The following is a 62951-nucleotide window of genomic DNA, read 5'->3' as shown; positions in this document are numbered from 1 at the left end:
TGCCAAGGAGGTTGTGTTTTTATTAAAAATATATATATTATTTACATTTAGGACATGAGATTGGACATGTGGTCTAAATGTTACATTATGGTTTGCATCCACATATTTAACCTCTGAGCTTTTTTCAAAATGTGTGACAATCGTGAATTGTAAATAAAACGGGAGAATGAGCTGCATGTTAGTTATAAATTTACTGTAGTATATTTATATAATAATTACTCATGTCCGCTATTTACAAATCAATACCTATTATCCATTACCTATTCCAACATAGTGTTTGCATAAAGGCTTACAAAGAACAAATAAAACAAATTGAATGTACACAAAATACAATAGTGTCATCTTAAAAGTACACAGAGTGAGCTGACTTGGTGGAGGTTTGGTGGTCTTCTATTAAAAATCTTCACTTAAAGATTTGAACTTAGTTAACTTAGTTGTTTTTTCTTGCATGAACAAGTAGAAGTGTCATTCAGTCTGACATAAATGTAGCCTAAAATGCTTTTCTCTCATCATCTGCTCAAACTAACAGATGTAGGTCTGTTGCTTTAACACTGGGTGTCTATTACATTCCTAATGTTATTTTAAAAATTGTTCCTCACAGGGCGTCTTGACTATGTGGTGAACGCCCTGCGGAAGAAGGCCTTCCTGAATCATCAGGATCCTGGATGACACTGATACCCAGCGTATCAGTGAAGGTGAGTGTGGTGAGTATTTTTCTCCTCTCATCCTTCCCCTCTCTGGTGAAGCTCAGGACACTGATACCCAGCGTATCAGTGAAGTGAGTATCTTGAGTCTTTTTCTCTCTTCATCTTTCCCCTCTCTCGTGAAGCTCAGGACACTGATACCCAGCGTATCAGTGAAGGTGAGTATCTTGATCTTTTTCTCTCTTTCATCCTTCCCCTCTTCTGGTGAAGCTCAGGACACTGATACCCAGCGTATCAGTGAAGTGAGTGTGTTGAGTAATCCCTCTCTCGCCCTCCCCCTTTTCATGAAGCACCATATGCTGATGACGTGAACAGGAAGGTGAGTACCCCCCCCTACCTACCTGTAGATGATGAAGAGGTAGTGAACAGTCTGACGATTCATTTGACTGGAACGAGTTAGTAGAGTGGGGGGATTGGCTTAGCGATGACCGGGTACGACACCATGATGAGAAGATGATCCCCTCTCATCCGGGAGCACCCTCCAGAGCCGTTTTGCACGATTGGCAACCCCCTATTCTCCAGGTGCTGCCCCATCGCCAGGCCAACGCCCCACTCTTCCCTCAATTGTTGTCCCAGTTGTGATCCGCCAGCTGCTCCTCCCTCAGCTGCTTCCTCTGCTGCTCCTCCCTCTGCTGCTCCTCCCTCAGCTGCTTCCTCTGCTGCTCCTTCCTCAGCTGCTTCCTCTGCTGCTCCTTCCTCAGCTGCTCCTCTGCTGCTCCTTCCTCAGCTGCTTCCTCTGCTGCTCCTTCCTCATCTGCTTCCTCATCTGCTCCCTCTGCTGCCTCCTCCTCAGGAAAGAGAAGCCGAGAAGACCTCTGCCCCGAAGAGGTAAGTGCAAAGAGTGCAAGGTAATGACACGTTCGATGCCCCTTCAACATCCTCAGGTTCTTTGAGTCAGACGTTTCTGGAGAGGCCTTTTGACTTTCTCTTGATGACATGACTCTGATTAGTTTATGTTAAACATGTTTTAAACTTGTAACTCTTGTATATTGTATTTGTATTGTTTTTTGTTGATATGTATATTAATATTACATTGTAACTGAAAGTTTTGTATGTTATTATTGTTATTAGATGGAGCTAACACCCCACCCAGAAGACAGCCTTACCCCGACCAACCCGATGAAAGGATGGATGACCAAGTGAAAAACTGGAGAGTGGTGCTGTGTTCCAACTATGTAAGTTATCACCTCACATTGACAACAAACTGTCTTGAAGACTAAACTCTTCCAATAGTTGTATAAATCATCGTCCTATGTCAGCAGCACTGTAGGTTTAGCTTATTTATATTTTCATGTTATACGTTGGGTTTAAAATTGCTTTTAACAACATACTGTGAAAATGCTTTTGGTTAAAATGACACCTTTCTGTGTTATGCTTTGCAGGAAGCTGAGCGTGGACAGAGCTGCACAGAGACCAAAGATCCACTCTCAGCACTTCATACCTGACTGGCCACAGCACCACCCCTCCTCACCTGGTGAGGAGGCCCTGACCCCACCTCCACAGAGGGAGTTGTGAACATGCACTTCTTGTCGGTGGTTTAGGAGCCTCCTCACACACACACGGATGAAGACTGTCACTGGAAGATGTCTCCATTGCATCAGCAGGACCTAACCATTTGTAAAATATTGCAGTTTGTGATGTTTTATACATGTTTTTATTGCTTCATTTCAAACTAGGAGATATAAAATAAACCAATTTCATAATATTTCTGTATATTTAGTTGTTTTCTTAATGTTATTTGGAACATCATTGCAACCTGTCAGCTTTTATTGAGGATTTAGAAGTTGCCGTGGCCCGAGTGTGTACAGTGGGGTGTTGTTTTTGTCACATGTGAAAGTGACCTGATGGGAGCAAAAGAACAACTGAACAATTTGGGATTCACAGACTTTGGTAATCGTTAAAAAAAAATGAAGAAAAATTGTTCTGTGTGAACTAAAAGCTCAAGTATAAACCATCCTGACACACTGACACAAATGATCTGCTATCTGTAAGCAGGACAGTGTTTCATGAGCCTGGGTGAAGCTAATTTGCATGAGTTTAACCTCCTGGTCAAAAACTTGCATGACTCTGTTAGCACTGTAACTTTCTCCTGTTTATTTATTCATTTGCTAATTGTAGTAGATTAATACGTTTTGAAAGGTAGTTTTTCCTCCCCACTGTCGCCAAGTGCTTGCTCATAGGGGATTGTTGGGTTTTTTCTTTAGTTCAGTTCAATTCAATTCATTTGTATGTAAATACTGTGGATTGAATTGAACTGAACTAAAGAAGATTTTAGGAGACGGAGTAGTCACTGAGTGAACCAGGGTATTATAACATCTTACCATAAAAACTACAACCAATCAAATAAACAATTGGATTTAACAAAACATCTGAAGTGTGAACATTTTGTCTCATTTAAAACATGTGAAAATGTCCAATTATAACAACCTAACAGAAGAAATAAAAACGTTTACATCCTGGTTGAAAACATTGTTCTGTGAATGATATCCACTGTGTCTGTGTTGTTGATGCCTTTTGAAAAAAAAAGTCTAAAGTATTGTAGTTGAGTACAGCTCCAGGTTTTGTACAGAGTACTTTCCATTTGCTGTAACTTTACTCTGCTATCTCATCAATAATGGCTTTGATCATCATCTGTTCCCTGAATGCAATTGACACCCTCTTCTCAACGAGAAGCCTGGGCTCGGGTGGGCCTGAGTGTCCTGGAGGTACTTGCCCTGCCGGATACACGGGTGGCCAGGTCGTGTGCCTGCGGACTGTCCAAAAGTTAATAGCTATGTTTGCAAAGCCCTTTATTAAATACGCTTTCATGACATTATTGTTTGTCGGACGGTGGTCAGAGCTATCAGTGGCTGATGAGTGGGACATGAAATGTCACCTCTCGGGACACTGGGGAGGGAGCCTGAGTTAGTGTCTTGGGTTGAGAGATACTGACCTCAATAAACAGCTTGAGTATCTGCGGCTGTATGGTCTGAACACTCAGGTGAGGAGAGGAGCTGAGCTGGAGACATCTGACAGAGGCCCTGGTTCAGATCTTAAACTCCCAGTTTGAAGTGAAGACAGAGCTGAGTGTAAAAGCAAAGATCTCAATTTACTGTCTGAGCTACGCCCCTGTCTTCACCTATGGTCATAAGCTTGATTTAAAGATTGAAAGAACGAGATCACAGATACAAGCAGCAGAAATAAACTTCCCCTGTCAATCTTTTCTGTTCTGCGAGAGCAGACATTTTTTTTTAAGTAGAGCAAATATAACTGCTTTAAAGAATATGATTGTTTCCTTGCATGACACATGGAGATGAGTTCTCCGTCACAAATGGTGTGGTCACCTGCAGGTTGAAGGTCATTGCAACTCCAACCCACATCCACTGCTACTGTACTAAGTTAGGACAACATTAAAGACTTTGTTCAGGTAATTGCATTTGGATCACCTAAATCATGCCTGGACTGACAAACAAATCATCATTATAGATGTTACAACATACCAAACTTCTGTTGTTGAATCCAGCAACCAGCAATGACACTGGAATGTCATTCCTACCGGAGAATTGCAGTCTGATTGCATTACCAGAAAGTAACCATTTCAAGCATTGAGGACAGCTATAGTACTGGTACCTTGGAATCACACAGGCAAATGGCAACCATGAAGAGGTCGCTTGGCAAGCTGCAACCACCAAACACCTGCAGAGAGTAAGGCGACTTCTGAGGAGTCAGCCAAATGGGGTGGACAAGATCCAGGGCAACATCTACACCCTGCTGTTGGTCAGATACTCTGCTGGGACAAGAAGTTGGCCAAAGGAAGCAATAGAAGCCACTGACATCAATACAAGAAAGCTCCTTATCATGCATAGAGGGTTTCAAAGCAATAAACAGCCAAGTTTATAACGGTGCAGGCTGACTGAGATTAACTGAAACAACAACAAAGCAGTTCGGTCAATATTCAGATATTTTATTCCCATACCATTTATACTTCAGGATTAAGTCAAATACAAAAAATACAAATACAAAATAATTTGTTCCTCCTGTCCGTGTTGTGCAGATAGCAGCAGGGCTTCTGTTCCTTTATCTTTCATGTAGATGATTCATTCAAATATATCTTTCATGTCAGTTTTAAGATTTCATATTAATATCATATTTTATCAACAGACATGAGGCTAAATATTACGTTTCAAGTCAGTTTAAATAACTCAGAAAGGCATTAGATCACTACGGAAGGAAGAAAAGGTACAAATGTGGGTCCCACACATAAGGCAGAACTGGTTCAACATCACCACCATCTCAGCTGCACCTCAGAATACTGCTGATGCTCTGGTGGCGACTCAGGGTCCCTTTTATCACACAGCTTAAGGGAAAAATTCAATGACTCGGGTGTATTTGTAAGTGTGTGTCTGAAGTGAATGTGACGAACAAGTGAAGAAAAAAGGGAAGGAAACACTCCAGACTTACCTCAACAAATCCAGAGGTAGATTAACCCACAGTGTAGGGGGAGTGGAAACTTACATGACACTGTAACAGTCAGTTTACATTTCCCCAGTACAACTTCAACTTCTTCATTGGTTCATATGTTAGAAGTAAACCTGATAAACCACAACAGGATCAGTGCTAAGGTCACATGATGCTACATAAAACACCTGTAAACAGGCTTTAGTAGGTCAGTTGTTTCCTGGGTTAGCTTTCCACATATTTAATACTTTTGTACTCATACTCAAACTGATTCATTCAGTTTGGTAACAGAGCACAACAACACACACATTACAGTTTTTAGTCAGACATACAGCTCAGTAATCTCACTGCTCCATTCAAACACTCTTCACAGCCTCCATTTGTGATTTTCTTGTGCTTTTAGTTGTTCAGTAGTAATTCTGCCAGAGACTGGAGGACCTCCCTCTTCTCATACAGATACATCTGGGTCTCCCACAGCATGTCCACCAGGGCTGCGTCGCTCACCTCATCCAGCATCACCTCCTGAGATAGTTGGGGACTCAGTCTGCACACAATGCAATGGACACAGTGATTAATAAACAAAATAATGATAACTAACTGTGCAGAGAGACATTCTAAAGACAGTAAAGACTAAATGTAAAAAAAAAAAAAGTTAAATAAAAACACCAGAAAAAAAATCACCATTACTGCTGAAGAGCTTTTGGAGCTACGTTCATGCTTCTTTTCCACTGTAGGCTTGCTTACAAGACAATGCTGAACCATGTGTTACAACAGAGAAAGAGTGTGTGTGCTAAACTGACTGACTGCAGTGCAAACCTGTTATTTGGTGTTTTATGAGTTTCTAGCAGAAGTGAAACTACAGCATTTGGTCTCAGCTTCTCACGTGAGTACAGTGAAAAAGAGGAGATGCAACATAACCTCATGACCTTGTGACACTTTAGGGTCCTTTTTATCACACAACTTAAGGGAAACACTGACATCAAAATTTATATGTATGAACTGATATCATATTTATAAACACAAACATCTATATATTTATAGATGCATGTCTTCCTGCCGTCCCCAAAATACAGATTCTTCCTAGATTCTTCACAGAGAAACTGAGAGAAATGAAAGACAAATGCACAAACGTGTCTGCAAATTAAAAAGCTCAAATTGTGCTGCAATGAAACTGTAAATTAGGTACATCAAGTGAAAAAAAAGGTTTCAATATTAGAACTAGAGTTTATTAAACAGTAAATTTCAGCTTTCAAAGATTAGTTTACAAGGCGATGGCACAACTCTATCTAATAGACTTCAACTTGCTTATGTAAACAGGGAGTCTTCTTCACACAATAAGGTTGAGGGTGAGGGGAGGAAGACGAGGTAAAAGAAGCACTGTGGAACTAACTGCTGTGTCTTTTAGCTTCATGGAGAGATAAAGGTGCACATCATTTAAATAGCAATAGAAATATATATAATATGCCTGCCTAAGAGAAGCATGTAGAATATAAATTGAACTGGTCCCTGCAGAGAACCCTGTGCAACTCCATATTTAACCACATATAGCCGCCCCTCTCCCTGAGCCTGGAGATTTCTTCCTGTTAAAAGGGAGTTTTTCTTCCCACTGTCACCAAGTTCTTGCTCATAGGGAGTCATCTGATTTTGGGGTTTTCTCTCTCTCTCTTACTGTAAAGCAATTTACCTTATAATATAAAGTGCCTTGAGTTGACTTGTGATTTGATGCTATATAAATAAAACTTAATTAAAACCAAACTGAACTAAAATGTCATAACTACATCCATGTAAAGTAATGTAGAATGTGACAAAACTGCAGTCATGTCATATATAGGTTGGTCATAATTGTCCTACTTCTAGATAACTGACATGCTGCAGATTTGATCACTGTGACAGTTCACATGTAATGCACGTGTGAATCATATCTATGTGGATGCAGTCATACTCCCTGTTAAAGCCAGAATCTAATTTTAAATCCTGCTCCTCACAAACGTCTTGAATAATCAGGCCCATCTTACCTTAATGACCTCATAGACCAGTCTCACCCCATTAGAGCACTTCGCTCTCTGACTGCAGGCTTACTTGTAGCTTCTAGTGTTTAAAAGTAGAATAGGAGGCAGAGCCTTTCAGGCTCCTCTTCTGTGGAACCGGCTTCCAATTCGGACACGGGAGACAGACGCCATCTCTAGTCTTAAGATTAGGCTTAAAATGTAACTTTTTAATAAGGCATATAGTTAGGGTTGGAACAGGTGACCCTGAGTTTGCTGCCATAGGTGTAGGGTGCTGGGGATTCCCATGATGCATTGAGTGTTTCTTCTTCAGTCACCATTTTCACCCACTATGTGTTTTACACCTCTCTGCATTTAATCAATAGTTATTAATAATCTCTGGCTCTCTTCCACAGCATGTCTTTGTCCTGTCTCGTCCACTCAGCCCCAACCGCTCACCGAAAATGGCCGCCCCTATATGAGCCCGATTCTGGTGCAGGTTTCTTCCTGCTGGCTCGCAGAGGGGTCATCTGATTGTTGGGCTTTTCTCTATTTTCTGTATTATTGTAGGGTCTTTACCTTACAATATAAAGTACATTGAGATAACGGTTGTTGTGATTTGGCACCATTTAAATAAAACTGAATTAAATTGAAGTAAACACTCAGTCTTACAGGAACTCCTTTTAAACCACTGCAGATGAAGCGTCTGAGAATAAGAAACAACTACAAGCATTCTAAGATAAATGGATGAGAGCAAGTTGGTACAAATACAGAGAGGCTGAGAAAAGAGGATGCATTAAAAAAGAACCAAAACTAACACGTGTGTCGTTTCTGACCTGTGGTAAATGGTGTCGATCATTTCACACCACGCTCTGGCCCTGTCCACTGCACAGCCATCAGAGTCTGTACACTGTGTAGTAAGAGAGACATTTTTATAATGAGCAAGACAAACATGCTTTAACAAATGCTTTTCTTATTAGAACACCAATACATGCGCAAATGTCAAATGGAATAAACACAAATACCAGATTAAATAAAAATAAATAATCAGGGCACATTACAGCAATGGCCAGAGTTAACCACTCACAAACATAAACTGAAAAATGATACTCACACAGTCCACCAGCATTTTGCCCAGCTCTTTTGCTCCTACAAAGGTCTTGGCCAGCTCCAGTGGGTTGGAGGGTCGGAACACATCCACAGAGCTCACCACCACCTGAGGAGGTTTACCTGGAGACACACAGGAGCACGTGTACAAAATGATAAAGGGGAGGGGGACTTCAATTAGAGACACTGAACTCAAGCTAGTTATTCACAATGTGCAATATGCAAATTACTGTTTGTTTGGGGTTTTTTGTTATCATTTACACAAACTGTCGAGTTGTCAGATAGCGTCTAAATATAGATTAAATGCCAAGACAACTGATATATACACCCACTGGCCACTTAATTAAGTACACCTGTTCAACTGCATGTTAACACAAATATCTAAATCAGTCAATCACATGGCAGCAATTCAGTGCATTTAGACATGATCAAGATGAACTGCTGAAAATCAAACTGAGGATCAGAATGAGGAAGAAACTTTATTTAAGTGACACAGATGTTGGTGCCAGACAGGCTGCTGAGTATTTCAGAAGCTGTTGATCTGCTGGGATTTTCCCACACAACCGTCTCTAAGGTTTACAAGAGAATGGTCAACTAAGTATCAACTAAGGTAACTAAGAGCATCTCTGAACATAAAACATGTCAAACACATGGGATAAAGCAGCAGAAGACCACAACAGGTGTCCTTCTATCAGTTAAGAACAGCACACTGAGGCTACATGTCACCAAAAACTGACAACAGAAGATTAGAAAAACAGTACCTGGTCTGATAAGTTTCAACTTCTGCTGCAACATTTAGAGTGTTGGGTCAGAATCTGGCATGAAAAACACAAACGTCTGCACTGCTACTGGTGGTGTAATGGTGTAGAGGATACTTTCCTGGCACTCTTGGGCCCCTTAGTGCTAAATGAAATCATTTAAACACCACAGTTACCTGACTATTGTTGCTATGTCTATATTGTATGCCTATGTGGTCCTTTATGATCCCACTGTACCAATCTTTTGAAGGCTGTGTCCAGCAGGACAATGTGCCATGTCTGGTTCCTTGAATATGACATCATTTATGTGCATCCAACCAATCTGCAGCAACTCTGTGATGTCACGTCAATATGGACCCAAATCTCTGAGGAATCATTTCAGCACCTTGTTGAATTTGTGCCACACAGAATTAGGGCAGGTCTAAAAGCAAAACAGAGCCCAACCCAGTACTAGCGATATGTACCTAATAAAGTGGCCAGTGTGTGTATATATCAGTTTTCTTTGCATTAATGTATATTAAAGACACAGAAGAAGAGATATCACTCACATAATTTAACAATTTGACACAAAGTTACTTGGCTCACCTGTTCCAAGAGAGACCACTATACCCAGCTTCTTTGTGTCCTTCTCACGGCCCTAAGAGAGACACGTGCAGAGAAGAAGTCATGAACAAATCCATGTGGCTTAACGTCCATTAAGTGCATAAAGGAAGGAAAGTGAACAGAGTTCCAGTTGCTTACCTCTGCTTTTAAGGCCTTATTGTACTGATGGACTTCTGTCATGGCATCTAGTGTCGGGTTATTGGCCAGCAGCCCTCCATCCAGAAAGCGCCCCATTGGTCGGAAGTAGGTGGGAGCAGCGCCGCTGGAGCGAGCAGCTCGCCATACAAGTTGTTCTGATATGAACACAAGGATATAAGTAAGACAGTAATGTATAGTCAATGCAATTACACTGCTTTGAGTTCATAATTATCACTTCCTGTCTGTCTAAAATCTGTTTTTTTTTATTTTTATTTTTCACGACTTTCCAGGACTTGGTCCTGTACGCATACACACACCTTCATCTGTCACCTTCCTTATCTTTCTGGGTGGCTCTTCTGTGTATCGTACTATCAACACATCCTCATCCTCCCAGCCTGTAACAACAACATGGCTGGGACTCAAACAGCAGAGGACACGACTCCTTCATGAACAGCACACACAGTCTCAGTTTCAGTGTTGTGTTCATGCACAGGCGTAGTTTTCAGGTTTTATTGCCTCAGTGAAGTGAAAGTACATAACCCTCACATTAAAATATGAGTGCTGAAAATTCCTTTGGTGCCATCCAGTGGTATGTTCACTATCCCATTTAATACATTTGACACTTGAGGGCTGGTGCTGCAGCCCAACAAACACAGGTGATATCTGATGTACCTTGTGGGATGGTGAGAGGCTTGAATGTGGCAGTGGTGGTGTATGGGGCCTCTCTGGAGACGGATGGAGGGTCATAGTTCCTGAATATATGAAGCTCGCCTGGATGTCTGTCTGCCAGAACACTGGTCACCATTACCCTGTAAAGAAAGAAAGAAGGGAAAAGTCATGATGTCATAGTAAACTTCTGCCTGTTCTCCTTAAACACCTGAAAATTTGAACAGCATCATTTCAACCAAATTACAAAAATATTTTTAAAAATCTGGCTCCTGATGTATTATTTTAGTGTTTACAGAGCCATGCTACACATATCTAAGCCAGTCAGTACTTCTTTTTTAATTCTCAGGAAGTAAAAAATTAGGTGATCAGGATAAAACCAGCTCAAAGTTTCAAAAACTGACCAATCACAGCAAAAGAGTGGGATATTTAAAGCTTTTATATGACACTGTTAGCACCAGCAGAAACTAGGGCGACTAAATTCTTAGTTGACTAAATAACGAAAATCTTTGGCTAATTGATTAGTATAAAACCTAAGAAACACTGAGGTCTGAAGTTAAATCTGAGGACTGTTTACTAGATAATTGTCAAAAACTGGCATTTGAAACCACTAATCACAAAAAACCCACTAAAAATAAACTGATGTTAAATATGATATGAAAATTTCTACAATAGATCTTCACATATTATTAAAATGCAGCAAATTAACAAAAAAAATGACTACAAAGTGTGGTGCATTGTGCCGTGAATAATCAACAATGCATACTGTTCTACACTTCATGACTTCATGACATCTCACTAAAAGATAGAATCTAAAAAACAATTTAAAAAACCAAAACAATAAATCATGGATCCATCCACTTTATTCAGCCTGTTTGTGAGGAAAGAAGCCAAAGCAGAAAACCCCAGACCTCCTCTCCACTATGGAGGACCACAAGAGCCACGCGCATCGAAATAAACAACTCTGTGCTTAAATAATCAATTGTAGAATCAATTCTGCATTTGTAAATTCATTTTTGAATTCCAATTTAATAACCTTCATTTCAAAAACCTTTTTCAAATTGCACTTTAATAAAGTGACAGGTTTATTTGACAGGTCAAAAATTTATGAATGAATTATAATAAAACTTTGTAGGAGTGCTTTTCTATAGCAATGTAAAAGCTGCAGCGCCATCTTGTGGCAGATGGCTGCATAACATTTAGAACGCAACAATTTGTCGTTTTCTCCGTAAGCGTGACAGGTGGAAAAGTTATGAATGAATTATAGTAAAACTTTGTAGGAGTGTAGAGTGGGTTCATGTTAATAATCCATTTGGCTTATATCCACTAAGGTGTTCAAGGCCAACCTAATGATTTATTAGTCGAAAATAGACAAATAGCCTTATAACTTAAAAACTGTGATTCTTACAAGTGTGCCATGTAACACATCAACATATATAAAGTTTCGTAAAGATTTAAAATATAATGTCACATATGACCTCTGACCTCTCCTTCAATGTAAAACTGAAGGTTAAAGTGATAATAATGCTATTTAGAGCTATTTAAAACTGTCTTTTGCTGCCATTGTTAGTATTGACAACATATAGTTATATAGGGAATGGTATATGGGGATTGTAAATATCATGTTACTGTTGATCTCTGACGTCTTCTTCAAGGTCAGATAGGTTCAAACTTTCATAAAATGTCATTTTTTAAAAAAATGGTGTTTAAAATTCTGCTGCCTTTGTTTGTATTGGCATTAATTAGTAAATGATGCTGCTATATGGGGATTCTAAATATCACTTTATAGTTAGCATTTAAACATCATGTCACATTTGACCTCTGACCTCACTTTTACGTATCGCATCTGCCTTTGTTTCACTTTGACTCCAAAACGTGTGCTGGCTTTAAAGAAAGTATTATAACGATAAAGAATGAGCTGCTAGTTGGTTAGAAATAAACTGTGTTATAATATTATATAATAAGCTCAAGTTATTTCAGTTATTTACAAATCAATACCTATTATCTATTACTTACTTGTACACAATGTTTATGTAGAACATACAATACTTTTCGCTTAAAAGTAAATACTGCCCAGATGACGAGAAGATTGGGCAGAGGTCTGCAATTGGTTTGAATTTTAGCTTTTATTTTGCATTTTTCTGCCTATTATCACATTCAGACATCTACCTGGGGAACTTTATGTCAGTCATCTTGGTGTTTTCTCCAAACTCTGTTTTGAGGAAGTCCTCTAGCGGTGCTGATTCATAGGGTCTTGATCCTTTGAACACCTGCTCCTTCATCCTAAAGTACAGGCAGCGCAGGTACTCCATGGATTTACCTACACATAGAAGAAGTGTCATTGTTGTTCTGATGCTATGTGATGAAAACCCTGAGCACTGGAAAAGAGAACACAGACACACCGTGGATTATAGCCAGAGCCAGGATGCCTCCCGTGCTCGTGCCAGCTACCCAGTCGAAGAGCTCTCTGGTGGGTCTGCCCGCCTCTTTCTCCAGAGCGATCAGCATCTGGATCAGCACCAGGCCTTTAATACCGCCACCATCAAGACACAGCACGCTTCCATTACATCTGTAATGACAATGACAAAGTTTAATCCTAATCCTATATCACAGAGGAAAGTACATTGTACTCCACAATATTTATCTGACTTTTTAAGCTTTTGGAAGCTTTACAGGTTTTTCTACTGCTCTTAGTTTGATATAGAATTATTTTTCAGGCACATATACATGATTAATTGGACTGTAGACTGAACTGCCCAACAGCACACATGTAGAGTTGTTAAAGTTAGGAAAACTTTACACACCTACATCTATAAAATGCTACTTCTGCTAAAAGTAAAAACAGGTGAGGCTGTTTTAATGTAACAATAACTGAAATATGAAGACAGACCATCATTTTTATGTTTTCATGCTTTTTGTTGTTATACCATAAAGTTAAAATACTTTGATCATTTAAAAGAACAGGATCTAGGAAGAGATGTGTGACGGTGTTGTGTGGTTTAGTTTACCACAGTAAAATTGTAAATCTATTTTTGTAACATAATTTTTAAACATTTTAACTCAACTCAACTTTTTTTCCTTCAATCTGATTGTCTCCACTTTTCAGACAACTAAAGAAGACATTAAAAAGATGCTGAGAAAGAACGCCATCCTTTCTCGAATTAAAAATATTCTCAAACCTACAGAAGACCTGGAGAAACAAATCTGTGATCAGATTTTCATTGGTCACTCAGAATCCAGGTGCAGTGGACCGAGGGTGGCTGGTTAGAACTTGACAGCCTTTAGGGAAACACCCAGGGACAGCCTGCATCGACTTAATGAACGGGAATTCAGCCCAGCATCTTCACTGAGCTCTGATGGAAGTTCAATAACACCTCGAGAGTCACACTCCCGAGGAGCTCAGGGCTATCCTAATCAGTAGCCTAAAGCCCAACATGTTAGCTACTAATAATATCTTTGTATTGTTTTTGTTCGGACCGATGTTCACAGGCTTGCTCCTGTTTGTTGTTGTGAAAAATAATTTAAGCATCGAAACGAAACCGATTTCCTGAGATTGAAAGAAAGAAAGTTCAAACCTTTGCAAAGGGATCAACAGGGTTTGTACCAGCATTGACAAAAAGGCTAAATTATAGCAGCTCCTGTAGGTTCGTCGCGTGGATGCAGTCTTGTCTAATCAGTGGTTGGGAGTGAAATTCTCACCATCATGTAGGCACCAGTTTGGTAATGAAGTGTGTCATGGCCTTGAGCAAAGCTTACAGTTAGAGTGTATGAAGACTGAAAAACAACTACAACTTTGTACAAGAAAGTTACAAACACATATCAATAGTACACAGAGGTCAGAGGAGGTAAAACACAAATTTTCCATCACATTTGTCATTCCCCTTCATCAAGACCAGGTATTTAAGGAGCGGCTGTGGCAGCAGTTCTCTTCCTGATCATTGTCTCCTCTACAGCATTAACTCATGCACGCATCCCTGTGCTGATTATCACTTTGTGAGTCTGACACAGAAAGCTAATAAGTTATTTTGTCCTGACTTAATGCCCCTTAAAACTCACCTATTTCAGACTTACAGTTTAATACAATATAGCAAATCTCCAACTGGACAGTGTTAAATAAACTGCTGATCATGTGTGTTTGTAGGTCCTCAGTCATCCAGGTCATGGTTGTCTAAGAAGCTTGGAAAGTGACTTCACTTCTTTAAGGTTCTGGATGATGTTTAACTTCTGACCCAAGAAGCTTCTTCAATTGATGCGCTTGATGTTCCACCTCTGCACAGTTGTGTTTGATGACAATGCAGTGCAGATCTCTCAAACATACAACAGAGGGCGCTATGTACATTCACTGAAGTGTAGAAAAATACAAGTGGAGGAGGAAACAAACAGCAGCATCAAGAGAGAAAACTGAAGTGTTCAAAGCGAGTTACTTTAGTCTCTTATTGTAATAATAAACAACATCTAAACATCACGTTGATGCTTCATGTTTGAGTTCGGTGTCCTTTTACTGCTCAGTTGGAAAATATTGATGCAATTTAAAAGAAGAGGAGAAGAGGAATTTCTCTGTACTACTTCAAAAGGAATGTGAAAGCACTGCCTCATATGGAAAATTAATCATGATGAAATCCTGAAACAAATAGTGTTTATGAGCTTTGTGAATATAAAGAGTTTAGTTTTCACTTTGGTCTTAGAAGTATAAAAATGCAGGACTGAAGACAAGATGGAAATGACATGTTATGAGATATAAAATACATATGTCACTGTGTACTATAATTTTATTTTGTTTATTTTTTGTTTTTGTAGGTTTTTTGTTTTGGGGTATTTTTTTTAAAAAGCACTGCTTTTAGTTTGAAAATTGGATTCAATGTTTAGAGTTCGGACAAAACAATGGACGGTTTCAAGAAATGTATTTTATCAAGAAAACTTATTTTGTTGGTTACTGTGTTTATTTTAATGCCCTCAGTGCAGTGATTAAAAAAAAGTTCATCTGACACCAATGAGCCAACAGCCTCCATGTAAACGTTTCCACCCTCAACAATCAGCTCAGATTTATAAAGTTTATCATGTTCAGGCCCTGCAGCTGATTGGTGGCATGTCTGATCAGAAAGCCTTTCTGCATCTTCACAGTGTGAGTCTGAGAGTTTCTGAACAACAGGATGAGCTGCTACACACCTGACACCACATTCAAACACACACAAGCTGCAAATCTAACACAATATTTTAGACCAAAGAAAAAAGGTCACAATTTGCAGTTAACATGAAGATATTGTAGAGCAGAAACAACACAGCACACAAGTTTCATGTAGAGATGATTGTTTATTCTGAATGTTATTTTCATTCAGTTATTTTCCATTATTTTTTTGGATTAATTTTCTGGTTTATCCATTTCATGTAAGGACAGACTTTTACAGTAACAACTGGTCCAGTACAGACACGTTTACCAGTGCTCTTGATTACACCATAAATCATGTTGTTGTATATCACTCCACCACCAGAATCACCCTGAGAGAGAAAAACATAGTTTGTGTTTAAGTTTGTTCCAAAATATCTAAAACATACACACATGATATACAGTAATGTTAGCAGTCAACTTACCTCACGTACATCTACATTAGGTTCTTCCAGACACAGCCTGTTGTTATACGGCACATCTGAATCACATCGAGAGTTTCTGGTAAGCTTACAGTCAACAACATGCATGTTTGCACACTGGAGATGAGGTGGTTGGCCAGGGACTAGAGAAAAAAAAAAAGAACAAAAGTCATTCATAACCTTTCAAAAACTAAAATCTTGAGGAGAATGATGTTTTGTCTTTTTTCTGGATGTTTCCAAATGATTTTTAAACAAGGAATCTGCCATACAGTATATCTACTATAGAATTAAAAAAACAACAACTTTGTTTATATTAAAGTATTCAAATAAAACGTAAATGTAACTGTAAAACAGACACAGAAACCAAAATAAAGTCTAGCATAAACTGTGAAATAATTCATCAAAACATTTTCTTACGTGTGTGGCCGGCCGCATTTACCATATACCCACCAAGTCCTGCAACCTGAACGACGTCTCCTCTAGAAACAGACCAATAAATAATAATCAATTAATTTCAGGTCCATCCATGTGTTTTAAACACCAAATAAGTTAATAAATCTCAAAATTTCGACTTTATTCTCAAAATGATCTATACTATATTTTTTCCTGGTCACCAAGTCGCTTCCACACAACTTTACTAAGAATCTTATAAACATGTTTGATTCACAAAGAAAATTCTGACACTTTCTGCTGCATTAACAACACACTGTCATTTACCTGCTACTGCCTCATGGCTTGGCTCCATTTGTATGGGCTCAAATTGTGGTCATAAATACTTTGCACTTGTAAATCAAATGTGTAGTTGTGAACTGAGTTTTGTAACCTTATAAACCAAAACATCTGAAAATGTTATGTTTGTGCATCTATAGATGAGAATTTTTGTGTGTGTAAAAAAGATTTACAAAAGATACAATTTTTTTGTTAAGGTCTGCTTATAATACAAGAATGAACAAATTGAGAGCTGTTTTTTTACAGTCTTGGGATTTGGTCATCTTGATAAGCAAACAGTTCTCAAGCAATGCAGAATCCTCTCAGCCACAGACTGTCAGCATTAGTCAGACAGAGCAAATTAGTATGATCGCAAAAATGGGTTGACGTCAGCAGAAACCCAGCAAACATCTACTCAAAATGGAAAAATACACTCAAAATAAAAGTTGAAGAGATGTTGCAGATCTTGCTACGATGTTGCTTTGAGTTATGTCTTTATGTCTAATGTGTTAAGTTGTGTTAAGCATATTAGATGGTGTTTAAAAAAACAAAACAAAGATACATGTGGTTACAGAGGCTCTTAACCTTCCTGCGGTTTTATTTTAAGCGTTCAAGTTGTTGCCTTCCCATCAACTCAAAGCGGGCTGGCCATTCTGATATCTGGCACTGACGAGGCATTTTCATCCAGAAAACTGCCACTCACTGGATATTTTACTTTTTCATCCCACTTTCTGTATACCCTAGAGATGTGTGTGTGTGTGTGTGTGTGTGTGTGTGTGTGTGTGTGTGTGTGTGCTATAAATAATATAAAACTATAAAACAGTGAAATACAACGCTGGTGTTGCAAATCAAAGAAAAGTTGCAGAAACATTATGATTTGATCATCACTGTGCTATTGGTGCTGCTGCTTTTAATCTAACATGACAGCCACACATTGGAGATCTGAAACTTTAAACCTCATACATTTAAAACAGGTCACTCAACAGGTCACTCACTGTTTTCAATGCCCATAGCTTAATAAAGAAGGCCAGGAAGTTACTTTATTTTGGCTCCAGATCAAATTGAAATTTGTAGATTGAACAGCTGATAAATAGTTTACAAATGTAACTGATACATTTTCTAATCTGTGTTCTATTAGCTGCATTTCCAGCAGTGTGAAGCAGACTGAGGAGCAGATTCAAACCAAACCTATTTGCTCCTAAACTGATGGTGTTAGTAATGTATGTCTTAACAAGTTGCTTATATAAAACTTATTAGTTCAGCGGACAATCTATGTCATGTTTAAAGCATACTATAAATTAAATAACTAATGAAAATTTGATGCTTCCTGCTCATTTTACACAAAAACTCTGAACATAATCTCAACAGGCGCATATTTCCATGGTGATCTTACCAGGTAACAAGAGAGCCACCTGAAACACTGAAAACTTAGAAATTAGGCTCAGCGTGGATCACTAACAGATTAACCTTGCTTCATTGTCCACCACTCTGAAGCCAGTCGCCCAGAAGAGGGAGACTAAATTCTGAAAATGCTGCCGACCCACTACATCATAATAATATGCTAAAAATACAGATATATTATTGAAGTTGTGTGATTGGGTTAAAAACAGTATGTAGTATTCTGACTACTGAATTATACTGAATACAATGTTAAAGAATTACCAATATGAAATTGTGACATTTAATTAAAAAACAAATTAACAAAAACAGTCATCTGGCACAGGTAATCATTGGGTAGAAAAAAATCAAAACATTAACATAAGAACCTGAAACAGCTTATATCAGCATCTCAAGAATGAATACACAGTAATTTCATGAAAACTCACATTTTAGGAGGGTTGTTACAGTCAGGTAAGGCTACAGGCTGAATCCCAGTCAGTGGCTCAGAAAGTTCCAGTAGCATGATGTCATGCTTTCTATTAAAGATGTTTAAGATATTTGTCTTCCAGATGCTCGTCTTAAAGATCTTTTTCTTTGCCACTTCCTGGACCTGTCCTGGACCTGTCCTGGACCTGGATGAACTCCAACAATCGCGCTCAGAGTCCTGCACAAGAGAAATAGTGACTGTACTATGAAAATATGAGAATGATGAATGTTGTTATTATCTTACTGTTGCTATGAAAAATTAGAGGTAATTATTTTTGCTTCAGTATTTTAAGACACATTGCAGGACAATTTGTTAATGAATTTTCTTTATGTAAAAACTGTAGATTTCTCACCGTCCTCTCTCCTGGCAGTGAGCTGCAGTCAAAACCCAGCGTGGATGGATCAGTGAGCCGCCACAGTAACTCTGTTTTCCATCCTTTTCTAAAATAACTTTCACATGATAGTGACGCTCATTTTGACAGTCTTGACCACCATAGATTCTCTTGCGCAAATCCACCACGGTGCTTACTGTGACACCTGAAATACAGTACAGTACAATATATTTTTTTTTAACTTTACTTAAGTACAATTTTGAGGTACTTTACCTAAGTAGTTCTTTTTTTCTGACTACTTTTTACTTTTACTCCCTACATTAAGTATATATATATATATCTGTACCTTCTACTCCCTACATTTTCAGAACAGGGTGGTTACTTTTGCTTTGATGCATTTGAGGGAATTTATTAATTCATCACCTCCAAACATCAAACCGATTTGGGCCAGAGAGGCAGTCCATGTTGTTTGTTTATTAATCGCCAGGGAATGTCAGATAAAAATAAATGATGTTTGCCAAAGTCAGGGGTAAAAAAATGTGACAATATTTTTTTGTTTTGTTTTTGAAACAACACCGGAATGACTGCAGGTGTCCCTATGTTGTGGTTGCTGTCCTTCGGCATCTAGCTAGCCCTACTGAAGAGGAGCGATGAGCATAAAGGGAATGACTTTTTCAAGTGTCAGGTAATTTCAAATGCAACGTCTCTACAATTCACCAATCATCAACAAACACGCAAACTATTTGTGTGCAGTTTGTCGCACAGTGTGTTGCTAGCTAAAGGTCCAGCTGCTGTGTTTCACAGGGACAGCAAAGAAAGAGAGCTAACTTCACTCACAGCTGGAGAAAGATAAGAAAGGCCAGGTTAGATTTAAAGGTAAGGACTGCTCAGTGGTGTCTGATAAACTGGAAATGTAACTCTTTTTTTTTTTTTTTTTTTTTTTTTTTGTCTGTCCCATTTGGTTCTTTAGCCGTCAGAATTGTTGTCTGAAGACCAACAAGGATACCAAATGGATTTATTCTGCCAAATGGATCATCATGGCATTGCCGTATTGGTCCATTTGATCAAACTTTGTTGTTATTATTTATTTTATTTTCAGTTGTTACAGATGGGACAGACATGACTGGGGGATAGGAAAGGGAGAAAGAAAGAGAGGAAGGAAAAGAAAAACAGAAGGGAAAAGGGACAGTCAGAAAGGGCACTTACAAAGACAAAGAGAAAGAAAAAAAAAATCTCCTGGATCACCTGTTGAGAGAAAAAGAAGAGAAGACAAGCAAAAAAAAAAAAACCAAACAAAAACAAAGCAACATACTAAACACAACACCATCACGTTAATCTAGCTAAGTGTGAACATCAGTAAATACTAAATATTGAAAGTTGTTGTGCAGCATGCAGGACAGACAGCGCACAATGTGCTTTGAAGTAGCAGCTAAGAAAGGTGTAGTTTATGTCTACAAACAGTGAACACCCGTGTGCACACCTGTGTGGATCAACGCGCTTGTATACAAAAGGTTTCCCCATGTAACGGTCTGCTAGAGGGTGTGGAGGGCCATAGCCCCGTCCCCCAGGGCATGAAGCAGGCATGGAGGAGATCCAGGCTCCAGACATCCAGAGGCCCCAGAGTGCGAGAGCCCAAGGAGTACCACCGGAGGGGCATCCGTGCCACCTTCCTGGGAAGGGCTGAGGAGATCCCCAGACGAGGGGTCACCCAGTAGCCACGGAGCAGAAGCCAGAGGGGGCTGCACTGGCGTGCCCGCCGGCTCTGCCGGCAGCCAGCTGTGCCAGAGTGAACCGAGTTGCAGGCCCCGAGGCCGGAGGCCCGAGGGCCCCCTTTGCCCCGGAAGAGGCCTGACCGAGCGACAGGCACCAGGCCCCGCCAGGTAGCCACCGGGAGTGAGCTGGTGCATACCTGAGCGCCCAGCCCCGGACACCAAGAACCACCAATGCACCAACCCCTGAGGGCATCAGTTACCAGCAGGGAGTGTGGTGAGGGGAGATAGGCCTCCACACTTGGAGGGCCTGGGAGTACCCAGGGAGGTGGAGTCTAAGACCCGACCTGACATATAGACACAGACAAACAGGCACACACAGACATAAACATGCTTTCCCACCCTCATGCACACATATACAAACACTCAGCACTCACCCAACGTAGGGACAGACATACATAGACATGTACACACAATCATACTCCCCAAACATACTCTATGCCCTGGGTCCAGGTACCCTCGCCCCCAGAGGGGGAAACGGCACCCAGACCCAAGAGATGTGACCCTTTCCCCCGGGGTGGAGGCAAGCAGACCGCCCCAGGCTCCGCAGCAGCAGGGAGGCCAATCGGACAGCCAGCACCTCCTCCCAGCCCCCCGCCCCGATGGCTAGTAGAGAACGGGGGTGTGTGAAGACCCCATACCTCCCTCCTCCCGCTCATGTGTAGTGTTGCTGCGTGTTGTTCTAAAGTGCATTTAAAACAAGGGAGGGCATGGTGCTGCTGCCAGAGAGCAGCAGGTGTTAGCACGGCCCCTCCCGAGAACCCTCAATGTCTACATGGATTTAAAATTGAGAGGTGGGCACCGGCGCCAGAGGTAGGGTTGAATACACAGACCGTCTTCTGGACGCCGTTAACGTGGTCACCCTCAAGGCCCTATATGTATATATATATATATATATATATATATATATATATGTATATGTGTGTGTGTGTGTGTTATGAGAGTGTGAATAATGTGGATGTCTAAGTTGTGAAATAAAATTGAGGCACAGGTGGCCAGAAGGGGACAGAGGGGGGGGAATGCCTCCCCTGCACCCTGGTGACACACCCGCACCCCAAGGCCCTACCTGTGTGGGTGGGTGTGGTGGAGCGGGAAGAGGGAGGCAGCCGGGGATGGGAGGAAAAGAAGGGAGGGGCAAGATGCCCCTCCTTAGGGCCAGCTCCCCCGCTGACCCCAGTAGGCACCCCCGTCCTCTAGCACCCACCAAGGCAAGGGGGCCCAGGCCCATCCAGACCGGGGCCTATGGCAGCAGCACCGCTAAGCCCCACAGGACCTGGGGAAGCCCACCCCACCCCACCGCAGAGGAAACTATACCCACCCCAACATTCAATCATCTCCAGACTACACAAGACAACAGACACCCAGGTTAGGTTTATTCTCCACCTCTCCTGTGTCTCTCCCCCACCTGCAGAGTGGACTTCTGCAAGGATGGAACAACCTCCCTGCCAGTTGAAGAGCCCCCCAGTTAGGCCGATGCACCAGAGGCCCCCTGCGCCAGGGCTGAGCCCCCGTGCACCCACCCGCCCACAACCTCGGCGACACACCGACGAGGACCGAAGCCTCCAAGGCCCAGCCAGAGCCCCATCACGGAGACGAAGCATCCCCGAACCCCAAGCCCCCCCGCCTGCCCCGGATCCACTCAGGGGCAGCCAGGCCACCAGGCCAGTAACCTACGTCCGCCAGTACAGACCATCCCCCAGCCCCGCTGCACGCAGCCACGAGGAGAACACCCTCTAAGAGCGACCAGAGCCACTAACCAGGTTATGACCACAACCCCCCGGGTTAAGCCCTCCAGGGATAACGTCTCAAGGGGTTCTCCTGGCGCCCTAAGCCCATCCCAACCTCCACATCAACCACAATAGCGAAGGCAGGACCAAACCATGACCCCCACCCCACTAGGTGATGAAGCCGATCAAAGGAGCCCAGAGGGATTGATCTAATGTGGTGGCAGAGGCTGTATCAAGACTAATGTGATCTATTAGATGGTTTTTATATTGATTAGAATTAAGATTATTTTTATTTTTCCAGTTAAGGAGGACCGTTTTCTTGGCAATGCATAGGGCTGTAAAAACAATGTGGGCTGTGTTTATTTCTGCAGTGACCTCATCCAAGTTGCTCAGCAAGCACACTAAAGGGGAGGCTGGAATGTTACATTTCAGACACTTTGATAAGTCTTCACATATCTCACGCCAAAACTTCTGCACTGGTGGACAGAACCAAAGGGCGTGGATGTAATTGTCTGGTGTATTGCCTTGACAGTGTGAGCAGTTGTTGGAAGATGTAAAGCCCATCTTGAACATCCGATGACCTGTATAGTGCACTCTATGTAGTATTTTGTATTGTATTAATTGCAGACTGGGATTTTTAATCAATTTAAAGGTTTTTAAGCATATCTGAGACCAGAAGTTTTGGTCTAAGCTTACTGATAGATCTACTTCCCACTTTGCAATAGGAAGGGATATTGATTCATCTATTTTAGAAAGTGTTCTGTATATTTTAGATAATAATTTGGGGGATTTAAGAGTAAGAAAGTGTACCGCACTTGGTGGTGTTTGTAATTCAGCTTGACTGAGGTTAAATCTCTTTTTTACTATGGATTTAATTTGTTGATATTCTAAAAATCTTTTCTTGTTGATCCCATATTGTGTAACTAGTCTGTCAAATGGAATAAATTCTGTTCTCTCCAATATATGTTCTAAGTATTTAATTCCTTTACAACTCCAATCTGGAAAATTAATCATATTATTGTTTTGTAATATATCAGGGTTATTCCAGATAGGTGTACGTTTGCATGGGATTAATGAGGACGCTGTCATTTTATTTTTGTCATTTTTAGAAATGGAAATGTAACTCTCACATGTTACAAGTTCTCATGTTATTAAATCAGTTATTAGGTCTGTACATGTGACATTGTGTTTTTTCATATGGTGAAATGTGCTGCAAATCAAACTGAGTTAGACTAATTGTGTTATTTATAGACTGCATAAAAACCCTCTGCCAGTTAGTGCAGGATACACAGGTTAGTTTGCTGTACTGTGATGGATTTAAAGTAAAGAACAGTGTGTGATTGGTTCACAGTGGCTGTGGTTTCATGGTCAGAGTTAAGTTACATCAAGTGTAGCAGAGATTGAGAGATCTACTGACTGAATTTCACCTTCACACAAACTTTGTACCATGTAGAAAAAAAGACAGTATAAACAGTGTACTGTCAGTCCAGAGGATGGAAATAAATGAGGAAAACTTACAGTATGAAACATCTGCTGACATGTACATCTACAAAGAGCAGCAGGTCAGCCAATCACAGCCGGTACATTAAGAAAATGTACTCTAGCTCTCAAGCGAAACTGTGATTCTTTTCCTCACATTGAGCCATTAAAACCAATTTTAGGCCCCCTCACCTGCTGAATCAGAGTTTAACCCTGGCTGTACACATTTTCCGTTTTAGAGGCAAAGCCACCCTCTATAGTGTAGGCACCAAAAAATACATATATCTATTTATCATGTTCCTTCTATTTATCAAGTGAGAAAAATAACCTTAGGACAGGTGAGATTGGTCAATGATAGATGTTATGTATGAACCAAAATATATGATGTGCTATACAAGCTATCGCCAGTAGTGGGCACCACACCCAGTTATATGTGTGTGTAATTTCTGTGTTATGTTAACAAAGAGAAGAAGTCGAAATGTAAACAAGCTACCGTGTGTATCAGTCTGACTCTGTATAAGCCCTAATCAGTGTACTGACACTACAGGAGGGAATATAACAATAGAGCTATTTTTCTGAAATCATAAAAGGTAGTAAAAGTCAGCAAAACAGCATTTGTTGAAGCTGCTTCCTGTTTGAGGTAACTGGCCATTCAACCACTTTGACTGAGTGTGCTTTTAAATGACCTTTTTCAACAATAAAGCCCAGGAATGACCCCGAATCAACATGAAATTCACATTTCTCACCTTTTAAATTGAGACGTTTTTTCCAGGAGACATTTGAGAAGGACTTGACAGGTATAGATCAACTGGGAGAAGTTAAAACTATCGTTGAAATAAAGAAAATGTGGATGATGAAATCACAAAGGATGTAATTGACTATGCCCAACAGAGCAACAAAATTACTTTAATTATATGCTCTGTGGTCGATTGTGAGTTTGTGTTGTTTGTTAAGCTTTTTGTATGTCAGTATGTCCAGATAAACTTTGTTTTTCATGGTTTACTTCATACAAACCGTCTCCTCTCAGATCTCAGAGGACTGATGTCTCATAATGGGTCCCTGCACTAGTGTGATGGAGTGTCTGTGGCATGTTGAAATCAACTGATTGATTTTCTTTTTCGTCAAAAAGCAAAACTTCTGACTGACTGGTGGCTGACCTTCTCTGTTCCTCACAGATTTGCCATTTGTGGATGTGGTCCACTGATCCACATCCAGTCACACGTACAGAAGAGGAGGACATTCAATTAAAAACATTAAATACAGATCAAAAACATAAATGTACTTTACATGAAACAAATACAAAGCCAGCAAAAGTGGAATTTGCTGTAAGCTGAAGTCAGCGAGCAGCAACATCCTGAGAAAATCATGACTTAGTACTAATGTCCTTAGCTATAGTCAACACAATCACACACTATGAGGCAGTCCTGTTTGAAATTTCCACCAAATCTGCTTCTGTGTTTGTAGTGCTGTGTTTCCTCAGTGGATGAAGATGGTCAAAGTCTGTGTTTTCAAATATGTAGAGTGTAAACTTATTTTCCATTGATTGGCTTTAGTTGTTGTGGCAAAGCAAGGGCAACACACACACACACACACACTAAGGTGGTGGTGGTCAAAACATGACAACGCCACCCTGGGAATATCTAGTGCAAATTTACCAAGAAGGTACTCAGCTCTGTTATACATCAGACAGAGACGTGAGAATGAGTGTAAAATAAAGAGTTTATTGACAGTTATTGAAATCGGTCTGTGATAAATACCCAACACACACACAGGATTTCATGCACATCAGTTTCATTTTGTTTTAGCAACTGTTGTGACGGTTCTCAGCGCCAGTCACTCAGGGACAGCTTCTCCATTCCACACACACTCCTCCATCTCTGCCGTCACTATATACACACAGAGAAGAAGAAGATCATTAAGTTGAGCACTCACACCTGCCCTCTCTGCTACACCTAAGTACCGCTCTTTGAGCTCACTGTACCGCCCTCCACTGCAGCAGGTCAGAGACCACACCCCTGCAACACAGTCATCAAATAGAAGAGCAAAGTGAGTCTGCAAATCAATAAGATGCAAATCAGTTTATACCTTTCATATAATGTGTGAGTTTATTTATTCTGATTTTTATTTTACAGTTAGTTTCCACAGTTCATATATCATGTGTAATTTTTCATTAGTTTCAGTGTTTGTTTGTATTTTATTCTATTCATGATGGTTGTGTTGACAGATTTGTCCAGATTTAAAGCTACAGATGTGAACTTTTGGTTCCTTTATTATTACCTGTATAAACACTAAGCTGTTTTTAAGTAATCCATAGTTGTGTATTTGTACAGTCCTAAAAGATGCTCGTACATTCAGCTACACTCAACATTAGTCCAGCTGAAGATTCTAGTTTCATGTAGCAACTTCTTTTCCCTGACCCCGCCTCCACAGACAGATGTGCACAGAGGTTTAACAAGGCACAGGCCTCGATCACTGAAGACAGACTGCATCAAGAGTGTGACCTCCAAAGTGCTTTATTTATTCACTTCAGCCAACCTCTTTTATGCCCCCATTTATTTAAAATCTGCTCTAAGAAATATTTCCTGTGATCTCAAATTTGGAACATAACAACACACAAATACAGCAGCTAATCTGCAGTACAGCTGATTCTTTTGAGACTTTTTTAAAATGACATAATTCACTTTTTTAATGTTTTGTAGTGGAGTCCCCTTTAGTCAGTGTTGCTGTGAAACATTAATGCATGAATGAATGTATTTTTAAATAAAATACAGAGATTTAGTATCAGGCTTTACAAAAAAAAGTATCAACTATGTTAGGATCCATGTTCATCATGTGTGATGTGTGTTTATATTTGAAGGTGTTTGTGGATTTCAATTCAAGGTGTGGTTTGTGTTTGATGCTGAAACAGATAAATACTGCTGATTGGCTGAAGTAGGGTTCAATAAAAATTTTTGGTTGTTGGTTTGGGCACTGCTAAGGTCCACATTAAATAAACTGCTGCTCATGTGTGTTTGTAGGTTCTCAGTCATCCAGGTCATGGTTGTCTAAGGAGCCTGGAAAGAAAGCGACTTTACTTCCTTAAGGTTCTGAATGATATTTAACTTCTGATCCAAGAAGCTTCTTCAATTGATGTGCTTCCTTTGCTCATGTTCCACCTCTGCACAGTTTCATTTGATGACAATGCAGTGCAGTTCTTTCAGACATACAACAGAGGGCGCTATGTACATTCACTGAAGCAGCATCAAGAGAGAAAACTGAAGTGTTCAAAGCAAGTTACTTTAGTCTCTTATTGTAATAATAAACAACATCTAAACATCACGTTGATGCTTCATGTTTGAGTTTGGTGTCCTTTTACTGCTCAGTTGGAAAATATTGATGCAATTTAAAAGAAGAGGAGAAGAGGAATTTCTCTGTACTACTTCAAAAGGAATGTGAAAGCACTGCCTCATATGGAAAATTAATCATGATGAAATCCTGAAACAAATAGTGTTTATGAGCTTTGTGAATATAAAGAGTTTAGTTTTCACTTTGGTCTTAGAAGTATAAAAATGCAGGACTGAAGACAAGATGGAAATGATGTGTTATGAGATATAAAATACATATGTCACTGTGTACTATAATTTTATTTTGTTTATTTTTTGTTTTGTAGGTTTTTGTTTTGGGGTATTTTTTTTTTGAAAGCACTGCTTTTAGTTTGAAAATTGGATTCAATGTTTAGAGTTCGGACAAAACAATGGACGGTTTCAAGAAATGTATTTTATCAACAAAACTTATTTTGATGGTTAGTGTATTTATTTTAATGCCCTCAGTGCAGTGATTAAAAAAAAGTTCATCTGACACCAATGAGCCAACAGCCTCCATGTAAACGTTTCCACCCTCAACAATCAGGTCAGATTTATAAAGTTTATCATGTTCAGGCCCTGCAGCTGATTGGTGGCATGTCTGATCAGAAAGCCTTTCTGCATCTTCACAGTGTGAGTCTGAGAGTTTCTGAACAACAGGATGAGCTGCTACACACCTGACACCACATTCAAACACACACAAGCTGCAAATCTAACACAATATTTTAGACCAAAGAAAAAGGTCACAATTTGCAGTTAACATGAAGATATTGTAGAGCAGAAACAACACACAGCACACAAGTTTCATGTAGAGATGATTGTTTATTCTGGATGTTATTTTCATTCAGTTATTTTCCATTATTTTGGGCAATTTTCTGATTTATCCAGTTCATGTAAGAACAAACATTCACAGTAACAGCTGGTCCAGTACAGACACGTTCAAAACCAGAACTGATTACACCATAAATCATGTTGTTGTAAATCACTCCACCACCAGAATCACCCTGAGAGCGAAGAGAAATGTAGTTTTGCTTATTTTTTTTCCAAAATATCTAAAACAAACACAGATGATATACAGTAATATTAGCAGTCAACTAACCCCACGTGCATCTACTTGATGTTCTTCTAGACACAGCCTGTTGTTATATGGCACATATGCAGTACACTGAGAGTATCTGGTAGGCTCACAGTCAGCAACACGCATGTCTGCACACTGAAGATTAGGTGGTTCATCAGGGACTAGAGGAAAAGGAAAAGAACAAAAGTGTCACGGTCCTGGGTCGGTGACCCAGTGTTTTGAGTTTCTTGTGTCTCTGAGTTTTGTATTATGATCTTAGTTCCCTTTGTTCCCCTAGTTTATTCTTTAGTCTAGTGTCTTAGTTTGGCTTTCTTGTATTCTCTTTAGTTCTCTGAGTATTTAATAACTGCCCTCTGTGTCTCCTTGTTCTGTGTTTCTTAGTTGCTCTGTCTCCCCTAGTCTAGTTTGCATCTGTGCTACTTCCTGTTTTACTTTGAAGGTCCATGTCTCTTGTGAGTGTATTCTACTTTGCTCCCTCGTCTCGTCAGTTCTGATTTTTCCCAGCTGTGCTCCCCTTCTGTGTCTCATTCCCCTCGTTACTTCCCAGTGTATTTTAGCCCTGTGTTTCCCTGTGTCAGTGTCGTGTTCTCCCTCATGACTGTGTGCCCTTCCGTGTGTTTCCTCGTAAGTCAGTTACCTTAGTACTTCCCAGTTTAGTTTCATGTTATTTTGTATCGCTATTATCTACTGTCAGCAATAAAGCTGTATTTTGAGTTCAGTCCTGTTTTCCTGTGAGTTTGCGTTTGGGTCCACTTCCTGCCTGCCACACAGCCGGTCCTTGACAAAAAGTTATTCATAACCTTTCAAAACCTAAAATTTTGAGTAGAACGATGTTTTGTCTTTTTTTTATGTTTCTAAATGATTTTTAAACAAGGAACTTGGCACACAGTACATCTACTCCAAAATTTACAAAAAGAAAAAACCTTGTTTTTCATACAGTATCAAACAAAAAACATAAATGTAACTATAAAACAGTCACAGAAACCGAAATCAGATTCTAGCATTAACTGTGAAATAATCAAACAAAATATGGTCTTACGTGGGTGGCTGCTGGCATTTACCCTATAACCACCAAGTCCTACAACCTGAACGACGTCTCCTCTAGAAACAGACAAAAAACAAAACAATCATAACTTAATTTCACATCCATCCATGTGATATGAACACAAAATAAATCAATAAATCATATGATGTACTCTGCAGGCTGGGTATTTCCAGGTGGTTGAAGTGTCTCCATGCTTCTTAGACAACCATGACCTGGATGACTGAGAACCTACAAACACACACGAGCAGCAGTTTATTTAATGTAGAGGTGAGCACTGCCCAAACCAAAAACCAAAAATATATATTGTACCCTACTTCAGCCAATCAGCAGTCTTCATCTGTGTCAGCATCAAACACACAACTACAATTTGGAGAGAGGTGAGAGATCCACACACCTTCATGAGAGGACACACTAATGTAAACTAACACCACACATGATGATCATGGATCCTAACATAGTTGATACTTTTTATGTTACATGGTTTACTAAAATAATCAATTCATGTATACTGACATATATATATACATATGTGTATATATACATATGTGTATATATACATATACATATACATATATATATACATATATATATATATATATATATATATATATATATGTATATAACTAACCACCGGCAGATAGAGGAGGTGGCTGATATCCAGAAATCCTACCAGTGGCTGGACAAAGCTCGACTGAAAGACAGCACAGAGGCACTAATCATGGCAGCACAAGAACAAGCTCTGAGCACAAGATCCATAGAGGCTGGGGTCTATCACACCAGGCAAGACCCCAGGTGCAGGCTGTGTAAAGATGCCCCAGAGACAATCCACCACATAACAGCAGGGTGCAAGATGCTAGCAGGCAAGGCATACATGGAACGCCATAACCAAGTGGCCGGCATAGTGTACAGGAACATCTGTGCCGAGTATAACCTGGAAGTCCCGAGGTCAAAATGGGAGACGCCCCCAAGGGTGATGGAGAATGACCGAGCTAAGATCCTGTGGGACTTCCAGATGCAGACGGACATAGTGGTGGTAGACAAACAGAAGAAGACGGCTGTAGTGATCGATGTAGCGGTTCCGAATGACAGCAATATCAGGAAAAAGGAACACGAGAAGCTGGAGAAATACCAAGGGCTCAGAGAAGAGCTCGAGAGGATGTGGAGGGTGAAGGTAACGGTGGTCCCCGTGGTAATCGGAGCACTAGGTGCGGTGACTCCCAAGCTAGGCGAGTGGCTCCAGCAGATCCCGGGAACAACATCGGACATCTCTGTCCAGAAGAGCGCAGTCCTGGGAACAGCTAAGATACTGCGCAGGACCCTCAAGCTCCCAGGCCTCTGGTAGAGGACCCGAGCTTGAAGGATAAACCGCCCGCAGGGGCGTGCTGGGTGTTTTTTTTTATACATATATATATATATATATATATATATATATATGTATGTATATACATATATATATATACACATATGTATATATATATGTCAGTATACATGAATTGATTATTTTAGTAAACCATGTAACTTGGATGGATTTGATGCTTTTTTTTTTTGCCTGTCCCGTTTGGCTCTTTTGCCATCAGAATTATTGTCAAAGGCGAAGAAAGATGCCCAACAGATTTACTTTACCAAATGGACCATCCCAGCCTTGCCGTAATGGTCTATTTGATTCACCTTTTATTGTTTATTTTATTTTTTATTTTCACTTGCTAGATATGGGACAGACTTGAATGAGGAAAAGAAAAGGGAGAAAGAAAGAGAGAAGAAGAAAAAACAGCGGAGAAGAGGGACGGGGATAAAGGGCAAAAAACAAGAACCAACAAAATAAGCAGACAAAAAATACATATATCAATCACCTGGATCACCTGAGAAAGAAAAAAGAAAACAAGCAGAAGAAAACGAGAGCAATAGAATAAACAACATCATGATGATATATGGGAATATAACAGTAAATACTAAATGTTAAACATTATTGTGCAGCACGTAAGATCGACAGCGCACAGTGTGCTTTAAGGTAGGAGCCAAAAAGGGTGTAGTTTGTGTGTGTGAGCACCCGTGTGTACACCTGTGAGCATGAACGCGCTTGTTTTTAAAAGGTTCCTTCATGTAATGATCTGCTAGAGGGTGTGGGGAGCCACAGCCCCGTCCTCCAGGGCATGAAGCAGGTTTGGAGGAGATCAAAACTCCAGACATCCAGAGGCCCCCAGAACACAAGAGACCAAGGAAGACCAACAGAGGGGCAGCCGCGCCATTATCCCAGAAAGAGCTGAGGAGAGTCCCAGATGAGGGGTCACTCAGCAGCCGCGGAGCATAAGCTAGGGGGGGTTGCAGTGACGTGCCCGGGAGCTCCGCCGGCAGCCAGCTGTGCCAGAATGACCGAGCCCCAGGCCGAGAGGCCGAGGGCACCCCACCCCCGAAGTGGCCCGAGCGAGCCCCAGGCTCCAGGCCCCAATAAGCAGCCACCAAGGAGTAAGCCGGTGTGTACCTGGACGCTCATCCCTGGACACAAAAACCCACCAACGCACCGATGTCTGAGGGCGTCTGCCACTGGCAGGGGAAGTGGTGGGGGGAGATAGGCCTCCATACCTTGGAGGGCCTGGGATGTCTCCAGAGAGGTGGCGTCTGATACCCAACCTGACATATGGACACAGACATACAGGCACTCACATTTTTTGTTTCATATGTTAGGCTATCCCATATCTAACTTTGGTAATTAAAGCATTGCCGGAAACCCAAACAAAACAGGCAATAAGAAGCTCTACTTGGAAATTCCAACACCACTTCACATTTAAAGAAGAAAAGGATGGGTGAAATCTGACCTTTCAATGCAAACTCTGTTTGCCAGCAACCAAGCTGCTCTCAGCGTCAAAAGACTCCACCTCCAACCTAAAGAAACATCTGGAAGTAAGTTCTTTTTAAAAAACTAATGTTAGTCTACTGCAACTACCTTGTTTTAGTTGTGGTAGCTACCTGGGTTATGTGCCACTTCAGTATCTATGATGTAGTACTGCTGTGTGATATTTTTATTATTACTGAAGTCCACTTGCCACCAAGCTAACATCTAATCTTATCTTAACATCTTATGTTAACATAAGTCTTTGCTCCTCTACAGTAAATATTCAGGGAGATTTGGGCTTAACAGCCAATTAGTAAAGAATAACAAACAAGAATATGCAGGATGTGATCGCTACATTCATTTAGTTGTAAAAAGCATGACAATATATTAAGTCTGTGAAGGTTCTCAGTCATCAGGTCATCGTAGTCTAAAGAGCTCGGAAAGAAAAGCATCTGGACTTTAAGTTGGTTGAAGATGTTCTAGGATGTGAGGTGAAACGTCTTCAAGCAGATGTCCAGATGCTTTTCTTTCCAAGCTCTTTAGACAACAATATATTAAGTAATTGAAAGTATTCAGAATATGTTACTCACATTGAGTAACTTAATGGAATATGTTACAAACTACATTTTGGGGCATGTATTCTGTATTTTGTAGTGGAATACATTTTAAAGGTAACCTTCCCAACACTGATTGAGTGATTACTGACACTCGCTGACTTATAGTCACTCTATAAATGCTGTCCATTCAAATCATCTCACTTATAAACACTGCCGTATCCACTGGAAGTCAGTGAGAATGGATTCTGAAGTCTTCCCATCCTCCTGTTAGTGATCCTCCATCTGAATGGATGATAACAACCTTCTGAACTGACTAGCACAGGGGTCTGCAACCTTTTACACCCAAAGAGTCATTTGGACCCGGTTTCCACGCAAAAGAAAACACTGGGAGCCGCAAATACTTTTTGACATCTAAAATGAAGATAACACTGTATATATTGTTTTTTATCTTTATGCTTTGTGTGAACAACTAAGGTGTGCTGCTTATGAAATCCATGAAGTGCTACAGAGAAAATTAAATTATATTTATGTAATCAACACATTTTGAACTCTTAAAGAAATATAACAAAAGGAAAGACACCAACCTGAACTAAAATGATCCATGTAGCAAACAAAAACTGTTGTCAGCCGCCACCCTTATATCGCCTTTGGGCTGTTGGAGCCTTGACCTGACTCTTAAAAAATAATTGGAAAAAGCACTATGCTGCTGAAAAATGAAAAATAGATATTTGCAAAATTCTGCCTAAATATGTATTTTACCTGGTTAATGCGTGCGGCGGGGCGTGGTTTGCGGCGCCGCTGCAGGGGAGGCGGACGCACCTGAGCAACACCCGCAATCACGCCTCGCTGCCTTTACGTCTGCGCTATCTGTGCTGTTGTGTTGTTGCAGCCGGCTGTATGCGTACAGCAACCGTGTGTGAAAAGTGCTCAATAAAGAGATGCTCAAAAGCATGCTCATGGAAACATCGTCGGGTCTGCCGTGATTTGTTTACAGTGGGACTTCAGCTCCTGAACCTCTGCGCACAGAGTCCGCAAATCGGGGCTATACGAAGTCAGTTTACGCAGGACTGTAAGCTGTCATCTGTCAGGCGTGAACGGTGTTTGTCTGTGTGACTCTTACTTTGAGCGATGAAAAAATAATAGAATATAATTTTATTTTTATATTTCAATATCACAATAATCTTCCAATTTAGAACTACGAGTTAAAAAGAACTAACATAAATGAAATACACTTCAGCTAAATTCTTCTAATTTATTTGCCCAAACCACGCGGAGCCGCAGTATAAGGACTAAAGAGCCGCATGCGGCTCCGGAGCCGCAGGTTGCCGACCCCTAGACTAGCAGGTGTAGAAGGCCCTGCTGGCCCATATCTATTGGACTGATCACCGCTAATAAACCCACTAAATGGACGGATAAAAGCTCTGGTTACATTTGGATATGGGCCACAGCTCTGCACAGTGGCTGCCAAATGGTCCTCTTCTATTGTGAAATTCAGCACAGCAGAGAGGAAGTAGTGCATTATGATGCAAAGGCAAATAAGAAAAGTGTGTAAATTAATGGATTCAACTCATGTTTCACTTTACATTTTGACAGCATGACTGCTCTTCCCTTCCATCGAGTACATTTTTCCATTTCTAGAGTCCCTAGAAGCTAGAAACACAAAACAAGACACTACTGTTATTATTAAATAGTTTCCATTTGTGTCTTAGTTTATTTGTGATTTAAATTTTCACCTTTCATCTTTATGCTTAGTTTGTTCTGGTTACTTTGAATTTTGTAGCTTCGAGCTTATTTCTCAGACTATCTCCTTTTGTAATTTGTGATTAAAAATAGTTCAGTGAGTTTATTTTCCTCCATTCAGATGATTTTCCTGTGTCCTGTGTTCTAGAATTGATACCTAGACTTGACACAGAGGTGAAAGAATTCAAATGATTAAAGTTGTGCTATTATTAAAAAGGTAAGAATATTAAGTTATGATCCAAGAGGATGTGAAACAACTTCTTAGGTTATGTACTTATTGATTATCAATAATTAACAATGAATATTTTTATTTTACAACCATGCAAACATGACTGATTAACCTGCATGGGGAAAAACTGAATATCAATGTATTAACAACCAAGAGTGCAATAAGTGATCAGTAAAAGAGGCCCACACAAAAGGTTTTAAGGCTGTAAGATAGCTGTATGTCACAGAACAGTGAACTTCATTTTGAGCTTACTCATAATCAAATAGCATTTCATATCTTTGTTCACTAAGGCAGGAAAACAGCCTCAAGGTTTTGTGCTGAGTGAATGAGACATTGTGGATTAGTTTCTGTCAAACATGGTTGGTTACTGTTGTCACTTATGGAAGTGGAGGACAGTCCAAAAACAATATGTACAAGACAAAAAAATGAAAAGAAATTGTTATATCAAGTCAGCCAATATCACATTAACTGAACAACTGATGTTTCATGCTTTTTTATACTGCTTTTATAAAAGGTTTGAGACAGACCCTAATGAGCTACTGAAGCAAATAAATAACTGTCACTGAGCTTTGCATATATATCATTGAAAAAGGCAAAGAGTTTGTGAAACAGAACAATTTGGACTGTGAATATAGTTGCTGTGCACGAGCAAACATTCAAAAGCCCAACTTAGTAATAATTCTATGAATACATAACTTCTGTTTGCACTGCAGTGTCATTTCCTGCAGTATGTGGATGACAAAGGCTACAGTAACACTTTTCTTTTTAATAGGATGAGATATTCAACATTTGCATGAAGACCGTCCCAACCAGTGGCATTTTATTGATAAAACTGGGCTGTGTGATTGGTGGATCTATTCTCACCAACACAGTGAGAAGAGGTTTAAAAAGTGTCCCAGCACAGCATTCACTGCAAGCTGAATGACAGCAATGGCTCACCTGAAGTTCCTCCCACTCCTCCTGTGGGTTGGTGAGTGAACTACTGCACTCGTTTCTTCTGCTTTTATTTTTAAACTTGGTGTATTTGAACCATACCTAAGGTTATGACATATCTATGTTTATAAAGACTTGTTTAACTTGGCTTGATTAAGTCGTGCTTTTTTATTCTCATTCTTTGTCTCTCCATTACATTAATTTTTGTACATTTTTCAGAATGTCTCACAGTGTGAATTTTGCCTCATTTTTCTAGCCATGTTGCTGGTTACAACCATAATAACTGGCTCCTGGCTAAGACAATATGTTGTTCAGGTGGTAAGCCAACACTTTGTAAGTATATTCCTCTTCTCTCAGGTTTCACGGTGTGCACAGAGGTGGATTTGCACAAGAGAATCTTTCACGATCATAGGTGTAAGGAAAATGATCGTCTGTATCACGTAGAAATAACTCAGACCGATAGAAGCGATTACTATCATCTATGTGGCGGCTCTCTGATCCACAGCGAGTGGGTTCTAACTGCAGCTCACTGTTGGAAAGATCAACCTGGATGGTGAGAAATGACTGTTTCAATTAAAAAACAAAAAAAAACAGTCCAGAGACAAAAATCATTACTGGTATTTTGTTCTTTTACCATTTCCAGGTTTAGGACTATGTCTGCATATGTAGGAATTCATCCCGGTCCAGGAAGAATTGCGAGAATTATTGATCACAAGATCTTTCAGGACCAAACAGGAAAACATGACATCATGCTTCTGAAAATCGACCCACCAGAGAATAAGATTAAGCCTGTTGTCTTACCTAAATGTACACGTCGTAAAAAGTGAGTTTTGAGTAACGTTTTAAGTGTAAAGTTTGAATTCTGGAAGTCCATAATATGTTGACATAACATATATTTTTCTTGTTTAGTTGGTTGGTTTTTTAAACATCCAGGAAGAGCAAAAAAATGTAGCAACATCTGTAGTCTATGAAAAAAAATGACATCATGCTTCTGAAGTTACAAACCCCCATTAGTGACTGCAAAGCTTCTTTATTAACAATAATGTAACTGAGACTTGAATATTGAGGTAAGGGTTCTGGTTTGGATTTTAGGTACCCGCTTAGGAGGTACATCCATGATCTATCATATCATAACTGACAATAAAACATGAGCATTAGGAAATGGAAGGAAATGTAATGTTTTAATAAAATGTTTGAATCTGCAAAGATTAGCTGACTTAAAGTGGACTGGAAATACTCAGCCTGCAGACATGGACATGGAATTTATTTATTTTTTTTTTAATTTGTAGGCTGGATGTCATTCAGATTGCAGGCCATGGTGGTTATATGGTTGATGTAAACTACAACAAACGTGAGAACAGCATTGTTTTGATTATTTCACAATTTTTTAGTTTATATTATACTTTGATTTTGTCTTGTGTGCCTGTTATAGTTACTTTTTCATTTTATTTGAAAACTGTGATGACATAAAGTATTTATTTCATTTTATGTTGGATATACTGTCAATTTCCCTCCTTTTTAAACGGTGCTTAGCTTCTTTTAAAGAACACATTTTGTTCCAGAAATGAGGCAAAGCATGTTTCTTTCAATGTCTGATTTCCTTGCATGAAACACTTTTGTTTTTTACATTTTTTCTCTAGTCCCTGGTTATCTGCCTCATCTCCAGTGTGCAAAAATGCATGTTGTTGAGTGTGAGCCTAACCTCCATCCATGTAAGTCAACATTATTATGGCCAAACGGAAACACGATGTGTCACAAAGAACCTCGAGTGGACACATGTCCGGTGAGTTGCCATGCTGCCAACATTTTATCTGTATCATTATCAGATGTTTTAGAACAAACATATAATTTGTTTTCTCTCTCAGGGTGATTCTGGTGGTGGAGTGATAGCCAAAAACAACAAGATTCATGGTGTGTATGTTGGTGGTAAAAAATGTGCCTGTACCGGACCAGCTATTTCTCTGAAGGTCTGCTCTTACATTGGTTGGATAAATCAAGTCATTAATGGAATGGAAATGGAAAATAATAAAATGAAAATAACATCCAAAATAAACAGTCCGCTCTGGAAGAAACTTCTTCTGTGTGAATTGTTTCTACATGTGTCACGTTGATCATTCAGTTGTTCAGAAACTGTGATGTTTGCATGAAAGTTGTTGGGTCATTTTTGCCAGATGATATTAAGTACAATTACTACAGTATAGTAATTAAGTACAAATGTGAGGAATTTGTACTTTGCATTGGTCTTTCCATCACATTTGTGGCTTCTTCTCCACTGCCTCTCAGTGGGAATTGGTACATTTAACTTCACCACAAATATCTGACATCTTTAGTTACTTGTTATTTTACAGATGAAGATTTGTGCTCATGAAACACATGAAGTATAATTTTGTTTCTGTAGTTATTTCATCAGTTATTTGACTTGCATGAATTTAGCAACTATTATTATATATTGAATCTTTAAAAGTACTTACAGTTGATATTATTTTCTGTAAATTGTTCAAAATCATAAATGTGTGAGAAGCACTCAATCAGGGGCGACTCCAGGATCAAACCTTTAGGGCTCAGCTCAGTCTTAATGTCATGCTTATGGTGCCTTGTAATTAATATTAATGTCATATGCTGTTTGCAAATGTAGCCAACCCTTTTCACATTTGCAAACCTCACTTCAGTTGGATACACATTTTAGTGTTACCTTCAAAAGAAATCTAATTTTTGGATGACCTACAGCAGTGTCTAAGAATAACAGATTTTAATATAATACATCATCTTTACGGTGGTCACTTTAGTTTAAAACCCGATGCAATGGCACAGTCATGCTGACCAGTAAATTTCAAAACCAGTTTATGAAAAAGCAGATCAGAGGAGAAACCTGCACGGCATTGTTTCAGTCTCTTAACCACATAGAGGACAGTCCATCAAATCATCAAGTATTTAAAGTACCATTATACAGTACAGACAGTTAAAAATCACCCTGCGACTCCACATACCTGGACAAGAAGCCAACAACTAATAGAGCTGATTTTAAATGACAGCTTTTGAATTCATACAAACCCAAACACTTTGTTGTTGTCTCAGCACAGAGAATCGTGTTCACCGATTCAGAGAGTGGAGAACAGATTTGTAGTCTGTCACATCAGTATAGTGGCATTCATCCTGTTCAAGGTTACAGTGATGTGAATGTTGCTAAATGCTATTATTCACATTAATAGCAGAGTGCTACTGAAAATCACACAACACATCCATTTAATGCATGTAGATTTTGTGAAAAATCCACCTGATCTCTGTTAGTTCCAGTCTCTCTGTCCTCGCTTCCTCTTTGTACTGACAATCACACACAAACGTTTTATATTCAATTAAAAAAAAATAACAAAAAATATTCTTGTAACAGTTATTTTAAGAGCAGTTTCGGCTCTTCGTTTGATAAGAGCATAGCACACTGCTTAGTTATGAGTGATCATCATAGATGAATGTGGGCAAAGTGGAAGTGACATATATGTAGCCAGGTGGAAGGTCTTTGTTATCGCACATGTCCCTGACTTTGACTTCATGTCCACTCTTACCTGTTTCTTATATGTGCTGTGTTCCTCCATCTTTCTCCCTTTCTCTCCCTCTCTGTCGTCCCCTCTCAGTCTTTGTGCAGTCACCCAAAGGTTAATTATAAGAGTATATCAGAGTTTACAACCGAATAAAAGGCATAAACTGGTCCATATCAATTTGCTGCTGCTGGCGAGGGCGTTGCTAGGATCTTGAAGCATACAGCGCTTTCCCCAGCCCTGAAATCTTTTGAATTTTCACTCAATAACAGCACCTTTTAAAGTTATTTACTTTTATTTATTTAAGCGTATAGTAAAATTAATATAAAGTGGTAAATGTTATGGACTACCTAAAGTTTGAAGTCACAGAATGATACTATTTAGTGCAGTTTTTAATCATTACCAGTCTTCATCTTAGAGCTTGTGCTCTTATTTCTCCTTTTAAACTGTGTGGATGTTCACCTCTTCTTCATCCTTCCTGTTCCTTTCACCAAACAGCTCACTCTTGTTCACCTCTGATCTCACTTCCTGTTCTGGTTATAAGAAGGATGCAGTCAGCATGTGTCAAAGACACTCCCTCCAAATATATGATTTTTGATATGATGATTAGATATTTAACATTTTATTTATCAACTTATTTTATGCACTAATCCAATCCATTATTAAACAAATATCATGCTGTAGAAAAGCAAATAATAATACACTAAACAGTTTTATGCCATAAGAGCTAAATGGTCACTTCACTGTATTTGTTTCCCACAAACTACTATAGCTAGGATCTTCAAGTTTCCACTATATTTCATTAATCTGCAGCGACTATAGATCATATAAGTATATTGACCTCTATCGTTTTCTTTATGACTTGGCCTGAATACACACACATACACATCTTTGAATAGCACAACAAATGAGGTAATTTTCCATGTGTTTTAATTAGGTTTTAGTGGTTTATGTGTTTTATGTATGTGTGTGTATTTTGGTCTTCAGCGTTAATTTATACAAACTGTAATTATTTCAGATGGAAGATCCATTATTTAATGTTGCTTTATCTTGACACTATGGAGAATAAAGCCTTACATGAGTGTTGCTATTTTTAATAGCAGAGTGGAAGACCTCCTGTACTTGTTGTTTAGACTGTGATCTGAATGCCAAGTTTAACCAAATTGAAAGCAAAGGTTATAGCTGGGATATTCCACACATTTGAAAGACTCATTGTGTAACTCAGATGTTTATGAGCTTTGATCACTCTTGTCCAGCATAATAATTATCATGTAATTGCAAGAAGACTTAATGAAACTGAAACAATGCACCCTAACACAGGCATTTGAACTGTACGCTAATGAGTACATGAAGTGTACCTCTGCCTCTATAGCTGAAAAGAGTTTGCCTCTATAATTTCTGCTCAACTTATGTCTGCATGAGAGCAGATAATTATGATGTACTTGTAAAAAGACTTGATAAGCAGGTCACAGCTGAATCAAGGGGTAATAAAAATAAGACCACGCGGTCTCAGCGTGACTACACATGCAGTGGGTTATTGCACACATTTGAAACACTCATTGTGTAACTCAGGATGGACCCCTTATAAAGGAGACAGAGAGGTTCTGTTGTTCAGTCAAGTAAAACCTGGTGAAAGCGTAATTCTAAGACTCTGGTCGTTGCTTAAGTGTATAGATAAAAATTCTTTCATACATTCTTTTCTTACTAAATTAGTATAATCGCCAAATCGATCATTTCATATTTATCTCCTGAAACAATCTACATTCACTTTTTTATCCCTAGAAATGTGTTTCCAGAGTCCAGGTTTAGTGACTTCCTGTCCACCATCACATTAGCTGAGTAGCTGTCAAATTTGAGGGGAGCAGAGAAGATCAGACACCAGTCAGCAGGTCAGAGGCCATCTCTCATTTCACAAATCAATCACTTGATTTATAAATGGAACAAACACACCATCAGACCAGGTAATGACCCATTATGAGACAACAGCCATCTGAGAGGAGATGTTCTGTATCACAAAACATGGGAATCAAACAAACTCTAGGCATTCTGAAATATATAAAGCTCAACAAAAAAACACAACCATATCAGATCCTGATGTAAGTCATTTTGTTGCTGTTTTTAAAAGTCATTTAAAAAGAGGTCTAGAAAAAGTGTCCAGTAAGAGATTCTACTATTTATGCAGCACTGCCCCCGTGTGGCCACAAAGACACTCAACAGCTTCATTTCTCAGCCTGTTGCCTTCTTTTTCCTTCATGATGTAAACAGTGAATGAACCGAAAGAAGTCAATCCATAAACTGTTAAACTGATAAAACAGTCCTGATGATTATGTAACAAGTTGTAGTTGACTAGAGGTCGTTTTGGTATACAATTTAAAGGCCATTTTCTTTTATAAATACACCATACACTTTGTTCTCCACCATTTCTTTTCCTCAAGTCCTTAATGGACAGTGGAGGAACACTACATCTAGCTTCTGTTTAACATTTATCCAGGCGCCCCCACACTGTACCTCTACAGAAACCAAGGGAGAGAGACGGACACACAAAGAGAGGGAGATGGAGAAAATTTAACACAAACTTTTATTTCCACTTGAATCTTGATCTCAAAATAGAAAAAGTTTTATCACAAAATAATTACAAGAGCACAAATAAAAACCAAAGACAAATGAAATAAAAAGGCAAGGCCCTGGGACTGAACACAGCACACCTTTAAAACAACATGATGACCAATGTTTGACCTTTCACCTCTAGCATAGTTTTCTCTGGATTTCAATCTGGCCACCCCTGAAATGACATTTATCAGTGTATGTACAGCATCCATTTTTGGCTTAGACAGTCTGACACAGACCGTCTCCATGGCAACCTCCGAGACTCTTCTTTTCCTAAAACAAAAAAGTCTCTATAAGACCACCAACAAACCTGTTACACCATATTTTTTTCATGATGCCAGTAACAGTCCTTTACAGAAGTCTGCAGGCAGCCCACCCTGTGCAGGAGCCAGCTGACCAGCAGCAGCACTAATCTCCTCCAAAGAAAAGTTAGCATCCAGGACAGCTCTGTCCTCAGAGCTCAGCTGAGGAAGCCCCTGCAGCAGCTTCTCCACGCAAGCTTTATTACTTTACTCCATCCCTAACATGGTGGTGTAAAAGTCCACGGCATACTGACCTGCTCTGCATCCAGGAAAAACCACTAACACCACATAAACTACACTAACAACACCATACACAATTACACTAAATCATCAGCCTCACAACACACCACACATAAACAAAAACACAACATTCAGCCAGACAAACCACACAGTCCACCAAACCTCCATCATTCACCAGAGAGAGGGAGAGATATAAAAAGAGAGAGTTTAGTGGATGTGTGTTTGTGTGTGTGATACACACAATTTATGAATATAATCTCCAATAAAGGTTATGTAGCTGATGAAAAGTGGGTTAGATTAAATGTTTACATTTCTTGTGCATGAAGTAAACTATAATATTTATATGTAAAATTCCACACCTACACCTGTGCGCCCTCACACTGCAGCACATTTTACTCCCCGGTTGCAGAAACCGTTCTATATTTTGTCACAGCTGCAAAAGAAGCTCCACTCAAAGAAACTCAAAGACGATGGAGAGGAAGAGATTTCAGAACATGAGGCCTTTTGCCAGACAGCAGACAGGAAGGTGGGGAGAGAGTGAGGCGGTATGGCACACAGGAAATGGTCGAGGCCAGACTCAAACCCAAACTCCTGCAGTGGGAACTCTGTGTCCCCACTCAGCCAGGTGAGATATAGCAGAACCATCAATTCAGAGTCTGACAGTAAGGGTGAAGACGAGCCTGACTGTTGGTCTGCTCCAAAACAAGCCCATAAGCAAGCTTTGAAATATTATGTTACAAAATTGTGAAACTGGGACATGAAATTTGATTTGAAAATGAAATTCATCCTGATCAGGAGCTGTTATGATCTAAATGGTGTTCTAGATCCAGTAAGCAAAAAGGAAGAGCTGCAATATGTGTGCTTTTTCATTAGTGAATAAATAATAAAAAGCTATAGTGCAGACTACAGCGCCATCCAGTTGGTGTTCGCTCTCTCTGCGGTAGAGTATCACTTCCTGTTCCAACACATAGTGGTGTTTTTGTGTAGCTTATCTGCGTAGCAGTTTAACTAAAAACGTAGAGATAACTTCTTATTTCATAGTGTAATCTTCCTACTAGAACAACACATGGCCAAAGGGAACTGACTATTTTGCTTTGGATGATTTGTGTTTACATCTTTTTGTAGAATCTGTTTACACATTCAAAATAAAGACAGAGAACTTTGTTTGTTTGTTTTTTGTTTCTTTTAACTGTCTTCGTAGTCTGAGTATACGTAAACTCGGGCCACATGCTTCAGGAATCCTTCCACAAGCTTTCTGCAATAGTTTGCTGGAATCTCGGCCCACTCCTCTTGACAGAACTGGTGTAACTGCCTCAGGTTTGTAGGTCTTCTTGCTCACACTCGCTTTTTCCGTCCCACCCACAATTTTTCTACAGGACTGAGATCAGGACTTTGTGATTGCCACTCCAAAACTTTGATTTATTATCCTTAAGCCACTTTGTAACTAATTTGGAGGTATGCTTGGGGTCATTGTCCATTTGGAAGACCCATTTGCGCCCAAGCTTCAGCTTCCTGGTTGATGTCTTCAGATACTCCACATAAATTTCTTTTCTCATGATGCCATCTATTCTGTGAGGTGCACCAGTCCCTTCTGCAACAGAACGGCCCCACAACATGAAGCTGCCACCCCATACTTCACAGTTGGGATGGTGTTCTGAGGCTTCAAAGCGTCCTCCTTTTTCCTCCAAATATATTGTTTATCATTATAGCCGAACATTTTTGTTTCATCAGACCACAGGACATGTCTCCAGAGATTAAGAGGAACCTTTTAGCTCATGATAGTACAGGACTCATTTTACAGTGGATAGTGACACTGTGTTACCAGTTTCAGCCAGCATCTTTATAAGGTCTCCTCCCTGAGCGGTATGATGGTTGTACATTCCCATAGTTTTTATACTTCCCACATAGCAGACAGACCTGGCCCGGATCTGGTGTCACGCTGGCACTGCTGGCTGACTTCTGGCATGGTAAATGACATGTAATCCAGATGTGGGCCAGGCCTGGTGTAGATGGCACTGTCTATGTGATGGCATGCCACATCTGGCCCGATTGTGGTTTGGTTTATGTGGCCCAGGCTCAAAGAAAACAGGTCTGGCCCGGATCCGGCATCAAGCTGGCACTTCTGACTGACTGGTGTCGTGGCAGGTTGTATATCAACCAGATGTGGGCCAGGTCTGGCAATGATGGCACTATTTGTGTTCCTATTTTCTTATTTCAGTTAGAAAACTCAAATGGTTATTAAAGTTTCAAATTGTGTGACAAATAAATATAAACTTTAATTCTGGAAATATTTAAATATTATCAAATAACACCAGCTACAATATTGGATAATGTGTGTTTCTTCAGCAGAACAGTGTCCAGTATGTTGGCTGATATACTTTATTTACATGATATACTTTGTTTATATCCAACTCATGTCAGCTGTGGTTTGTGAGCCAAGATGGCGCCGGTGTGCATGGCTCACCGTCCACGGCTGTCAGATCCACTTTATCTCTTTTTTTTACTGGAAAGCACTTTCGTCAACCACGTTGCTTTTAAAGTGCTCTGTAAATAAAGTTGGATTGGATTTTAAAATAAAAGTTGAGCTGATTTTAATGTATTACGAGCAGTGTTTTTCATTATTATTTTTTAAATAAACATACAGTGTTTATATTAAATGCTGTACTAGAAATAAGCTCAAGGACGATAAAAGGTCATGTGATTTAGTTACATTCAACTTGTATGCAGCAAAATTAAAAACAAGTTACCACAAAAAGTGTTAAAAGTAGTGGCCGTATTTGACCTCATCACCAGGAGGAGTTGGAAATACTTCAGTTTCCCTCAGGTGGCCTTTTGCTGGTTGGATTGCCACTACAGTCTGTAAACTGTAGAGGTAATGTTGTGAGCTCATTGGATGAACAGTTTCTGAAATACTCAGACCCATCTGGCACCAACAACCACGCGTTCTCTTTCCCCCATTCTGATACTTGGTTTGACCTTCAGCAGGTCATCATGAACATGTCTGTATGCTTAAATAGTTTAATTTGCTGACGTCTGATTGGTTCACTAGATATTTGTGTTTAACGAGCAGATGAACAGGTGTACCTGGCAAAGTGTGTGTAACCCTCAGTGTTACTGACATGTTCCACACTGACACACAAAAATACTCTGTGCCCCACACTGTTTTTATTAAGCATGTCTAATCACTGTAGACATTACATGTACCTTCTTGAAGGAGAGGTCAAAGGTCAGTTACCTTTATAGATTCCTCCTATATGTTGTGACATATACACAGCACAGTTGTAGGAATCAAAGTTTGTAGGTTCTAAGACTTTTTGTCAATTTTCCACCCATAAATCATAAAGTTGACCTTGAAGACCACAAATTTTAATGGATTGTTAACATGACCCCACTCTACAGCCCTACAACATTTTAACAGGAGTTATTTAAGACTTTCAAACTATCCTGTTGACAGAAAAAGATTAACGAGCGCAAAAAACTCAGAAACAAACTTTAATTATTTCTGATTAGAAGCTGTACAGTCCGGACTGACTTTAACAAATGTGCTATAGGCTCACCTGGAAAATAGTGAGCTTTACAAGACTGATTTTGTTCCAAAGGCTTGCACAGACCTCAACCAATCCTAAGGCTAATTAGCACGGCTAGAATTTTAAAAACATTTGTTAAATGTTGTCATTGCTAGCATATACCTGTTTTAGAGCATGGTGAGTAGCGAGAATGCAAAGTTATTGTTACCTCTAAAAAGACAAATGTGAAGATGTAATATTAGCATGAGATATATACTATCTCCAAAAGTTAATTCTGTTCATCTGGACTTAACGTTTTGTGGGAAAAACGTTTCGTCACTCATCCAATTGACTTCTTCAGTCTCAGCTGACTGCAGGTTTCCCCAGTCTTATAAACAGTACATGTACATGGTTACCTGCCCCCTTGCAAAACTTTGCTAGACCCGTCCCTGCACAGCTACCAGCTGTCAGCTACCTAAAAAAGGATCCTGATGTTATTTGTCTCTCAGAAACAGTTCATAACTTCTCTTCAACTCATCCATGTTACCTAAAAGGTAAACCTGTTTCTCCACCACCTGTTCAGCTCTGATGATTCAGTAAGGACATCTCTTGGTTTCATCTTCATGTTTCCCTCTCACCACATATCCAAACCGATATCATGACCAGCAGCTTTACAACTGTGGCTCCAGCAAACATCAGCTGATACTAAGTAAATAAATTCTAACAACAGCTGATCAAGCTTTAACGTGCTGCTGTTGTTTAGCGCGACATCCGCTGGTTTCTGGCTCGAAATGATCGATAAACAAACAAGAGCGAAAAGCCGATCAGCTGATTATTGCTCAGTTTCATCATTTAAGTAGCAACAGGAGAGAGAGGGAGAGAGAATAGGAGACGAAGAGGCAGCTGACAGCATAAAGACACAGAATAACTCCAGCTTCGTGTCTTTTTTTTTTCATTCAAGCTGAAGTCCGGGACAAATCGCGTTCCTTTTCAGCCCAATACAAAACGCGGCTGGCCCGGCGTCCACCATGGGTCTCTCCTCCTCCTCTTTCCCTCATCCACCTGCTGGCCTCTGTGGAAGCTCCGCCATAGCCACCACCAAACATCAGTTATTTTTACACATCTGCCAGCATCTGGCCAATCCACCACCTTTCATTTTTTATATACCTTTACAACAACAACAACAAAAACAAAAAACCCCATCGGCCCATAAAAAACGAAAAATCACCATCGGCCCACGGTATCCCTGATGGCCAGTCCAGCTATGACTAAATGACCATAAATGAACTGTAAATTGCATTGCGGTGAGCTCCATTCATATAGTTCTATCACGTGCACGTGTATACGCACGTTGACAACCGTAACCATAGCGTGCCGAGGGTATATAAACACTGCACAAGGTTCCAATCGTCCCTTTACACTTGCTCGTGGACTTGTTTGGACCTGCTCCAACCTCAGCCTGTGGAAAGCTAAGTTTTACAAAACCTTTTACTGAAAGCGGATTTTACTTGAAAGCGACAACAAGTACTTCATCTGTGGATTGTTTGTACTTGTTTTTGTTTTTCAAGTTTGAAGATGGCTCGCCGTGGACCCCGACTCATCGACAGCCACCTGGACTTCGCTGCAGGTACGTTTGAAAATTTCTTTAAATTTAAATGACTGTAATAATTTAACAAGTTCCAGTGTGAATATCAAGTTTTAACGTGATCAAATATGTGTATTCCAAGATTTTTCCCGGTAAATTGTTTGTATGCTTTAAATTTTCCGGGAGAGGTGTAGAAATTATTAACGGCTGGTGTATGAATTTGAAAAAAAGGTGTTACTTTGATTTGAAGGCTTAAAATTTGACACTTTTCTTTAAAATGAAATGGTTAAAAATAGCTTAATGGACTAAAATTTGTAAAATGCCTGTGGTAACGGCATCTTCAGGGTGTCATGGCGTCAGAACGCGCAGGTGTAAACACACAGATCCCGGTGACCGGTCCCCTCCTAACATCCTTTTCTTCTCCGGATCAAAGGCTTTACTGACATAAACTATAATTTTTTTCTCTGCTGCAAAACACAAAGATAAAAAAAAATAATACAAATAAAATAATATCAAAAAAATATGAAAACAGTAGTAATAATGGTATCTTATGTTACGGTAATGCTTTTAATCGTATTAGATAGCAGAGAGATATATTGTACACAGGGATATTTACACAGGGATAGCATGTTTACCACAGATTAGATGCATCTGTCCTTATGGCAGATACAGTCCTTGTGCACATTTCTAAAAATGTGGATTCTGAGTTAAGAGTTTCTGTTTGTTTGTTTATTTTTCACTTGACCAGCATTTTCAGACATACCTGCAGAGCTTTGTGTGTGTGCAATTTTTACTCTTGCCAAGGAGGTTGTGTTTTTATTAAAAATATATATATATATTTTTTACATTTAGGACATGAGATTGGTACATGTGGTCTAAATGTTACATTATGGTTTGCATCCACATATTTAACCTCTGAGCTTGTTTCAAAATGTGTGACATCGTGAATTGTAAATAAAACAGGAGAATGAGCTGCATGGTTAGTTATACATTTACTGTAGTATATTTATATAATAAGTTACTCATGTCCGGCTATTTACAAATCAATACCTATTATCCATTACCTATTCCAACATAGTGTTTGCATAAAGGCTTACAAAGAACAAATAAAACAAATTGAATGTACACAAAATACGATAGTGTCACCTTAAAAGTACACAGAGTGAGCTGACTTGGTGGAGGTTTGGTGGTCTTCTATTAAAAATCTTCACTTAAAGATTTGAACTTAGTTAACTTAGTTGTTTTTTTTTCTTGCATGAACAGGTAGAAGTGTCATTCAGTCTGACATAAATGTAGCCTAAAATGCTTTTCTCTCATCCTCTGCTCAAACTAACAGATGTAGGTCTGTTGCTTTAACACTGGGTGTCTATTACATTCCTAATGTGATTTTAAAAATTGTTTCCTCACAGGGCGTCTTGACTATGTGGTTGAACGCCCTGCGGAAGAAGGCCTTCCTGAAGTCATCAGGATCCTGGATGACACTGATACCCAGCGTATCAGTGAAGGTGAGTATGGTGAGTATTTTTGCCCTCTCTCATCCTCCCCCTCTTCTGGTGAAGCACAGGACACTGATACCCAGCGTATCAGTGAACGTGAGTATGGTGAGTATTTTTCCCCTCTCTCACCCTCCCCCTCTTTCCATGAAGCACCATATGCTGATGACGGTGAACAGGAAGGTGAGTACCCCCCCTACCTACCTGTAGATGATGAAGAGGTGAGTGAACCGACTGACAATTCATCTGACTGGAACGACTCAGAAGAGTGGGGGGATTGGCTTAGCGATGACTCGGGGTACGACACCATGGATGAGAGAGATGATTCCCCTCTCATCCGGGAGCACCCTCCAGAGCCGTTTTGGCACGATTGGCAACCCCCTATTGCTCCAGGTGCTGCCCCCATCGCCATGCCGCCTTTCGGCCAGGCCAACGCCCCACTTTTCCCTCGAGTTGTCGCCCCAGTGGGTGATCCGCCAGCTGCTCCTCCCTCAGCTGCTTCCTCTGCTGCTCCTCCCTCAGCTGCTTCCTCTGCTGCTCCTCCCTCAGCTGCTTCCTCTGCTGCTCCTCCCTCAGCTGCTTCCTCTGCTGCTCCTTCCTCAGCTGCTTCCTCTGCTGCTCCTTCCTCAGCTGCTTCCTCTGCTGCTCCTTCCTCAGCTGCTTCCTCTGCTGCTCCTTCCTCAGCTGCTTCCTCTGCTGCTCCTTCCTCAGCTGCTTCCTCATCTGCTCCCTCTGCTGCTCCTTCCTCAGGAAAGAGAAGCCGAGAAGACCTCTGCCCCGAAGAGGTAAGTGCAAAGAGGTGCAAGGTAAGTGACACGTTCGATGCCCCTTCAACATCCTCAGGTTCTTTTGGAGTCAGACGTTTCTGGGAGAGGCCTTTTGACTTTTCTCTTGATGACAGTGACTCTGATTAGTTTATGTTAGAACATGTTTTTAAACTTTGTAACTCTTGTATTATTGTATTGTATTGTTTTTTTTGTTGATATGTGATATTAATATTACATTGTAACTGAAAGGTAGTTTTGTAGTTGTTATTATTGTTATTAGATGGAGCTAACACCCCACCCAGAAGACAGCCTTACCCCGACCAACCCGATGAGAAGGATGGATGACCAAGTGAAAAACTGGAGAGTGGTGCTGTGTTCCAACTATGTAAGTTATCACCTCACATTGACAACAAACTGTCTTGAAGACTAAACTCTTCCAATAGTTGGTATAAATCATCGTCCTATGTCAGCAGCACTGTAGGTTTAGCTTTATTTATATTTTCATGTGTATACGTTGGGTTTAAAATTGCTTTTTAACAACATACTGTGAAAATGCTGTTTTGTGTTAAAATGACACCTTTCTTGTGTTATTGCTTTGCAGGGAAGCTGAGCGTGGACAGAGCTGCACAGAGGACCAAAGATCCACTCTCAGCACTTCATACCTGACTGGCCACAGCACCACCCCTCCTCACCTGGGTGAGGAGGGCCCTGACCCCACCTCCACAGAGGGAGTTGTGAACATGCACTTCTGTGTCGGTGGGTTTAGGAGCCTCCTCACACACACACGGATGAAGACTGTCACTGGAAGATGTCTCCATTGCATCAGCAGGACCTAACCATTTGTAAAATATTGCAGTTTGTGATGTTTTATACATGTTTTATTGCTTCATTTCAAACTAGGAGATATAAAATAAACCAATTTTCATAATATTTTCTGTATATTTAGTTGTTTTCTTAATGTTATTTGGAACATCATTGCAACCTGTCAGCTTTTTATTGAGGATTTAGAAAGTTGCCGGTGGCCCGAGTGTGTACAGTGGGGTGTTGTTTTTGTCACATGGTGAAAGTGACCTGATGGGGAGCAAAAAGAACAACTGAACAATTTGGGGATTCACAGACTTTGGTAATCGTTAAAAAAAAATGAAGAAAAATTGTTCTGTGTGAACTAAAAGCTCAAGTATAAACCATCCTGACACACTGACACAAATGATCTGCTATCTGTAAGCAGGACAGTGTTTTCATGAGCCTGGGTGAAGCTAATTTGCATGAGTTTAACCTCCTGGTCAAAAACTTGCATGACTCTGTTAGCACTGTAACTTTCTCCTGTTTATTTATTAATTTGCTAATTGTAGTAGATTAATACGTTCACCAACTGATTCTTACTCGGCCTGAATGTTTGAATGTTTGCAGTTTCAGGTCCTACTGATCAGTTTTAAGTACTGTAGAAAGTGAGCAGCAATTTAATCAAGTCCTGGGATGAAATGGGACAAAAGGGTAATGTGACAGCCACATTAGTTCCCTTCCCTCGTTTAACAAAGTGTAAGCAGACTGCTTTAACCTGCAATTTACTGCATGTTGTTAGGCTGCATGGTACAACCACAGTCTGCTAACCACCCGTGGTGATCGAAGGTTTTGAGGTCTTGCTCGAGCTACTGATGAAGTTTTATCAAAGCTTGTTAAGTTTCCTAACCACATACTTTAAGTTACAGTGTGAGGGGCATTAATGAACATAAATCAGATTTAACTGGATTATGTGTTTAGGTCAAGAGACACAGACCTTCATCTTTAAGAGGCTCGTCTTGAATGTCTAATCACGATGTTTGTGTTTGTCTGCAGCATCACTGCAGCAGAGAGGGTGTAACACAAGGCCACAGTCATGTGGTATTCTTATTCTTATATATGAAAAGGGTTCACAACTGAAAGTAAAAAGTAATACAGTTAATGCACATTCATCTTAGTTGACATAAGCATAAAGACAATGTAAATAAGATATGAAAATAGTTTAAAAGTTATTATTTTCATGTTGCATCAATGGTTGTCATTTTATTGAGGAGAACTGCGATCTGTACAATACTAATCTGTAAAATCTCTGTAAAATCAACAAATCCATTCTTTTCACATTTTTATTGGTTCACTCTTTCACATACTAAAGCCATGCAAGTACACTGGGCGGTTGCTTTTAACAGAATCATTTGATGATTCTGATGAAATGAAGTATTGTTTCAATGAGCTGTGAGCTCTGGCACCAATAAAACTGTCCACATCTATAAGCTATGTGACACCAACAAAAATGAACACATGAAAATCTAAAAACTAACTAATAAAGGAAATAACTTCTCCACTTTTCTGTTGAGTGACTTTTGTTGTTGTCATTATGTTTGTTTAAACAGATTCTTGCTTTAGCAGTGAAAGGAGTCAGGTAGGGCTCCATCAGGAAGAGGGCCCCAGAGGTCCTATCCCCCCACCCACTTCCCTGGGGCTTGAACATCAGTGGATTTCCACTTAAGCAAAGCCTCATCAAGTTCCTGCAAACAGCACCACACAGACACTATCATGTACGGAGCAGAGTGTGGATGCTGTGTCTAAGACCATGATCATTGTGTTTCTACCATCTGGTGCAAGCTTCATCTGTCTCACTGTGTTCTCCTAAAGGCCAAGACAGCAGGACAGTGAAATCAATCCCACTTATAGGTGCCAGAAATCAGTGGATATGAGATTAATGGTGGTAATCAGGTTATACAGTAGTTGTCTTCTCAGCAGGTGGGAAACATCTCTCTTTATTTGTTTATGTACATGTGTGTATCAGAAATCTATTTTCCTGTACAGCTCAGGTTTAAGGCACATTGTTGATCTAATCTAAAGAAGATCAGTGCCTTTTTAGAGTCAGTGAAAATACTGACATAGGTGACGTTAACCCTTGACTAAGAGTTTTTAGTCAATTGTTAATGGGAAACACATTTCCACACCACCATCTTCTAAGTTGTGATGCTACATGTGCAGCAGCAAACGTCCAATTAGTACCGATCAGAAGGTCGGAGGTTTGATCGCTGCCTGATCCGGTCTGTATCTCAAAGTATCCTTGGACACGATACTGAACCCCAAACTGCTGAGTATGAGTGTTAGATAGAAAGAACTTAGGTACAGAAAAGTGCTTGTATGAATGGGTGAATGAGGTGTATAAAGCGCTTGAGTAGAAAAGTGCTATTTAAGAACAAGGATGTGCAAGAATTTGCTAGACATGCTCTTCTTTTTCCAAAACTAAAAATGTTATTTCAAATTTGGCAGCCCGTGTGTCAAAGAGACTGAAGAGTAACTAAAGGGCAAAGTCCAGGAATACAGCCAAACTCAGGAGATCAGTTAGGAGCACAACTGAGCAAAGGTGATTCAAAAAAATGGAGAGAAACTCTGCCATGCAGTGACATGCTGAGCAGACTGGTTTACAGCCACAAGAGAGACTCAGCGTTCACAGGTCATAAAATCTTCAGGGAGCAAAGCTCTCAGAGAAACTATAATGCAATCCACAGATACAATACAGTCACTAAACTCCAAGTGAAATGTTAAACAGTAGGAGTGCATGGATAGCTTTTTGTACAGCTCTTTCTTCGTATCCTTTTTTCCCCCATTCTAAAGTCTCTTCAGAGGCTTTGCAATTTGTCAAACAGCAGCTGGTAAAAAGGCTTTTGCAGTGAGGCAGGGAGCCTGTTCAAACCAGATTATGCTTGATTTGATGACTGCAGAGAACTTGGGGCTGACAGCTCAGATTAGGATCGGTTCTCCCTTGAAAAGGCATTAGTGTGTTCTGTCATGGCAGGATTTCTGTTCAATGTGCACAGACAGTTAGTTAGGGCACCAAAGACACCTTAACCTGAGGAATCATTACGTGACAGCCAAAGCATCTGAGCAGTCTTATTCCTTCATCTGAACCAAATTACTCAGATTCACAGATGTCGTGCACAGCAGACCTGCAATACAACAATGAGTAACAGGAGTTATGGCTGCGTTTGACAGGTCAAAATGTCACAGGGAGCATTTCAGTTAAGTTTCATTCCCCTCCAGAAATCACTTCATGCATAATTAACAGGAACCTTTGAGTAATGAAAGCACTTAAATGAGCCTTTCCTTACCATATTCCACTTTGCCACCAAGTTTTAGGATGAGAAGGGTTTTTTCTACTTCTATTGTGGTTTTTTTTATATTGTTATTATTATTATTTCTGTTGTAATTTGTGTTTGTTTTCTGTTTGTTTTTTGTTCAGTTTTTCAGCTTTGTGGCATTTTTTTCTATTTCTATTGTGTTTTATTCAACTTCCGTTACGTTTTGCATGCTTTTGCAAAGCTAAACTCTAAAAGATTATTTATTTCAGCTTGTTTACATCCACACCTCACAGCTTTTTATGGGTTGATAGTTTTCCTGATCCAGTCTGCATACTCAGGATCACAGAGGTCCATGAAGGCAGCCGGTGCTCTGCATACAAAGTCCGGATCTCCCACAAAAGAAGAGACCCCATAAATCCTGCCATTATGAACCACTCCTCCACCAGAGTCTCCCTGCAAGACAGAAATACAGTTTCCCAGTTTAATGAAATCTTTCTGTATTTTGAATGGTTAATAAATACAGCTGTGAGCTGAGGGATCATGCACACTCACTCGGCATATATCTTTCCCAGGACTTTGTCCACAGAACCAGTGTTGATAGCTCTTGACTCGGTGGACCTCGGGGAATTTTTTCTGTAAAATATCATTGAGCTCTGTACAGCTGACAACCTCAGTCTCTGCACAGTGAAGAGAGGGTGATTTACCAGGTTCTAGAAAAAAGGGACAAATTAGTTCAGCTTAAAGCACTTTTTAAAAAAATGATGCAGATTTGTATTTTATGCAGAAATGCAGCAGAAAGAAATAAAATGGTCTGAGCTCACAGGAAAAGCTTGTTTTTACTTTGAACACATTAGAAATGAAGCAAAATACAATTTCAGTACAAATATCTGCAACATCTCTTTACTAATAAAGTAACAGTTTGGGGGTTTGTTTTTTCTTAATACAACAAATTTGTTAAAAATCATCTTACTTCTTTTCTCATTAGCTAGTCCGGTGATGGCACCATAACCTGCGATCTCAACTCTGGAATGACACAAGAAGTGTTTGGACGCTTTTCTCTCCTTTTTTTGTCAGTTACATACAAATACATATATACTGATTGTTTTGCACGTTAACTTTGAAATGTTGCCCTGAGGCCTGTACTATGAAGCAGGATCTCATCTCTTCAGGTAACTTCAGAGTTCTATATGAAGGATTTTGACTTCTTACCAGAGAAAATTGTAAGATTAACCCTGACCTGCTGTTATATTAGTTATGTCCTTTATAGAGTTTTAGTCACCACTTTATCATCATGTGCCACACCTGGCTAGCATGCTTGCACTGTGCTTGCTCAACGCAGTGGGAAACCATTCAAGCTCACTGCAGCACATGCTACTTCCTGTTTTAAAGGGCCTTGTAGCAGCCCTTGTTACATGCGTGGGCACGGAGCATGAAGCAGAAAGCACAGCTTAAAAGAGAAGTTGATATACCCGGCGGCGTGACACTGACTGGTGTTTTACGTTTTCTCAAGCCAGCTAACACAAAGTAAGCCAAGCCTTGTTGAATTTTCTTTGTACTATATCCCTCTGGTTAGGTTCAAGCTTAGAGATCATTTGTCCAGAAAAGCAGCATCACCATTCCTGGAAGATCCCTTGAAACTTTCAACTTTAGACCCTCCTACTGTACTACATGGACAGTGGGAGGGGCTAAAATTCTTCAATAGCATTTTTTCATAGATATTTTTCAGTTTGCAGCCTGTTTAAATTCTGTTATTATATTAAGTTTTATTTTCTCTTACAGTAATAAACAGCAGAAAGTTTGTAGCTGACAGAATAAAAGCTGAAACTGTCTTTCAAACATTAATTAAATGAAATACTTGATTAATGATCCATCAGATTCTCCTGTGTAATGATAGGCCGTGATATCAGTCAGGATTTTTGCTGTTTTTCTTGCTTGTCTTCAAATGGGCTAGACTTTATTGATATAGATTTCATCCAGTCTTATTGAACAAAGGTTCTGAAGTTCTTGCACATTCATATAGTGCTTTTACTACTAAGCTACCCTACAGCAATTTTCCACTCACACACACACACACACACACACACACACACACACACACACACACACACACACACACAAGCACACACACACACACACACACACACACACACAACACTGATTTTTCTGCAGCAGCTGTTACCTTCAGTCTGTATTATGCATTTAAACCCTTCATATTTTTCTAATATTACAGTTTTATCTTCCTTTTTAAAACCTGCATTGCCAGTATAGTTTAGCCACATCCATTAGGATTGAAAGCCCTGGTTAACTTGATAACCAGGGCTTTGAATTGATAAGCAGCTTCCTGTGAGTACTTATCCGGATTCCCACTGTTGTGTTAAGATAAAGGAAAGATATTCCACATATGTTGAACTCACTTCACAGCACAGAGCTCAGGTCAAGAAGAAACTTTAAGAAAAAAACTTCAAAGCAAGAAACTTAGAGTCGCGGGAATATAAATGTATCATTTCAATCTGAAACTGAAGTTAGCACGACGGGTCAGTATCTGTCAGAACACATGAACCTGAAGCAGAAACATCCACAACTCGCCTCCTGTTCATCACAGTCAGGTAGTTTTATAGGTTGGACATCAGAGCTGCTAGGTAGCTGCAGCAGCATGATGTCATGAACTCTGCCTGTGCTGGTGTCTTTGTCTGTATAGATCTCAGCTTCTGCTGTTATCTGCACTTCTTGCTCCGGACCCCCTTGATGCACACTTAGATTTGCAAACATGATCCTGCATGTGCACAGCAAACATAAAACTTGATTACTGATGGTCACCATATTCTATTTCTCATCTTGTCTGAATGTATTTTACTTTTTACTGAATAGCAAAAACATGGCTACTAGACATTCCTTGGGTTCACAAGTTTTAGTTGCTGCTCTGATCTCCTCACCCTCCTGGCTTCAGACAGTGAGCTGCAGTCAGAATCCAGCGGTCACTGATCAAAGAGCCTCCACACAAGCTGGAAGGTCCATGTGGATAAACTGCTCTGAGCTGTACATGATACTGTCGCTCACATTCATCACCTCCAATGATTCTCTTTTGCAGAGCCACCTCTGTGTTCACCGTCACACCTGAAAGAGGAATCCCCCGCCCCACCAGGTCACTGCCAGTTTTTCTTTGTACCTGTAAAATGTCTGCTCTCAGACGTAAGGCAGAACCACGCAGTAAGCACCAGAGCCATTAAATATAGATACTGTAGCTGAACACTCACTGATACACAGAGAAAAGAGAAGAGGCACCATACATAGTGTTGCTGCCATTCACTCTCTAATGACTGCCTTTCAGTTTGAATATTGGACACTGCATAGTCACATAGTGTCATTATGAAGCTTTATCAGCTGCAAATGCAAAGCTCCACACATTTATGCAAAGTTACTTATCGTCTCTTTTTGCTTTTGGCTTTCATAAAGTGACAGAAGGGAAATGAAGGTAAAATGTTTCTATAGAGAAAGTGCTTCAAAATAATAATCCACAAAAAATAAATACAAACATTAAAAGACAATGATAATATCCACTACCTAAAATCAAGCCTGTACAAATTAGTAGAGCTGCTCTTTAAAATGTTCAGACCGCAGAGATCAAATATAATATTAGTGCATTCCATAGATTAGGAGCCACAACCTTGAAGACACACTTAGTCTCTTTTCGTTTTCAGCCTAGAACGAGGAACCACCAGCAGGTTTCTGTCAGAAGACCTCAGTGACCTGCACCTTATAGATGGAAGCAAATGAAGTTTGATCTCAGCTTCATGCTCTTGTTCTGCTCGTGCACTCACTGATTTGAATTACATGTTCTACATGCTTCAGTGTATCTCACTGTCAGTTTGTCAGTTTGTGACATTAATTCAGAGGAATATGGTGTAAACCAATGATTTATAAACCTAAAACAGGCCATGATCACTAACCAATGCTAACTTTGAGACGCAATGCAGAACATATTGTGCCCTCTGTGTGGCTAATGGAGCTCTTAAGAGTAGAAGAGCAAAACAAAAGAAAAAAACACTTCACTCATGAGACTCCGACTGAGTGCTGACAGAGAGCGAGTGGGTTACCTCTGTGTGACTTCAAGCTGCAGAGGGTAAGGCTCTGACTGTGCTCTGCGTATATGTGCCGAACAGCAATTCTGAATACCCACCGTGCACAGTTTCTGAGAGGTTTGGCATAACTTGATGCATTTAATCATTTTCATATTATACAGACAGAATTATGCAGTAAGAACCAGCAGTTAAATATAGAAACTGATGTTGAATACTCACTGATACACAGAGGCAAGAGAAGAGGCACCAGACACAGTGTTCCTGCCATTCACCCTCTAACAACTGCCTTTCTGTCTGAATGGTGACCATTGTATAGTCACCGGTGTCATTATGAAGCCTTATCATCTGAAAAGCTGCAACGCTGCACACATTTATGCAAAGTTACTCATCAGCAGTTTTTGCTTTTGCCTTTCATAAAGTGGTTGGAGGGAAATGAAGCTGAGAAATGAAACTTTTACTATTGTGTAAACCGTTGATTTATTACCCTGAATATATATAGAAGATATACAGTATGAACTGACCATAAATGTACTTTGGTCAAGACCTGAATTAAGTTTCATCCAAAGGCTTGCGGCTCAAATTTGAGCCGGGCCTGAAAGCTTCAGCAGAAAGACGCTGAGGGTCCTGTCACTGTTGTTGATGTCTCTGTCCTGAAAGATCACAGACTGCCCTGTGATTTGTGGTGTTTCTTGTGGACTCGTAAAAGGATTTATTTATATGATATAGTCTTCACAGATATCAGATCTCAGGCCAGCGTGAAAGAATTGTGTTTCATCATATAATTACAGTTCCTGATAGTTGGACCAATCAAAGCCAAATGAACTGAAGCTGTTCTGGTGATGGCCCAACATCATCATCTGTACCTCAGCAAACTGTCTCTGTTCTCTGCACATAAACTAAAAATATGACTATATTGTCATGAAAATGTACTAAAGGAATTAACAGTGCCCTATGTCTCCATGTGACTATTATGTTATTTTACTATATTATTATATTATTTCAATGTCATTTTTATTTATACAGAAAAAGAATCACAACAACAGTTGTCTCAAGGTGCTTTATAAGGTAGACCTACAATAATACATACAGAGAAAAACCCAACAATCATATGACCCCCTATGAGCAAGCACTGTGGCGACAGTGGGAAGGAAAAACTCCCTTTTAACAGGAAGAAACCTCCGGCAGAACCAGGCTCAGGGAGGGGCGGGGCCATCTGCCGCGACCGGTTGGGGTGAGAGAAGGAAGACAGGATAAAGACATGCTGTGGAAGAGAGACAGAGATTAATAACAATATGATTCAGTGCACAGAGGTCTATTAACACATAGTGAGTGAGAAAGGTGACTGAAGAAGAAATACTCAGTGCATCATGGGAGTCCCCCAGCAGCCCACCCCATTGCAGCATGACTAAGGGAGGATTCAGGGTCACCTGGTGCAGCTCTAATTATATGCTAAGGAAAGTTTTAAGCCTAATCTTAAAAGTAGAGATAGTGTCTGTCTCCTGAATCCAAACTGGAAGCTGGTTCAATAGAAGAGGGGCCTGAAAATTGAAGGCTCTGCCTCCCATTCTATTTTTAAATACTCTAGGAACAGCAAGTAGGCCTGCAGTGCGAGAGCAAAGTGCTCTAATAGGGTGATATGGTACTACAAGGTCATTAAGATAAGATGGGGTGAAAGAGAGTGTGCTTCAGATGAAGCAAGTGAAGATTAAACTATGAAATAAGAAGTTATCTATAAGTTTTTAATTATTTTGGCTATCCAGATAAGCTACACAAAAACACAACCATGTGTTGGAACAGGAAGTGATAGGAAGTGAGAACAATGACCTTAGGACAGGTGAGATTGGTCAATGGTAGAGCTATTTTCCTGAAATTACGCATGTTACGGTTGCCAACGTGCGTGTGCGTGCACGTGATAGAACTATATGAATGGAGGCCAGCGCAGCTTAATTTACAGTTAATTTATGATCATTTCTAGTTACTGCCTTTGTCACCCTTTATGTGGGATGTATAATAACCATGTAGGCATGTAGGTATATCCAGAAATAAACATCGATATTAGAAAGCAGCAAGTCAGTAACTGAGATGTTTGCTTGAGTGAATAACATTAGCATATAGCTCATGCTAATATTACATCTTCACATTTTTCTTTTCAAAGGTAACAATAGCTTAGCGTTCTTGCTACTCACCATGCTGTAACACAGGTATATGTTAGCAATGAAAACGTTTAGCAAATGTTTTTTAATAAAGGCTATCGTGCTAATTAGCCTTAGGATTTGCTGAGGTCTTGGTTCCTGCTCTAGTGGTCATAAGTGAGCTTAGGTCTGTGCAAGCCTTTGGCACGAAAATCAGTCTTGTAAATCTCACTTTTTTCCAGGTGAGCCTATAGCACATTTGTTAAAGTCAGTCCGGACTGTACAGCTTCTAATCAGAAATAATTACATTTTGTTCCTGTTTTTTTTTCTTTTGTTTGTTTTGTTTTTTGCTTGTTAATCTTTTTCTGTCAACAGGATAGCTGGAAAAGTTTTAAATGACTCCTGTTAAAATGTTGTAGGGCTGTAGATTGGGGTCATGTTAACAATACATTAAAATTTGTGGTCTTCAAGGTCAACTTTATGATTTATTGGGTGAAAATTGACAAAAAGCTTTAGAACTTAGAAACTATTATTCCTACAACTGTGCTGTGTATATGGCATAACATATAGCAGGAACCTATAAAGGTAACTGACCTTTGACCTCTCCTTCAAGAAGGTATTTGTAATGTCTACAGTGATTAGACATGCTTAATAAAACAGTGTGGGGCACAGAGTATTTTTGTGTGTCAGTGTGGAACATGTCAGTAACACTGAGGGTTACACCCACTTTGCCAGGTACACCTGTTCACCTGCTCGTTAAACACAAATATCTAGTGAACCAATCAGATGTCAGCAAATTGAAGTATTTAAGCATACAGACATGTTCATGATGACCTGCTGAAGGTCAAACCAAGTATCAGAATGGGGGAAAGAGAACGCGTGGTTGTTGGTGCCAGATGGGTCTGAGTATTTCAGAAACTGTTCATCCAATGAGCTCACAACATTACCTCTACAGTTTACAGACTGTAGTGGCAATCCAACCAGCAAAAGGCCACCTGAGGGAAACTGAAGTATTTCCAACTCATCCTGGTGATGAGGTCAAACACAACCAGTACTTTTAACACTTTTTGTGGTAACTTGTTTTTAATTTTGCTGCATACAAGTTGAATGTAACTAAATCACATGACGTTTTATCGTCCTTGAACTTATTTCTAGTACAACATTTAATATAAACATTGTATTTTTATTTAAAAAATAATTATTAAAAACACTCCTTTTAATGTGTTAAAATCAGCCCAACTGTTATTTTAAAATGTAAATAAAGTATATCAGCCAACATACTGGACACTGTTCTGCTGAACAACACACATATTACCAATATTGTAGCTGGTGTTATTTAATAATAAATATTTTCAGAATTAAAGTTTATATTTTTATTTGTCACACTATCTAAAACTTTATTAACCTTACAATAAAACAAAGTCTCAGATTTAATTATTCTGAAACTAAGTTTAAGCTTCTCATAACTTTGTATTGCAAGTTACATTACTGATATAATAAATATTTAAAAATGTTTTATTGTTCATCCACAAGTGCAGTCTCTGGCTCAAATAACACAGAAGCTTGGTGTGTTCTAATATCTTTAAGGATGGTTTGTTTGTCAGTCCAGGCAGTGTTTGACTTTTTGTGGAAAAACTTGCGATACATTGAGTATATTCAGTATATCGCACACTGTGAACCCCTCCAGTGTGAGCCGGAGGCCACCGGCTGATGGCTAACCAAGCCTGATAGAACTCCGCCTTCAGTTTAATGGCTTCCTTCTGGGAGATTGCCACCACGACAGGCACCAAACACCTTGCTGCCACAGCTCCTTACAGCAGGCTCAGCTATGAAGGTGCAGAACATTGTCCATTCTGACTCAGTGTCCAAAGCCTCCCTCAGAATGCTGTCGAAGTGGCAGTTTAAGGGGAGTCCAGCATCCGCCCCCCGCCACCTGACCCAACACACCATCAGGTAATCATCAGTTGATAGCTCAGCTCTGTTCTTCACCTGAGTGTCCATAAGATACAGTTGCAGATACCCAAGCTGTTTACTGAGGTCAGTATCTCTCAAGTAAAGTAAAAAGCAAGTAGAGAGAGGAAAACCAGCAAATTATTTAGAAGCTGATTTGATTCATAATGGGTGTGCAACCATTATAACCTACAACACAGAACATCAATGTACTTCTCATACAACTAAAATAAACTACTGCATATAATACTTATTTATAAAACATATAGTCATTTAAAAACACCATCTACTACTACAGTTGAAACCAGATGTTTACACTTAAAAAAAAACCAAAACATTTTTTCTTTACCGTCAAACATCAGATAAGAGTAAACTTTTTTGTTTTAGATTAATCAGTGTTAACATATTCTTTGTATTCATGAACTATCAGGATAAAGAGTGAAAACTATGTATTTTCTTTTATTACTTTCATCAAAGTCAGAAGTATACATACACTGCAGAAAACCAAGAGAGAAGGAGGGCTGGGTCTGCCAGTTTTTAAACATTACTACTGGGCTGCTAATATCAGAGCATTAGTGTTCTGGCAGCAGGACTCCCCGGATAACCAGGCATCGACGCTCCCATTATGGGTTAGACTGGAAGCTGAATCAGTGAAAAATTCCTCTCTGTCGGCTATGTTATTTACCAAGTTGGAAAAATTAGACTCTTATAAATGTCTGGGTTTTAAAACAAACCATTAGAATTTTGAATCAGATTAGAAGATTTTTGGCATTGCCAGACACATCTGTACAGACGCCAATATGTTTTAATCATGATTTTATGCCTCCTTGGCATGACAAGACTTATCATGACTGGAGAGATAAGGGTTTAGTGTCTATCAAGGATATGTATATTGATAATAAATTCTCATCATTTGGTCAACTAAAAGGGAAATATAATCTGCCACATTCACACTTTTATAGATATTTGCAGGTCAGGCATTACATTCAAACTAAGTTTAAAGACTTTGCAACTCTACATTCGGAGCACGGGATCTATGAAATAC

The 62951-nt window shown here is 39.8% G+C and overlaps 5 protein-coding genes and 1 long non-coding RNA gene across 8 annotated transcripts; 2 read left to right on the top strand and 4 right to left on the bottom strand.

Moving 5' to 3' along the window:
• Positions 1 to 4791: 4791 nt before the first annotated feature.
• LOC109200860 (85/88 kDa calcium-independent phospholipase A2) lies at positions 4792 to 13127 on the bottom strand. The gene is made up of 10 exons (XM_025904628.1): positions 13120 to 13127; positions 12801 to 12967; positions 12568 to 12718; positions 10405 to 10541; positions 10050 to 10127; positions 9733 to 9887; positions 9577 to 9628; positions 8241 to 8356; positions 7963 to 8036; positions 4792 to 5685 (listed from the first exon to the last, which is right to left on the bottom strand). The coding sequence occupies exons 1-10, from the start codon at positions 13125 to 13127 to the stop codon at positions 5541 to 5543; spliced, it is 1083 nt and encodes a 360-aa protein (XP_025760413.1). The 3' UTR covers positions 4792 to 5540.
• A 2617-nt stretch (positions 13128 to 15744) lies between these two features.
• On the bottom strand, positions 15745 to 18645 carry LOC106097599 (kallikrein-15). The gene is made up of 4 exons (XM_025904627.1): positions 18519 to 18645; positions 16402 to 16463; positions 15988 to 16127; positions 15745 to 15894 (listed from the first exon to the last, which is right to left on the bottom strand). The coding sequence occupies exons 1-4, from the start codon at positions 18593 to 18595 to the stop codon at positions 15745 to 15747; spliced, it is 429 nt and encodes a 142-aa protein (XP_025760412.1). The 5' UTR covers positions 18596 to 18645.
• A 9381-nt stretch (positions 18646 to 28026) lies between these two features.
• Positions 28027 to 29749, bottom strand: LOC109200859 (cationic trypsin-3). Its single transcript, XM_025904629.1, has 5 exons — positions 29724 to 29749; positions 29481 to 29557; positions 29324 to 29385; positions 28306 to 28445; positions 28027 to 28210 (listed from the first exon to the last, which is right to left on the bottom strand). Exons 1-5 carry the CDS (start codon positions 29727 to 29729, stop codon positions 28055 to 28057), a joined length of 441 nt encoding a protein of 146 aa, XP_025760414.1. The 5' UTR covers positions 29730 to 29749; the 3' UTR covers positions 28027 to 28054.
• A 5708-nt stretch (positions 29750 to 35457) lies between these two features.
• Positions 35458 to 37729, top strand: LOC102081713 (cationic trypsin-like). The gene is made up of 6 exons (XM_019356415.1): positions 35458 to 35655; positions 35976 to 36171; positions 36268 to 36441; positions 36908 to 36969; positions 37259 to 37401; positions 37484 to 37729. Exons 1-6 carry the CDS (start codon positions 35607 to 35609, stop codon positions 37727 to 37729), a joined length of 870 nt encoding a protein of 289 aa, XP_019211960.1. The 5' UTR covers positions 35458 to 35606.
• Positions 37730 to 49542: 11813 nt separating this feature from the next.
• LOC109200858 (uncharacterized) lies at positions 49543 to 50360 on the top strand. The gene is made up of 2 exons (XR_002060917.2): positions 49543 to 50036; positions 50253 to 50360. It is a non-coding gene; the product is annotated as an uncharacterized LOC109200858 (long non-coding RNA).
• A 3544-nt stretch (positions 50361 to 53904) lies between these two features.
• LOC109200857 (kallikrein-5-like) lies at positions 53905 to 58139 on the bottom strand. 3 transcript variants are annotated; one of them, XR_002060916.2, is made up of 4 exons: positions 58044 to 58139; positions 54716 to 54768; positions 54298 to 54455; positions 53905 to 54198 (listed from the first exon to the last, which is right to left on the bottom strand). XR_002060916.2 is itself a non-coding variant. In XM_019356413.2 (3 exons), exons 1-3 carry the CDS (start codon positions 58090 to 58092, stop codon positions 54043 to 54045), a joined length of 363 nt encoding a protein of 120 aa, XP_019211958.1. In that variant the 5' UTR covers positions 58093 to 58139; the 3' UTR covers positions 53905 to 54042. The 3 variants fall into 3 exon arrangements, 2 of the variants coding, with proteins under 2 accessions (XP_019211958.1, XP_019211959.1); XM_019356413.2 differs by lacking the exon at positions 54716 to 54768; XM_019356414.2 differs by lacking the exon at positions 58044 to 58139 and having other exon boundaries at positions 54716 to 55354.
• Positions 58140 to 62951: the final 4812 nt, after the last annotated feature.

This window comes from Oreochromis niloticus, unplaced genomic scaffold, assembly GCF_001858045.2.
Source record: "Oreochromis niloticus isolate F11D_XX unplaced genomic scaffold, O_niloticus_UMD_NMBU tig00002932_pilon, whole genome shotgun sequence".
Lineage (NCBI taxonomy): Eukaryota > Metazoa > Chordata > Actinopteri > Cichliformes > Cichlidae > Oreochromis > Oreochromis niloticus.
This window is presented reverse-complemented; position numbering and strand designations above follow the sequence as displayed.

What these genes read in the sequence shown, in the direction of transcription:
- LOC109200857 (XM_019356413.2), bottom strand. Translation starts at nt 58,092, where the DNA reads ATGGCAGGAACACTGTGTCTGGTGCCTCTTCTCTTGCCTCTGTGTATC. An exon ending in TCTCTTGCCTCTGTGTATCA is followed by an intron (nt 54,456 to 58,043) that starts GTGAGTATTCAA and finishes CCTTTTTTCTAG; the next exon opens with AACCTGGTAAATCACCCTCT. An exon ending in CTGGGAAAGATATATGCCGA is followed by an intron (nt 54,199 to 54,297) that starts GTGAGTGTGCAT and finishes TCTGTCTTGCAG; the next exon opens with GGAGACTCTGGTGGAGGAGT.
- LOC106097599 (XM_025904627.1), bottom strand. Translation starts at nt 18,595, where the DNA reads ATGCTACTGGAACTTTCTGAGCCACTGACTGGGATTCAGCCTGTAGCC. An exon ending in TGTAACAACCCTCCTAAAAT is followed by an intron (nt 16,464 to 18,518) that starts GTGAGTTTTCAT and finishes GTCTGTTTCTAG; the next exon opens with AGGAGACGTCGTTCAGGTTG. An exon ending in CTAATGTAGATGTACGTGAG is followed by an intron (nt 15,895 to 15,987) that starts GTAAGTTGACTG and finishes TTTCTCTCTCAG; the next exon opens with GGTGATTCTGGTGGTGGAGT.
- LOC109200860 (XM_025904628.1), bottom strand. An exon ending in ACTGACATAAAGTTCCCCAG is followed by an intron (nt 10,542 to 12,567) that starts GTAGATGTCTGA and finishes CTTTCTTTACAG; the next exon opens with GGTAATGGTGACCAGTGTTC. An exon ending in AAGGAAGGTGACAGATGAAG is followed by an intron (nt 9,888 to 10,049) that starts GTGTGTGTATGC and finishes TGTTCATATCAG; the next exon opens with AACAACTTGTATGGCGAGCT.
- LOC109200859 (XM_025904629.1), bottom strand. An exon ending in GGAAATACCCAGCCTGCAGA is followed by an intron (nt 29,386 to 29,480) that starts GTACATCATATG and finishes GTCTGTTTCTAG; the next exon opens with AGGAGACGTCGTTCAGGTTG. An exon ending in ATCAAGTAGATGCACGTGGG is followed by an intron (nt 28,211 to 28,305) that starts GTTAGTTGACTG and finishes CTTCGCTCTCAG; the next exon opens with GGTGATTCTGGTGGTGGAGT.
- LOC102081713 (XM_019356415.1), top strand. Translation starts at nt 35,607, where the DNA reads ATGACAGCAATGGCTCACCTGAAGTTCCTCCCACTCCTCCTGTGGGTT. An exon ending in CCCACTCCTCCTGTGGGTTG is followed by an intron (nt 35,656 to 35,975) that starts GTGAGTGAACTA and finishes CTCTTCTCTCAG; the next exon opens with GTTTCACGGTGTGCACAGAG. An exon ending in AAATGTACACGTCGTAAAAA is followed by an intron (nt 36,442 to 36,907) that starts GTGAGTTTTGAG and finishes TTTAATTTGTAG; the next exon opens with GCTGGATGTCATTCAGATTG.